A 72,089-nucleotide genomic window follows, 5' to 3' on the forward strand; every position below is an offset into this window, starting at 1 on the left:
CAAACATTTTATAACTTTCTTTCACTTATTCCAGATATGCAAATGTTCAATAGTTTCCCTCAGTTTGTTCTCCTAAACATCTCTTGAGTTCACTCCCTGAGCTTTCGATTCACTGCCACTATTGTGTTTTAAACATTTGGAATACCTTATTGAGCTTAAAGCGTTGGCCCTCCAACTTGTCTTTCTAAACACAAACGTCTCAAAATCTAACCTTAGAACATTTGGCAGAGAAATCTTTATGAAGTAAATATCTGATCACGTAAATGCTTATACCAAAAAAAGAAAATCCTATATGAAACATCTGCTACAGAATCACCTACAGTTCACGTTTCTATTCAATGTGATTTGAAAAGTTATTTTAGGTATGACACATAGAATTTTTACCTCAATAATCTAATCACACTAAATTTATGTGGTTAAGTACAAGAGGTCGGCAGTTCGAATCTGCCAAGTGCTCCTTGGAAACTCTATCGGGCAGTTCTACTCTGCCCTAGAGGGTCGCTATGAGTCGGAATCGACTAGACGGCAGTGAGTTTGGTTTTGGTTCAGACCTACCAGACTAGGTGCCAGTGCATTTTCAGTGCATATAAACTTTTTTGTAGATTAAACCTCAACATAGAGGAAAAAAAATCCTAAAACTGGACAAATAAGCAATATCATGATAAGAGGAGAAAATGTTGAAGTTGCTGATGATTTCATTTTAATTGGATTCACAACCAACACCCATGAAAACAGCAGTCAGGAAATCAAGTGATGCAAAAAGCTGCCAACCAAGAATAATATATCCTGCAAAACTCTCACTGAAATATGATGGCAGAATTAGGACATTTCCAGATAAACAGCAATGAAAGGAATATGGAAAAACCAGACCAAACTTACAAGAATTATTAAAGGGAGTCCTTCAGTTAGAAAACAAACAATATTGGACAACCACCTGAATCTAGCACTTAAGACAGCCTCCGCCAGATACCAACCAAGCAAAACAGGAATAGAGGGATATTCCTTGATGTAATAAATTGCATTCATACAAATCCAACAGCCAACATCATTCTTAACAGAGAGAGGATGAAAACATCCCCCCTCCCCCAAAAACAAGAAGACCAATCTTATTTAACATTGTGCTAGAAGTCTTAGCTAGAGCAATAAGGCAAGAAAAAGAAGTAAAGGACATCCAAGTTGGTAAGGAAGAAGTAAAATTACTATACATGAAGAACCCAACGCCTACACAAGAAAACTGCTGGACCTAACGGAAAGATTCAGCAGAGTAGCAGGATAAAAGATCCACCCACCAACCACTGCCTTCGAGTCGATAAAAGATACACATAGAAAAATCAGTCAGATTCCTATACATCATAAAGAGAAAAACAAAAAGAAAATCAGGAAAGCAACACCATTTATCATAGCAACTAAAGACAAACAAACAAACAAAACAAGATACTTAGGAATAAATCTAAACAGAGACATAAAGGGCCTATACAAAGAAAGATTCAAAACACTATGTCAAGAGACCAAATAGACAAACATAAATGGAAAACCTACCACGCTCATGGATAGGTAGACTCAACATTGTGAAAATGTTAATTCTACCCAAAGCAATCTACGAATGCAATACAATCCTGATCCAAATACCAACAGCATTCTTCAAAGAGATGGAAAAAGTAATCATTAAGTTTATGTGGAAAGGAAAGAGGCCCCAGATAAGTAAAGCACTATTGAAGTAAAAGAACAAAGTAGGAGGACTCCTACTACTTGACCTTAGAGCCTACTATACAGCTATGGTAGTCAAAAAAACTGGTACTGGTACAACGGCAGACACTTTGACCAGTGGAACAGAACTGAGAGCCCAGGCAGAAGTCCACCCACCTGGTCACTGTATCTTTGACAAAGGTCCAAAGACTGTTAAATGGGGAAAAGATAGTCTTTTTAATAAATGGTGCCTGCAAAACTGGATGTCCACCTGTAAAAAAATGAAATAAGACCCATATGTCACACCATAAACAAAAACTAATTCAAATGGATCAAAGACCTGAATATAAAACCCCAAACTATAAAGATCATAGAAGAAAAACCAGGGTCAACACTAGAGGCCCAAATACATGGCATAAATAGCATACAAACCATAACTAACAATACAAAAACAACAGAAGATAAGCTAGATAACTGGGATCTTCTAAAAATTAAACACTTATGCTCATCAAAAGACTTCACTAAAAGAGTAAAAAGACAACCTACACGCTGGGAAAAAAACTGTCTATAGCAAATCTGACAAAGGTCTAATCTCTAAAATCTATAGGAAAACCCAATACCTCTACAACAAAAAAAAATCTAATTTAAAAAAATGGGCAAAGGATATGAATAGACACTTCACTAAAGAAGACATTCAGGCAGCTAACAGACATATGAGGAAATGCTCGAGATGGCTAGCCATTAGAGAAACGCAAATCAAAACTACAATGAGATACCGTCTCACCGTGACATTACTGGCACAAATCCAAAAAACTGAAAATAACAAATGTTGGAGAGGCCGCAGAGAGACTGGATCTCTTATGCACTGCTGGTGGGAAAGTAAAACGGTGCAACCATTTTGGAAAATGATATGGCAGCTTCCTTAAAAAGCTAGAAATAGAAATACCATATGACACAGCTATCCTACTCCTAGGAATATATGCTAGAGAAATAAGAGCCATCACACGGACAGACATATGCACACCTATGTTCATTGCAGCATTATTCACAATAGCAAAAAGATGGAAAAAACTTAAGTGCCATCAACAGTTGAATGGATAAACCACTATAATACATACACACAATGGAATACTATGCAACAACAAAGAACAATGATGAATCTGTGAAACATCTCACAACATGGATGAATCTGGAGGGCATTATGCTGAGTGTAATACATTAATCACAAAAGGACAAATAGTACATGAGACCACTATTATAAAAACTCATGAAAAGGCTTACACACAACAAGAAACAATCCTAGGAAGGGGAGGGTTGGGGAAGGAAAAATGCCAACTAGACAATAGATAAGTGGTAAATTTGGTGAAGAGTAAGACAATACACAATTCTGGGGAATGCAGCACAACTTGACCAAGGCAAGGACATGGAAGCTTCATAGACAGATCCAAACTCTCTGAGGGACTGAATTACTGGGCTGTGGGCTGGCGACCACAGCCTCGGGGGACATCTATCTCAATCGACGTAACATAGTTTATAAAGAAAATGTTCTACAGCCTACTTTGGTGAGTAGCTTCTGGCATTTTAAAAGCTTGTGAGTGGCCATCTAAGATACTCCACTTGTCCCACCCCATCTGAAGCAAGGGAAAATGAAGAAAACCAAAGACACAAGGGAAAGATTAGTCCAAAGGACTAATGGACCACAACTACCACAGCCTCCACCAGACTGAGTCTAGCACAACTACGTGTTGCCTGGCTACCACCACGTACTGCTCTGACAGGGATCACAATACAGGGTCCTGGACAGAGCTGGAGAAAAATGTACAACAAAATTCTAACTCATAAAAAAAGACTAGACTTACTGTTCTGACAGAGCCTGGAGAAACACCCAGAGTATGCCCCCTGGACACACTTTAAATTCAGTACTGAAGTCATTCCTGAGGTTCACCCTTCAGCCAAAGATGAGACAGGCTCATAAAACAAAATGAGAGTAAATAGTCACACAAACCCAGGGGCAAGGATGAGATGGGAGGAGGGGACAGGAAATCTGGTAATAGAGAACCCAAGTTTGAGAAGGGAGACCGTTGATATGTTATGGGGTTGGTAACTAATGTCACAAAACGATGTGTATTAATTGTTTAATGAGCAACAAATCTGCTCTGTAAACCTTCATCTAAATGACAATACAAAAAAAGAAAAAGGTCAAATGGAAAAAGAAATCATACAACACATTGCATTGGGCAAATCTGTTGCAAAAGACCTCTTTAAAGTGTTAAAAACAAAGACCTCACTTTTAGGACTAAGGTGGACCCCACCCAAGCCATGATATTTTTAATTGCCACATATGCATGCAAAAGCAGGACAAGGAATAAAAATTACTGAAGAAAAATTTTTGCATTTGAATTATGGCATTGGCAAAGGGTATTGAAAAAAAAGTTTTTTTTTTTTTATTGACTATACTATGGACTGGAGGGTGAAAAAATCTGTCTTCAAAAAAGTACAGAATGAGTGCTCCTTAGAAATGAGGATGGCGAGACATCAAGTACTTTAGATATGTTTTTATAAGAGACAAGTACCTTGAGAGGGGTATCATGCTTGCTAAAGCAGAAGATCTGCGAAAAATAGGAGGATCCTCAACAAGATGAATTGACACAGTGCCTACCACAATGGGCTCAAACATAGCAACAATTGTGAGGGTGGCGCAGGACCCATGTTTCTGTCCTTTGTACATGGGGTCGCTATGAGTCGAACTGACTTGACGGCACTGTTTAACAACAAAAATAACAAAATTTTTATGATTTAAAGCCTTCCTCTTTTTCTTGCGTTGTTACAATCTACCCCAACTGGCACAATTTTTCCTCCCAAAGGGCAGCTAACACTTATTGAGAGCTCATTGTAGGCCACGTGCTGACCGTGAATTGTTTTATACATACTTCATTTCATTCTGAAAATAACCTTATCAAGTAAGAACAATTGTTATTTATATCTCATGAATGGAGAAACTTATCGATAGAGAGTTTGGGAAACTTAACCAGGCTGACATGTAAATCTGGAGTTACAACCTGGCTAGCTGACACAAAACAATATGCTACTCATTTTCAGGACAGTGATACTAGCTAGCAATATTTGAACTACTTCCTAGTGCCCCCAAATAGTGTGCATGCTCTTATACATGTCTATATCATTCCTTTACACTTTCTTTCATGTATATTGCAAGTGTCACAAGAATCACCTCTTTTCGAACTGCACTCCTGATTCACTAAAATAAGTAAGCATTCATTACTATGAACACATCATTGTGTATAGTGCTCTATTATAAGAGAAATTACTATCTATGATATTTGTTGGTTTCTTTGTTTCCTCCACAGTAAGCTGTTTCATCCTAATAAGGACCAAAATTTTGACTAGTGTAGAACCTAGGATAAGCGTACCTATAATAAATGGATGTTAATCAATTATACTCATCCAACCATTTGTACAGGGTATAAAACCAAAAACCGAACCCGATGCTGGCGAATTGATCTGACTCCTAGCGACCCTATAGGATAGAATAGAATTGCCCCATAGGGTTTCCACAGAGGACCTGGTGGATTCGAACTGCCAACTTTTGGTTAGCAGCCATAGCACTTAACCACTATACCACCAGGACTTCTGTACACAGTATATTAATATATAAGTATAATTGGATTTTTTTTTTTAGTTTTTTTTTTTTAAGGGAAAGAGTTCCATATCTTGGGAGGTAAAAATAATAACAATAATAAATTTGTGGTGAAATCTAAAAGGGAGAATTCTATAACACTGCAGGAAATATTAATCATAAAGAGAAGTAGGAAAGAGTGAATCACACTGAATTTGTTTAAAATGCTATAAGAAAGTTAATTAATTGAAAGAACAGATTAAGTAAACAGGAACATAGGAGCAATAATCTTTATTTAATGTTTACATCAAGATTTTAAAATTTTTTCCTCATTTTTTGAAAACAGTGAAAATCTTTTTGAATGTATCCTTGAAAACTTGTTTCACTTGCTGGTTCCTTAGACTATAAATGACGAGATTTAATAAAGGAGCAAATGAAGTATAGATGACAGCTATACCTTTGGATAAAGTCACCCTTTCTTTTGCTGATGGCTTTATGTAAATGAAGATACAGCTACCATAAGTAAGGGAAACTACAATCATGTGGGAAGAACAAGTGGAAAAAGAATTTGTTCTTTTCTGAGCAGGAAGGATTTTTAGAATGGTCTTGATTGTATATGTATAGGAAAAAAATCAGTAACAGCAATGTGACCACAAGTATTATATAGCTGATAAAAACAAATGAAATTAATTCTAGGAAGTGAGTGTCTATGCAGGACATCTGTAAGATAGAAATTTCACATGAAATGATCAATTACTTTGGAAAAACAGAATTCTAGTTTCAGCCCTATGACCAACGGTGGAAAGGTAATCAGAAAGCCAGCTGTCCATGAACTGAGTACCAGTTGGTAGCACACTTGGCTTCTCATAATGATGGGATAATGCAACTATTTGCAGATGGCTGCATAAGAGTCATAGACATGGCAGGCAGAAGGTGAAACTCTGTAACACATATTAAGAGGAAAAAGAACAATTGAGATGCACAACCATTGCAGGAAATGATTTTGTTTTTAGTAACAATGCTTGTCAGAAATCTAGGAATAGATATTGTTGTCAATAAGATTTCCAAGTGGGAGAAATTTCAGAGAAAAAAAATACATTGGCGTCTTGAGGCGAAGATCCAACAGCGTGAGGGGGATGATAGCTAAGTTCCCCATCACACCCAAAATGTAATTGAGAAAGAGAAATATAAAAATCACAATTTGCAACTCTGGGTCATCTGTCAGTCCCAAGAGAATGAACTCTATCTCCTTTGACTGGTTCTTCATTTCACTTATGAATCCTATTAAATCGACATTGGGAAAAAAACACAAAAGCAGAAATAACAGGATCTTTTTTAAAGCTAGTATCAGAAAAACTTGATAACCAGAAATGTAAACAAGTGTAAATATTTGTCACAGTTTGACAAGGCAGGTGATCCCTAAAATTATAGTACAGATCAGCCTAAACATCTTCTAATGCACTGTACCGTATACATTAAAGTTTTACATATTACAATACGAAGTTCTTTCTTCTCTTTCTCCTTTGGACTTGAAAAGTGATTTAAATATTGGCTAATCATTTCCAAATAATCTGAATTCTGCTTAAATATTCTAAATAGAGAGAGGATAAGTATTATTTGAGATGTGTTTTCTGTGTACGTTTAATAAATTATTGTAATAAGTTTTTATAAAATTTTGCCAACTTTGCCAGTGTCAATTTACTATGCATGTTCAACATCTTTTACTTTATGAAAAGACTTTTTAAATTTATCAAACATATAGAATTATTAGGAGTTATATATTTTCCGTAAGTATGATCAAAATTCTCCAGTATATGCCATTAATTTTTTAGCTTTGATGCAGTACTGCTCCATGTTCCTTTGACTTATTTTCTTCAATGATTATTTTTTCTGATTCCAAATCATCAGTCTTATAATCTGTTGCATTTCAACTCATCATTTTGAAATATCTTCAAGATACAGTTAGTAATTTCAAAAGTCTAAATAAAGTAGGGAAAGAAATGTAGCTATAGGAAAAACAAACACAATCAATTATTATCTTACTTTGTCTTGGATTCAGACAATTTATAAAGTCTTAAATATTACTTTTTTCCTGTTTGTGCAGACTACAGTAAATAATTTTGTCTTCTTAGTCTAATGATGAGGGTGATATTAATTACTAGGAATAAGGAGTTTCGTTAAATATTTTTGTTAGTCTAGGACTAGTATAGAAGTGAAAGTCAGTAGTCACTTGTGATACTAATTATATTATTTCTGACACTCAACTTCATTTTTCTTAAATACATAAGTAAAAAATTTCTCTATAGATGAATAGGCCCATTGTTTGCTACAGAGTTAATTGTATACTTTATGTTCAGTAGACTACTGTCTTGTATGTATATACATGGTGGAAAAGAGATATTTTCTCTTTATTTTAATGAAGCTGTTGAAGTGCTATCTGAACATTCATGTCTTTAATTTCAGAGTTAATATACAGGTCCCATTGGGTATTTAAATTAGGGTATCTCTAAATCAACTACCTTATTCATTTTAAAAATCATTCCACTAGGTTATTAATATATGCATCTCACTTGAATAAAAATGTTTGACCCTTGCATAGAAGGATGTGTTTTCCCTAATTTCATTTTTCTCACTCTACTTAATGTAGCAAAAATGTGTATTTTCTTATAAAATTTTTGTTTTGGGTTTTGAATGAGAGCTATTGATAATCTGAGGTGCTATAGGAAACACTGGTGGCATGCTGTTTAAGAGCTATGGCTCTTAACCAAAAAGATCAGCAGTTCGAATCCACCAGACACTCCTTGGAAACCCTATGGGGCAGCTCTGCTTCGTCCTATAGGGTCGCTGTGAGTTGGAACCAACTCAACGGCAATGGTTTTATAGCAATTTATAGCAATAATAATCTACCATGTCCCTATTTTCAAGTATTTTTCCCCAATATTTTATATTTATATTTGAGTTTCTTTTTGGCTTTGGAAAATAGGTTAGATGATAGTTAGAGAGAGAATAGATGATTAGATAGATAGATAGACAGACAGACAGTGAGACAGATAGATAGATGATAGATAGATGATAGATAATAGATGATGGATAGATAGATAGATGATTGATAGACAGACCGACCGACCGACAGACAGACAGATAGATAGATGATAGGCAGATATATAGATTCAAATTGCCCTGGTGGCACAGTGATTAAGAGCTACGGTGAATCCACAAGTCACTCCTTGGAAATCCTATAAGGCAGATCTACTATGTCCTATAGGGTTGCTATGAGTCATAATTAACTAGATGGCAAAGGATTTGGGTTCTTTTTTGGCTTTGGAAAATAGATTAGATAGATAGCTAGATGATAGATTGGGAGATGGACAGATACATTGGCAGATAGATTCGAACTAATGATTTCAGTAAATCTCAAAATCTGAAGTCAAGGATAGCAGCCATTTTTGTTTTATTCCTTGACCACTAAAAAGATCACAAACTGAGTGATCACGAGTGTTTTTTATGAAGAATGTGTTCCACTACTTTCATTTCTTCAATTCTCAGTCTTGCTCTACATTCAGTCAGAAAGAGAACAGAGTCAGTTCAACAATTTTCGCTAACATCATGTGGCTAGATGGCAAATCTACATGCTGGTTTCTTTAAGAATCTGCAAAATAGATGCTATTTTTGCTCTTCAAAATTCCTGAAGGAGTACAATTTCATGTAGTTAAAAAAATCTATCATGGGAGGCGGGGCCAAGATGGCTGACTAGGTAGAAGCTACCTTGGATCCTTCTTGCAAAAAAGACTCGGAAAAACAAAGTGTATTGATCATATACATGACAATCTACGAACCCTGACCAACAAACACAAATCTAAAGAGTTGACATGAGTGACAGAGACTCAGCCAGCACAAGCAGGCTGCACACTAATGAGCTAAGGAGAGAAGGAACAACCACGGGAAATCAGTGACAGTTTTCGGAGCCTGGAGTCAGTGTCCCAGCCAGAAAACCTTGGCCCCGGGCTTTGGACTGGGGGCAGGGGAGCGGAGCACGGTATCCTGAGACAGCAGAAACATGGAACGCAGCCCTAGCCCCAAGAAGTGACCTCAGGGGAAGCCCAACCAGTGCAGGCAGGCAGCACAGCCATGCGGCTGACAGGAGGAGAAGTCACCGGGAGGCAGCGACTGGTTTTGGAATCTGGAGTGTGGCATCCCAGCTGGGGAACCTTTGCACTGGGCTTTGGAATGGGAGCAGAGGAACTGACCACGGCTTCTGATACAGCACAAGCACAGAATGCGGGCCTGACCCTCGGGGGCAATCTCAACCCAGCCAGTGCACACAGTCGACACGCCCCTCGGGAATCTCAGATAAAACAGTCATCACCAAGCAAGATAAGTAACTTTGTCTATATTCCTGGGTGCTACTCTCTCCTATCTATCTGATCCCTCCCCTCCCCTTCCCAGGCAGCTTCATTAACATTGGAATTTCATGGGCCAGAGAGTGAAGTGCTCTGCGGTTTTTTTTGTTTTGTTTTGTTTTTTGTTTTTGTCTTTTCCTAACCCATTCTCCTCGCCTGAGAGAAGCAGCTACAAAAAAACCCAGGGACCAAAAATCCTTCCCTGACTTCCCAAAATCGGACCAAAAATAGAGAACCAGCTCCAGCCAAGCATTTGAGATCCACAGTCTTGGGCTTTCATCCCTACAGGGAACAAAGTGGCTATTATAAAGCAAAGGCAATTCTGATAGTGATCTGACTGTAAATGTTTTAGCAGATTACTGGTAAGACAAGTTTCCCAGGTCTGATATCTCTACCTACTAAACAGAGCCCTCACTGAGCTACAAGGGGGAACTGAGGGCTGAAGCTCCATGCAAACCACCTAGCCTCCTGCCATAAGGGTCTGAGGATAATGACACCTAGCAATCTGTAGAGGTACATGCATTTGGTGCCTAAGGTACAGCTGTGGAGCCCACCCACCAAAGTGCTTTAGGAATAGAGACACACCTACTTCACTGGCACTTGGGGGAAGACTGTCAGTATCCTGCCCCCCGGAGTATGACCCCCTGCTGCTACTAGAATCTGGTGCACACAACTATCACCACTACTCCTCTAAGTTAATAGGTGACAGTCTACCCCACACACTTGGTGACCCAAAATCAGATTCTACTCAAGAAGAGTGAATGGACTCTTAGGCTTATATAAATGGTAACAGCCCAAACCACCTGGTAATAGGACATAAGTGATTCAAAGGCTACAACAATCAAGACAGCACGATCTAGTAGCCCATCTACATATATTGAAAGAAAACAAAACAAGATAAGACTCAGTGAGCAAATATAAAATAAATCATTACACTGTCTTATAGATGGCTCGGAGACAGTAGTCGATATCAAACCACATAAAGAAGCAGATCATGGTTGCTTCTACAACTCCCCAAATTAAAGAATGAAAATCTTTCCCAAATGAAGATACAATCCTGGAATTGCCAGATGCAGAATATAAAAAACTAATATACAGAATGCTTCAAGACATCAGGGATGACCTCATAAATGAAATAAGGCAATCTACACAAAAGGCCAAGGAACACACTGATAAAGCAGTTGAAGAAATCAAAAAGATTATTCAAGAACATAGTGGAAAAATTAATAAGCTACAAGAATCCATAGAGAGACAGCATTCAGAAACCAAAAAGATTAACAGTAAAATTACAGAATCAGACAACTCAATAGGAAGTGAGGAGCAGAATCGAGCAATCGGAAAGCAGAGTGGGGGAGTTGGTGGATAAGGCAATTGACACCAATATAGTTGAAGAAAAATCCGAAAAAAGAATCAAAAAAAGGGAAGAAACCCTAAGAATCATGTGGGACTCTATCAGGAAGAATAACTTGGGTGTGATTGGAGTTCCAGAACAGGGAGGAATAACAGAAAATACAGAGAGAATAGTTGAAGATCTGTTGGCAGAAAACTTCCCTGACATCATGAAAGATATCATGATGACATCATGAAAGGATATCTATCCAAGATGCTCATCGAACCCCATAGAAGACTGATCCGAAAAGAAAATCACCAAGATATATTATCATCATCCTTGCCAAAACCAAACATAAAGAGAAAATTTTAAAATCAGCCAGGGATAAAAGAAAGGTCTCCTACAAAGGAGAATCAATAAGAATAAGTTCAGACTATTCAGCAGAAACGATGCAGTCAAGAAGGCAATGGGATGACATATATAGAGCACTGAAGGAGAAAAATGCCAGCCAAGGATCCAGCAAAACTCTCTCTCAAATATGAAGGTGAAATTAAAACATTTACAGAGAAACACCAGCTTAGAGAATTTGTAAAAACCAAACCAAAGCTACAAGAAATACTAAAGGAAATTGGTCAGAAAATCAATAATGTCAGATACCAGCACAACACAAGGTCATAGAACAGAACATCCTGATATCAACTCAAATAGAGAAATCACAAAAACAAATTAAGATTATTTTTAAAAAGAAAAAAGTGCTCAAAACAGAGAATCATTGAAGTCATTATGTAAAAGATCACAATACTCAAAAAGAAGGACTAAATACAGGAGGCATAGAGCTGACATGTAGAGAGGGAAACAAGGCAATATAGGAGAATACAAGTTAGGTTTTTACTTAGAAAAATAGAGGTAAATATTAAGGTAACCACAAAGAGGTCTAACAATTCCATAACTCAAAATAAAAACCAAGAAAAACATAATGACTCAGCAAACATAAATTCGACTACTATGAAAATGAGGAACACACAATTTACAAAGAAAAACGTCTCAGAACAAAAAAGTAAGTGGAAAAATGAAATTGTCAACACACACAAAAAGGCATCAAAATGACAGCACTAAACACGTACTTATCTATAATTACGCTGAATGTAAATGGACTAAATGCACCAATAAAGAGACAGAGAGTTTCAGACTGGATAAAGGAACAAGATCCGTCTATATGCTGCCTACAAGAGACACAACTTAGACTTAGAGAAACAAACAAACTAAACTCAAAGGATGGAAAAAATATATATCAAGAAAACAATAAGCAAAAAAGAGCAGGAGTAGCAATATTAATTTCTGACAAAATAGACTTTAAAGTTAAATCCACCACAAAGGATAAAGAAGGACACTACATAATGATTAAAGGGACAATTGACCAGGAAGATATAACCATATTAAATATTTATGCACCCAAAGACAGGGCTGCAAAATACATAAAACAAACGTTAACAGAACTGAAAAGTGAGATAGACACCTCCACAATTAGAGTAGGAGACTTCAACACACCACTCAATAGAGACACAGAACACCTAATTGCTACAATCAACCAACTTTACCGCATAGACTTATGCAGAACACTCCACCCAACAGCTGCTAAGTATACTTTCTTTCTAGTGCCCATGGAACATTCTCTAGAATAGATCACATATTAGGTCATAAAACAAACCTTTGCAGAATCCAAAACATCGAAAGGTTACAAAGCACCTTCTCAGACCACAAGGCCATAAAGGTGGAAATCAATAACAGAAAAATAAGGGGAAAGAGATGAAATACTTGGAAACTGAACAATACCCTGCTCAAAAACCACTGGGTTATAGAATACATTCAGGAGGGAATAAAGAAATTCATAGAAAGCAACGAGAATGAAAACACTTCCTATCAAAACCTCTGGGACACAGCAAAAGCAGTGCTCAGAGGTCAATTTATATCGATAAATGCACACACACATAAAGAAGAAAGAGCCAAAAGCAGAGAACTGTCCCTATAACTTGAACAAATAGAAAGCCCACAACACAAGCATCCATCAGGCACCAGAAGAAAACAAATAATAAAAATTAGAGCTGAACTAAATGAATTAGAGAACAGAAAAACAATTGAAAGAATTAACAAAGCCAAAAGATGGTTCTTTGAAAAAATTAACAAAATTGATAAACCATTGGCTAGACTGACCAAAGAAATACAGGAAAGGAAACAAATAACCTGAATAAGAAACGAGAAGGGCCACATCACAACAGACCCAACTGAAATTAAAAGAATCATATCAGATTATTACGAAAAATTGTACTCTAACAAATTTGCAAACCTAGAAGAAATGGATGAATTCCTAGAAAAACATTACCTACCTAAACTAACACAATCAGAAGTAGAACAACTAAATAGACCCATAACGAAAAAAGAGATTGAAACGGTAATCAAAAAACTCCCAACAAAAAAAAGCCCTTGCCCGGAAGGCTTCACTGCAGAGTTCTACCAAACTTTCAGAAAAGAGTTAACACCACTACTACTAAAGGTATTTCAAAGCACAGAAAATATTGGAATACTACTTAACTCATTCTATGAAGCCACCATATCCCTGATACCAAAACCAAGTAAAGACATCACAAAAAAAGAAAATTACAGACCTATATCCCTCATGAACATAGATGCAAAAATCCTCAACAAAATTCTAGCCAATAGAGTTCAACAACATATCAAAAAAAAAAAAAAATACACCACGACCGAGTGGGATTTATACCAGGTATGCAAGGCTGGTTTAATATTAGAAAAACCATTAATGTAATCCACCATATAAATAAAACAAAAGACAAAAACCACAGGATCTTATCAATTGACGCAGAAAAGGCTTTTGACAAAGTCCAACACCCATTCATCATAAAAACTCTCAGCAAAATAGGAATTGAAGGAAAATTCCTCAACATAATAAAGGGCATCTATACAAAGCCAACAGCCAACATCATTCTAAATGGAGAGAGTCTGAAGGCATTTCCCTTGAGAACGGGAACCAGACAAGGATGCCCTTTATCACCGCTCTTATTCAACATTGTGCTAGAGGTTCTAGCCAGAGCAATTAGGCTAGACAAAGAAATAAAGGGCATCCGGATTGGCAAGGAAGAAGTAAAATTATCTCTATTTGTAGATGACATGATCTTCTACACAGAAAACCCTAAGGAATCCTCCAGAAAACTACTGAAACTAATAGAAGAGTTCAGCAGAGTATCGGGATACCAGATAAACATACAAAAATCAGTTGGATTTCTCTACACCAACAAAAAGTACATCAAAGAGGAAATCACCAAATCAATGCCATTTACAGTAGCACCCAAGAAGATAAAATACTTAGGAATAAATCTTATCAAAGATGTAAAAGACCTATACAAAGAAAACTACAAGGTACTACTGCAAGAAACTAAAAGGGACCTACATAAGTGGAAAAACATACCTTGCTCAGGGATAGGAAGACTTAACAGAGTAAAAATGTCTATTCTACCAAAAGCCATCTATACATACAATGCACTTCCGATCCAAATTCCAATGACATTTTTTAATGTGATGGAGAAACAAATCATCGACTTCATACGGAAGAGAAAGAAGCCCCAGATAAATAAAGCATTACTGAAAAAGAAGAAGAAAGTGGGAGGCCTCAGTCTACCTGATTTTAGAACATATTATACAGCCACAGTAGTCAAAACAGCCTGGTACTGGTACAACAACAGGCACATAGACCAACGGAACAAAATTGAGAACCCAGATATAAATCCATCCACATACGAGCAGCTGATATTTGACAAAGGCCCAGTGTCAGTTAATTGGAGAAAAGATAGTCTTTTTACAAACGGTGCTGGCATAACTGGATATCCATTTGCAAAAAAATGAAACAGGACCCATACCTCACACCATGCACGAAAACTAACTCCAAATAGATCAAAGAACTAAACATGAATTCAAAAACGATAAAGATCATGGAACAAAAAATAGAGACAACGTTAGAAGCCCTGATACAAGGCATAAACAGAATACAAAACATTACCAAAAATGACGAAGAGAAACCAGATAACTGGGAGCTCCTAAAAATCAAACACCTATGCTCATCTAAAGACTTCACCAAAAGAGGAAAAACACCACCTACAGATTGGGAAAAAATTTTCAGCTATGACTTCTCCGACCAGCGCCTGATCTCTAAAATCTATATGATTCTGTTAAATCTCAACCACAAAAAGACAAATAACCCAATCAAAAAGTGGGCAAAGGATATGAACACGCACTTCACTAAGGAAGATATTCAGGCAGCTAAGAGATACACGAGAAAATGCTCTCGATCATTAGCCATTAGAGAAATGCAAATTAAAACTACGATGAGATTCCATCTCACTCCAACAAGGCTGTCATTAATCCAAAAAACACAAAATAATAAATGTTGGAGAGGCTGCGGAGAAATTGGAACTCTTATACACTGCTGGTGGGAATGTAAAATGGTACAACCACTTTGGAAATCTATCTGGCATTTTCTTAAAAAATTAGAAATAGAACTACCATACAACCCAGAAATCCCACTCCTCGGAATATACCCTAGAGAAATAAGAGCCTTTACGTGAACAGATATATGCACACCCATGTTTATTGCAGCACTGTTTACGATAGCAAAACCTGGAAACAACCAAGGTGTCCATCAATAGATGAATGGTTAAATAAATTATGGTATATTCACACAATAGAATGCTATGCATTGATAAAGAACGGTGACGAATCTGTGAAACATTTCATAACATGGAGGAACCTGGAAGGCATTACGCTGAGTGAACTTAGATGCAAAAGGACAAATATTGTATAAGACCGATATTATAATATCTTGAGAAATAGTATAAACTGAGAAGAACACATACTTTTGTGGTTACGAGAGGGGGAGGGAGGGGGGTGGGAAATGGTTATTTACTGATTACCTAGTAGATAAGAACTACTTTAGGTGAAGGGAAGGACAACACTCAATACAGGGAAGTTCATCTCAACTGGACTGGACCAAAACCAAAGAAGTTTCTGGGATAAACTGAATGCTTTGAAGGTCAGCAGAGCAAGGGCGGGGATTTGGGGACTATGGCTTAAAGGGACTTCTAAATCAATTGGCAAAATAAATTCTATTATGAAAACATTCTGCATCCCACTTTGAAGTGTGGCATCTGGGGTCTTAAAAGCTAACAAGTGGCCATCTAAGATGCATCAGTTGGTCTCAACCCACTTGGATCAAAGGAGAATGAAGAACACCAAGGTCACACGATAACTATGAGCCCAAGAGACAGAAAGGGCCACATGAACTACAGACTTACATCATCCTGAGACCAGAAGAACTAGATGGTGCCCGGCCACAACCGATGACTGCCCTGACAGGGAGCACAACAGAGAACCCCTGAGGAAGCAGGAGATCAGTGGGATGCAGACCCCAAATTCTCATAAAAAGACCAGACTTAATGGTCTGACTGAGACTAGAAGAATCCCGGCGGTCATGGTCCCCAGAACTTCTCTTGGCCCAGGTCAGGAACCATTCCCGAAGACAACTCATCAGACATGGAAGGGATTGGACAATGGGTTGGAGAGAGATGCTGATGAAGAGTGAGCTACTTGTATCAGGTGGACACTTGAGACTGTGTTGGCATCCCCTGTCTGGAGGGGAGATGGGAGGGTAGAGAGGGTTAGAAACTGGCAAAACGGTCACGAAAGGAGAGACTGGCAGGAGGGAGCGGGCTGGCTCATTGGGGGAGAGTAAATGGGAGTATGTAGTAAGGTGTATATAAGCTTATATGTGACTGACTGACTTGATTTGTAAACTTTCACTTAAAGCACAATAAAAATTATTTTTAAAAAATCTATCATGCTACAGTTTATATGTATCCCTGTATATTCTGACAGCTTTGAGTACTGCATCTACATATAGAAAATATGTGACGCCTGAGATGTCAATGGTAATTACCATTGTATGTGTAGAGTTGTCTAATTTTATTATCTAGACATTTATTCCAAATTACAAGTGATTTGCCGTATGCAGGGAGTGTTGATACTCTTTTTCCCCTAAGGGCATATGGTATAAACAAAAGTCAAACAATAAATGATGAATATTATTGCTTTTGTAATATTAGAAAACATTCAGTTATTTGAATAAGAACTTTAATTCCAGTGTTTTTCTTGAGAAGGCTTTAAATCAGAGGGGCAATTGGGAAAGTATACCCATCTGTTAATATTTCCCAATTTCACATACTCTACAAAAGTCACAGGACCAGGATACTATCGATAACTCAATTAGAATATGCTTTCTAATTGCCAGATAGAATTTTTCTCTACTTTTTTCCCTTAATTACTTAAACTTAAATGAAAATATGTTTTTCTAAGAGAAGAATATTTTAGGAACGCTCTCAGATTAAAGGAACCCACTTTTCATAACAAAGAATGACTATGTTTGCAATTGTGCACAAAATTGCACACTTGTTACAGTTTTATCAGGTTGTTCATAAGAGACTCAAAGGAGTTAATTAAAATAAAAGGAAGGAAGGAAAAGTAATCTCTTATGGAGACTGGTGTTGAGGATCTACCAATTACATATAATAATAATAAGCTAAAAATTGTAAATTGCTTTAAATACAAATCTGAGGGGACATTATTCCAACAGATAACTAGAAATGATTTAAACACTATATGACACGTCAACAAGATTCTGATTCTTCACTACCCTCAATCTTTATGAGTAATTCTTCTGATCAGAGGTTTTATCTCAAACAGGAAACATTTTCTGGACTCCATTATGCAATATATTAAAATTCGGTTAGCTAGATTGTTGCCCAACCAAGTACTTGAGAACAAATATTTGTGTTGTTGTTAGTTACCATCAGTTGGTTGTGACTCAGCGACATCACGTACAACAGAAAGAAACACAGGCTGTATTTCCCCATTCACAAAATCACCGCTATGTTTGAGCCCATTTTTGCAGCTGCTGTGTCAATCCATCTAATTGAGAATCTTCTTTTTCTCTGACCCTCTACTTTTCCAAGCATGATGTCCTTCTCAAGGTACTGGTCCCACCTGATAACATGTCCAAAGCATGTGAGATAATGTGTCACCATGTTTGCTTCTAAGGGGCATTCTGGCTGAACTTCTTCCAAGTAGGATTTGTTCATTCTTCTGTCAGTCCGTGGTATTCTTTGCCAACACCATAATTCAAAGTCATCAGTTCTTCTTTGATCTTCCTTATTCATCGTCCTTCTTTCGCCTGCATATGAAAAAATGAGGTGAGTTAAAATACTATGGCTTGGGTCAGACACATCTTGGTCCTTAAAGTAACATCTTTGCTTTTGAGCACTTTAAAGAGGTCTTTTGCAGCAGTTTTCCTAGTACAATGCATCCTTTGATTTCTTGACTGCTGCTTCTGTGGGCGTTGATTGTGAATCCAAGTAAAATGAAATCCTTGACAACTTCAATCTTTTCTCCATTTATCGTGATACTGCTAATTGGTCCAGTTGTGAAGAGTTTTGGATTTGGGTTTTTTTGTTGTTGTTTTTTATTTTGAGGTGTAATCCATACTGAAGGCTCTAGTCTTTGATATTCATCAGTAAGTGCTTGAAGTCCTCTTGGTTTTCAGCAAGTAAGGTCATGTCCTCTGCATATCACAGGTTGTTAATGATTCTTCCTCCAATCCAGATGTCACATTCTTCTTAATATACTCCATCTTCTTGGATTATTTGCTCAGCATACAGATTCAATGAATATGGTGAAAGGATATGACCCTGATATACACCTTTTCTGATTTTAAACCTTGCTGAACCCCCTTGTTCTGTTTGAACAACTGCCTCTTGGTCCATGTACAGTTTCCTTATAAGCACAATTAAGTTCTGGAATTCCCATTCTTTGTAGTGTTATCCATAATTTGTTATGATCTACACAGCAACGATAACCCTTGTTTTATGTCCTCTTCTTAATCCAGTTTGAATTTCTGGCAGTTCCCATAATGTACTGTCGCCACTGCTTTTGAATGATCTTCAGCAAAATTTTACTTGTGTGTGATATTAATGATATTGTTTGATAATTTCCACTTTCTGTGGGATCACCGTTCATTGGAATGGGCACTTTTGTCTGGCCAGGTAGCTGTCTTCCAAATTTCTTGGCATAGACAGGTGAACACCTCTAGTACTGCATCCATTTGTTGAAACAACTCAATTGGTAGCTCTTAATTCCTGGACCCTTTTTTTCTTAATGCCTTCAGTGCAGCTTGGACTTCTTCCTTCACTACCATTGGTTCTTGGCCATATCCTGCCTCCTAAAATGGTTGATCATTGACCAATTCTTTTTGATACAGTGGCTCTGTGTATTCCTTCCATCTTCTTTTGATGCTTCCTCCATTGTTCAGTATTTTCCCAGCAGAATCCTTCAATATTGCAACTCAAGGCTTGAATTTATTCTTCAGTTCTTTCAGCTTGAGAAATGCTGAGTGTGTTCTTTCCATTTGGTTTCTAATACCATGTCTTTGTACATTTCCCTATAATACTTTACTATGTCTTCTCAAGCCACCCTTTGAAATCTTCTGTTCAACTATTTTACTTCATCATTCCTTCCATTCGCTTTAGCTACTCAAAATTCAAGAGCAAGTTTCAGAGTCTCTTCTGACATCCATTTTGGTCTTTCCTTTTTAATGACCTTTTGCATTCTTCGTGTCTGATGTCCTTAATGTCGTTCCACAACTTGTCTGGTCTTCAGTCATTAGTGTTCAGTGCATCAAATCTATTCTTGGAATAGTGTCTAAATTCAGGTGGGATACTCAAGGTGGTATTTTGGCTCTTGTGGATTTGATCTAATTTTCTTCAGCTTCAACGTGAACTTACATATGAGCAGTTGATGATCTGTTCTGAAGTCGGCCCCGGCCTTGTTCTGACTGATGATATTGAGCTTTTCCATTGCCTCTTTCTACAGATGGAGTCAATTTGATTCCTGTGCAATCTGTCTGGTGAGATCCAAGTGTATCGTTGCAATTTATGTTATTGAAAAAAAGATAATTGCTGTGAAGAAGTTGTTGGTCTTGCAAAACTCTATCACAGGATCTCTGGTGTCATTTCTATCACCAAAGCCACATATTCCAACTATTGATCAATCCTTCTTCTTTGTTTCCAACTTTCGCATTTCAATCACCAGTAATTACCAGTATGTTTGATCAATTTTAGATTTGGAAATTGGTAAAAATCTTCAATTTCCTCCTCTTTGGCCTTAGTGGTTGATTCTTAAATTCGAATAATTGTCGTATTAGCTGGTCTTCCTTGTAGGCACGTCGATATTTTTCTATTACTGACAGCATTGTACTTCAGGATAGATCTTGAAATGTTCTTTTTGACGATGAATGTGATGCTGTTCCTCTTCAATTTGTCATTCTTGGCATAGTAGACCATACGATTGCCTTAACCCAAACGGCAACTACTAGTCCTTTTCAGCTATCTAATGCCTAGGATATTGATCTTTATACGTTTCATACAATTTTTGTTGACTTTCAATTTCCCTAGATTCATACTTCATAAATTCCATGCTGATTATTAGTGGATGCTTGCAGCTGGTTCTTCTAATTCTGAGTCATGCCATACCAGCAAATGAAGGTCCTAAAAGCTTGACTCCATCTACGTCATTAAGGTCGGGTGTACCTTGAGGAGGCAGCTTTTCCCCAGTCATAATCTGAGTGCCTTCCAACCTGAGGGGCTTCCAACCTTCCAGCATTATATTAGACAATGTTCAGCTGCTATTCATAAGTTTTTCACTGTCTAATTTTTTATTTCACAAGTAGTTATTTAGGATGACACAAGCCTAGTAGAAGGAGAAGCCTAGTGGTATGATTATCAATATGATAGCAATTTTTACAACTTACCAAAACATCTTTTCTCTTGATAAATTACGAGCATTTTGTGAGCAAAGAGAACATTTTGCTCAGAATTGCCTGCCAAATGGCTTGATGTAGATCACTCAGTCAGTAAAATGTTTGTTAAATGAATCAACAAATAGATGGAAGAATTTTGAACTGAGATGACACTGTCTCTGTGAATGTCAATGACTCTGCGTACCTGAATCTAAAAGTTCCACCCAACCTCCTTTGCCAACAGAAGCATCCCTCTTCCTCTACCTCATGAGATTGGTCATGCATTATTTAGAACTCACTGATTACCTCACCTGAAGTAGTTGCCTTTAAAATTCTTCTTATGAGTGTATTTACCACTCCTAGACTGTCTTTTAGTGTATAACATGTATCAGATCTGCCATTATCCATGGGATGAAAAATTCTTACTTAGAAGGAGAGCATAGATATTAAAAGTTTTACAATATTTTGCTCATTAATTTGATCATAAATATGAAAAATTATTTTCAAATGGATTCTCATAACAAAAGTCAGGGAAGGAAACACATGATTTTACACTGAGCTCATTGTATTAAAATGAGTGCATTTATCAGAAACCCTGGATTCACTAGGCCACCTTAAGTAGGTAGGAAGGATTCTAGTGGATTTATCAGGTGGTTAATAATCTGATGACTCAAGGGTAACCTACAACAAAAGAAGTAAAATGTCATAAACACCTCAATATACAGATTAAATTGATGAGATATATTTGTTAGAATGCATTCATCACGTTCAAGCTATTCATTAACCTCAAAATTATGTTCCCTAAACCAGGTGGCTATTATAATGCAAAGGCAAATCTGTTAGAGGTCTGACTGTAATTGTTTCAGCTGTGTGATGGTGAGGCAGGTTTTGGAGGTCTGATACTGCTCTACTTATTAAACAGAGCCTTCACCTACCCACAGTACAGACCGGAGGGCTGAGGCTTAATCCATGCCACCTAGCACCACGCGAAAGCGATCTGAGGATAATGGTGCCTACCAGTCTTTACGGATATAAGCATTGGGTGCCTAAGGCACAGCTGCAGAGTCCACCCAACAGAGCACTCTAGGGAACAGAGACGCTACATCCTCACTGACAGTTGGGGGAAAGCTGTCAGCACCCTACTCTCCTCAGGGTGCGACCCCCTGCCGCTACCAGAAACCAGTGTATACAACCATCACCACTACTCCTCTAAGATAGTAGGTGAGAGCTTAAACCACACAGTAGGTGGCTGACTGTCAGGACACCTGAGCTGATTCTATTAAAGAATAGTGAATGGACTCATAGGCTTATTTACTTGGTAACAGTTCTAACCATCTGGTAACAGGACATTAGTGCTTCAAGGGCTCCAGTGACCAAGTTAGCATACTCTAGTAGCCTATCTGAGTATATCGAAACAAAGCAAAACAAAAAGGACACTGTCAGCAAACATAAAATAAATTATTACAATAACTTATAGATGGCTCAGAGACAGCAGTCAATATCAAATCACATAAAGAAGCAGACCATGATTGCTTCTACAAACTCCCAAAATAGAGAATCAAGGTCTCTCCTAGAGGAAAATGTATCCTGGAATTGGCAGATGTAGAATACAGAGGATTAGCATACCGAACACTTCAAGACTTCAGGGACAACATCAGGAATGAAATCAGGCAATGTACAAAAAAAGCCAAGGAACACACAGATAAAGCAGTTGAAGAAATTAAAAAGATTATTCAAGAACGTAATGAAAAATTTAATAGGCTGCAAGAATCCATAGAGAGACAGCATTCAGAAACCCAAAAGATTAACAATAAAATGACAGAATTAGACAAATCAATAGGAAGTCAGAGAAGCAGAATTGAGGAATTGAAATGCAGAATTGTGGAGATGGCAGATAAGGCACTTGGCACCAATGTAGTTGAAGAAAAATCAGATAAAAGAATTTAGAAAAATGAAGAAACACTAAGAATCAAGTAGGACTCTATCAAGAACAACTTGTGTGTGATTAGAATTCCAGAAGAGGAAGGGAGAACAGAAAATACAGAGAGAATTATTGAAGATTTGTTGGCAGAAAACTTCCCTGACATGGCGGAAAATGAAAGGTTATCTATCCAAGATGCTCATTGAACCACATAAAAGGCAGATCCCAAAAGAAAATCACCAAAACATATTATCATCAAAATTGCAAAACCAAAGATAAGAGAAAATTTTAAGAGCAGCCAGGGATAAATGAAAAGTTACCTACGAAGTAGAATGAATACGAATAAGTTCCAACTACTCGGCAGAAAACATGCAGGCAAGAAGGCAATGGGATGACATACACACAGCACTGAAGGAGAAAAATTGCTAGCCAAGAATCATATATCCAACAAACCTCTCTCTCAAATATGAAGGGGAAATTAAGTCATTTAGAAATAAACACAAGCTTAGAGGATTTGCAAAAAACAAACCAAAACTACAAGAAGTACTTAAGGGAATTCTCTGGATAGGAAGCCAATAATATCAGATATCAACACAACACAAGGACACAGAACAGAGCATCCTGATATCAACTAAGATAGGGAAATCACAAAAATTAAATAAGATTTTAAAAAATGCTCAAAACATGGAATCACTGACATCATTATGTAAAAGATGACAATAATCAATAAAGAGGGATGAAATACAGCAGGCATAAACCTTCCATATGGAGAGGAAATCAAAGCAATGTAGGGAGGTACAAAGTAGGTTCATACTTAGAAAAACAGGGGTAGATATTAAGGTAACCACAAATAAGACTAACAATCCCAAACTTCAAAATAAAAACCAAGGTAAACATAAAGACTCAGCAAAAACAAATTCATCTACAACGAAAAAGACGAACACACAATTTACAAAGAAAAAGTTCTCAGAACAAAAAAATAAGTGGAAAATGAAACTGTAAACAATACAGAAAAATGCATCAAAATGACAGCACTAAATTCATACCTATCTATAATTACCCTGAATGTAAATGGACTAAATGCACCAATAAAGAGACAGAGAGTCATAGATTGGATAAAAAAACATAATTCAGCTATATGCTGTCTACAAGAGACACACCTTAGACTTAGAGACACAAACTAAAACTCAAAGGATGGAAAAAATACATCAAGCAAACAACAATCAAAAACAAGCAGGAGTGGCAATATTAATTTCTGACTAAATAGACTTTAAAGTTAAATCCACCACAAAGGATAAGGAAAGACACTATCTAATGATTAAAGGGACAATTTACTAGGAAGATATAACCATATTAAATATATATGCACGCAATGACAGGGCTGCAAGTTACATAAAACAAACTCTAACAGCATTGAAAAGTGAGATAGACAGCTCTGGAATTATAGTAGGAGACTTCAACACACCACATTTGGTGAAGGATAGGACATCCAGTAAGAAGCTCAGTAAAGACACAGAAGATCTAAATGCCACAATCAACGAGCTTGACCTCACAGACATACAGAAAACTCCACCCAACAGCTGCAAAGTATACTTTCTTTTCTAGTGCACATGAAATATTCTCTAGAATAGACCACATACTAGGTCATAAAGCAAGCCTTAGCAGAATCCAAAACATCGAAATATTACAAAGCATCTTCTCAGACCATAAGGCCATAAAAGTAGAAGACAAAAACAGAAAAACCAGGGAAAAGAAATCAAATACTTGGAAATGGAACAATACCCTGCTCCAAAAAGACTGGATTATAGAAGACATTAAGGAGGGAATAAACAAACTCATAGAATCCAATGAGAATGAAAACACTTCCTATCAGAACCTTTGGGATACAGCAAAAGCAGTGCTCAGAGGTCAACTGATGTCAATAAATGAACACATACAAAAAGAAGAAAGGGCCAAAATCAAAGAACTGTCCCTACAACTTGGACACAAATAAAGAGAGTAAAAAAAGAAACCCTCAGGAACCAGAAGAAAATAAATAATAAAAATTAGTGCAGCATTAAATGAATTAGAGAACAGAAAACAATTAAAAGAGTTAACAAACAAAAAGCTGGCTATTTGAAAAAAATAACAAAGTTTGTAAACCATTGGCTAGGCTGACAAAAGAAAAACAGGAAACAAATAACCCAAATGAGAAATGAGATGGGTGATATTACAACAGACCCAGATGAAATTAAAAGAATCGTATCAGATTACTATGAAAAATTGTACTCTAACAAATTGGAAAACCTGGAAGAAATGGGTGAACTCCTAGAAACACACTATCTACCTAAACTAACACAAACACAGGTAGAACAGCTAAGTTGACAGATAACAAAAGAAGAGATTGAAAAGATAATCAAAAAACTCCCAACAAAAAAAGTCCTGGCTCTGACAGCTTCACTGCACGGTTCTACCAGACTTTCAGAGAAGAGGTTACTCCACTACTACTAAAGGTATTTCAGACCATAGAAGAGGACGAAATACTCCCAAACTTATTCTATGAAGCCAGCATATCCCTGATACCAAAATGAGCTGAAGACACCACAAAAAAGAAAATTACAGACCTATGTCCCTCATGAACTGATACGCAACAATCCTCAACAAAATTCTGGCCAATAGAATTCAACAACATGTCAAAAAAATAATTCACCATGACCAAGTGGGATTCATACCAGGTATGCAGGGATGGTTCAACATCAGAAAAACAATTAATGTAATCCACGACATAAACAAATAAAAGACAAGAATCACATGATTTTATCAATTGATGCATAAAAGGCATTTGACAAAGTTCAACACCGATTCAGGATAAAAACTCTCAGCAAAATAGGAATAGAAGGAAAATTCCTCAACACAATAAAGGGCATTTATATAAAGCCAACAGCCACCATCATCCTAAATGGAGTGAGTTTGAGAGTAATCCCCTAGAGAACAGAAACCAGACAAGGATGAGACTTACCACCAGTCTTATTCAACATTGAGCTGGAAGTCCTAGCCAGAGCAATTAGGCTACAAAAAGAAAATAAAGGGCATCCAGATTGGAAAGGAAGAAGTAAAAGTAACTCTATTTGCAGATGACATGATCTTATACACAGAAAAACCTAAAAAATCCTCAAGAAAACTACTGAAACTAATAGAAGGGTTCAGCAGAGTATTGGGATACAAGATAAACATACAAAAATCAATTGAATTCCGTCACACACACCACACACCAACAAAAAGAACATCAGAGAAGAAATCACGAAATCAAAACCATTTACAGTAGCCCCCGACAAGATAAAATACCTAGGAATAAATCCAACCAGAGACGTAAAAGACCTATACAAAGAAAACTACAAGACACTACTGCAAGAAACCAAAAAGACTTTCATAAGTGGAAAAACATACCTTGCTCATGGATAGGAAGACTTAACATTGTAAAAATGTCTGTTCTCCCAAAAGCTATCCATAGATACAATGCAATTCTGACCCAAATTCCAACAACATTTTTTAATAAGATGGAGAAAGAAATCACAAACTTCATATGGAAGAGAAGAAGGCCCTGGATAAGTAAAGCATTGCTGAAAAAGAACAAAGTGGGAGGCCTCACTCTACCTAATGACAGTCAAAACAGCCTGGTACTTGTACAAAAACAGATACATAGACCAATGGAACAGAATGGAGAATCCCAACATAAATACATCCACATGTGAGCAGCTGATATTTAACAAAGACCCAAACTCAGTTAAATGGAGAAAAGACACTCCGTTTAGCCAATGGTGCTGGCATAACTGGATATCCATCTGCAAAAAAAAAAAAAAAGAAAGAAGACCCGTATCTCACACCATCCACAGAGAAAAAAAATTAACTCAAAATACCTCAAAGTCCTAAATATCAAGTCAAAAATGATAAAGACCATGGGAGAAAAAATAGGGACAATGCTACGAGCCCTAATGCATGGTATAAACTGTAAACCAAACATTACTAACAATATAGAAGAGAAACTAGATAACTGCGAGCTCCCCAAAGTCAAACACCTATGCTCATCCAAAGACTTCACCAAAAGAGTAAAAAGATTACCTACAGACTGGGAAAAAGTTTTTAGCTATGACGTATCTATCTGATCTCTAAAATCTACGTGGTACTGCAAAACTCAACTACAAAAAGCCAAATAACCCGATTAAAATGGACAAAAGATATCAGCAGGTACTTCACTAAAGGAGACATTCAGATAGCTAACAGACACATGAGGAAATGCTCGTAATCATTAGCCATTAGAGAAATGCAAATCCAAACTACACTGGTATTCCATTTCACTCCAACAAGGTGGGCATTAATCCAAAAAACACAAAACAATAAATGTTGGAGAGGTTGTGCAGAGACTGGAACACTTCTACATTGCTGGTGAGAATGTAAAACGGTACAACCACTTTGGAAGTCGATTTGGCACTTATTTAAAAAACTAGAAATAGAAATACCATACCATCCAGCAATCCCACTCCTTGGACTATATCCTACAGAAATAGCAAAAAGATGGAAGCGACCAAGGTGTCCATCAACAGATGGGGGATCATGACCACTGGGGTCCTTCCAGTCTCAGTCAGACCATTAAGTCTGGTCTTATGAGAATTTGGGGTCTGCATCCCACTGCTCTCCTGCTCCCTCAGGGGTTCTCTGTTGTGTTCCCTGTCAGGGCAGTCATTGGTTGTAGCCGGGCACCATCTAGTTCTTCTGGTCTCAGGCTGATGTAGTCTCTGGTTCATGTGGCCCTTTCTGTCTCTTGGGCTCATAATCACCTTGTGTCCTTGGTGTTCTTCATTCTCCTTTGATGAAGGTGGGCTGAGACCAATTGATGCATCTTAGATGGCTGCTTGCTAGTGTTTAAGACCCCAGACACCACTCTTCAAAGTGGGATGCAGAATGTTTTCTTAATAGATTTTATTATGCCAATTGGCTTAGATGTCCCCTGAAACCATGGTCCCCAAACCACTGCCCCTGCTACGCTGACCTTCGAAACATTCAGTTTATTCAGGAAACTTCTTTGCTTTTGGTTTAGTCCAATTGTGCTGACCTCCTCTCTATTCTGTGCTGTCTTTCCCTTCACCTAAAGTAGTTCTTATATACTATCTAATTAGTGAATGCCCCTCTCTCCCCCTCCCCGCTCCCCCTCTCATAACCACAAAAGAGTGTTTTCTTCTCAGTTTAAACTATTTCTCAAGTTCTTATAATAGTGGTCTTATACAATATTTGTCCTTTTGCAACTGGCTATTTTCACTCGGCATAATGCCTTCCAGTTTCTTCCATGTTATGAAATGTTTCACAGATTCCTCACTGTTCTTTATCGATGCGTACTGTTCCATTGTGTGACTATACCATAATTTATTTATCCATTCATCTGTTGATAGGCACCTTGGTTGCTTCCATCTTTTTGCTATTGTAAACAGTGCTGCAATAAACATGGGAGTGCATATATCTGTTCATGTAAAGGCTCTTATTTCTCTTGGATATATTCCAAGGAGTGGGATTGCTGAATCGTATGGTAGCTCTATTTCTAGCTTTTTAAGGAAGCGCCAAATGGATTTCCAAAGTGGTTGTACCATTTTACGTTCCCACCTGCAGCGTATAAGTGTTCCAATCTCTCCACAGCCTCTCCAACATTTATTGTTTTGTGTTTTTTGGATTGATGCCAGCCTTGCTGGAGTGAGATGGAATCTCGTTGTAGTTTTGGTTTGCATTTCTCTAATGGCTAATGATCGTGAGAATTTCCTCATGTTGTTAGCTACCTGAATGTCTTCTTTAGTGAAGCGTCTTTTGCCCATTTTTTTAATTGGGTTGTTTGTGTTTTTCAGTTGAGTTTTTACACTGTCATGTAGATTTTAGAGAACAGGTGTTGATCAGAAATGTCATAGCTAAAAACGTTTTCTCAATCTGTAGGTAATCTTTTTACTTTTTTGAAGTCTTTGGATGAGTGTAGGTGTTTGATTTTTAGGAGCTCCCAGTTATCTACTTTGTCTTCTGCATTTTTAGTAATGTTTTGTGTACTGTTTCTCTTAACGTTGTCCCTATTTTTTCTTTCATGATCTCTGTCGTTTTAGATTTTATACATAGGTCTTTGATCTGTTTTGAGCTTGTTCTTGTACATGGAGTGAGGTATGGGTTTTGGTTCATTTTTTTGCAGATGGATATCCAGTTATGCTGGCACCATTTTTAAAAAGACTGTCTTGTTCCCATTTAACTGTTTTCAGGCCTTTGTCAAATATCAACTGCTCATGTATGGATGGATTTATGTCTGGATTCTCAATTCGGTTCCGTTGGTCTAAGTATCTGCTTTTGTACAAGTACCAGGCTGTTTTGACTACTGTGGCAGTATAATAGGTCCTAAAATCAGGTAGAGTAAGGCCTCCCACTTTGTTCTTCTTTTTCATTAATGCTTTACTTATCCGGGGCCTCTTTCCTTTCCTTTCCTTATGAAGTTGGGGATTTGTTTTTCCATTTTATTAAAGAATGTCATGGAATTTGGATTGGAATTGCATTAAATACATAGATCATTTTGGGCAACATGGACATTTTTATAATTTTAAGGCTTCCTGTCCATGAGCAAGGTAGGTTTTTCCACTTAAGTAGGTCTCTTTTGGTTTCTTGCAGAAGTGTTTTGCAGTTTTCTTTGTAAAGGTCTTTTACATCTCTGGTAAGATTTATTCCTAAGTATTTTATCTTCTTGGGGGCTGCTGTAAATGGTATTGATTTGGTGATTTCCTCTTTGAAGTTCTTTTTGTGGGTGTAGAGGAATCCAACTGATTTTTGTATGTCTATTTGTATCCCGATACTCTGCTGAACTCTTCTATTAGTTTCAGTAGTTTTCTGGAGGATTCCTTAGGGTTTTCTGTGTATAAGATCATGTCGTCTGAAAATAGATATAATTTTTCTTCTTCCTTGCCAATCCGGATGCCCTTTGTTTCTTTGTCTAGCCTAAGTGCTCTGGCTAGAACCTCTAGCACAATGTTGAATAACAGCAGTGATAAAGGGCATCCTTGTCTGGTTCCCGATCTCAATGGGAATGTTTTCAGGCTCTCTCCATTTAGGATGATGTTGGCTGTTGGCTTTGTATACATGCCCTTTGTTATGTTGAGGAATTTTCCTTCAATTCCTATTTTGCTGAGAGTTTTTATGCTGAATGGGTGTTGAATTTGTCAAATGCCTTTTCTGCATCAGTTGATAAAATCATGTGATTCTTGTCTTTTATTTATTTATGTCGTGGATTACATTAACTGTTTTTCTAATGTTAAACCCGCATACCTGGTATGAATCCCACTTGGTCATGGTGAATTATTTTTTTGACATGTTGTTGAATTCTCTTGGCTAGAATTTTGTTGAGGATTGTTGCGTATCAGTTCATGTGGGATATAGGTCTGTAATTTTCTTTTTTAGGTGTCTTCAGCTCATTTTGGTATCAGGGATATGCTGGCTTCATAGAATGAGTTTGGGAGTATTTCTTCCTCTTCTATGGTCTGAAATACCTTTAGTAGTAGTGGAGTAACCTCTTCTCTGAAAGTCTGGTAGAACCGTGCAGTGAAGCTGTCAGAGCCAGGACTTTTTTTGTTGGGAGTTTTTTGATTATCTTTTCAATCTCTTCTTTTGTTATCTGTCAACTTAGCTGTTCTACCTGTGTTTGTGTTAGTTTAGGTAGATAGGGTGTTTCTAGGAATTCATCCATTTCTTCTAGGTTTTCCAATTTGTTAGAGTACAATTTTTCATGGTAATCTGATACGATTCTTTTAATTTCAGTTGGGTCTGTTGTAATATCACCCATCTCAATTCTTATTCAGGTTATTTGTTTCCTCTCCTGTTTTACTTTGGTGAGTTTGGCCTATGGTTTATCAATTTTTTTAAATTTTTTCAAAGAACCACCTTTTGGTCTTGTTAATTCTTTCAATTGTTTTTCTGTTTTCTATTTCATTTAGTTCAGCTCTAATTTTTATTAAATGTTTTCTTCTGGTGCTTGAGGGTTTCTTTTGTTGTTTTCTTTATATTTATTCAAGTTGTAGGGATAATTCTTAGATTTTGGCCCATTCTTCTTTTTTGTATGTGTGCATTTATTGATATAAATTGACCTCTGAGCACTGTTTTCACTGTGTCCAAAAGGTTCTGATAGGAAGTGTTTTCATTCTCATTGAATTCTATGCAATCCTTTATTTCATCCTTAATGTCTTCTATAATCCAATCTTTTCTGAGCGGGGTATTGTTCAGTTTCCAAGTGTTTGATTTCTTTTCCCTGTTTGTTCTGTTATTGATTTCCACTTTTATAACGTTATGGTCAGAGAAGATGCTTTATAATATTTACACGTTTTGGATTCTTCTAAGGCTTGCTTTATGACCTAATATGTGGTCTATGCTAGAGAATGTTCCATGTGCACTAGAAAAGAAAGTATACTTGTTTGCTGTAGGTCTATGAGGTCATGTTGGTTGATTGTGTCATTTAGATCGTCTGCGTCTTTATTGATCTTCGTTCTGGATGTCCTGTCCTTTCCTGAAAGTGATGTGTTGAAGTCTCCTACTATTATTGTGGAGCTGTCTATCTCACTTTTCAATGCTGATAGAGTTTGTTTTATGTATCTTTTAGCCCTATCATTGGGTGCATAAACATTAAATATGGTTATATCTTCTTTTTATAAAAAAATAATTTTAATGATTATATAGTGTCGTTTGTTACCCTTTATGATGGACTTCACTTTAAAGCCTGTTTGTCAGAAATTAATATTGCCACTCCTGCTCTTTTTTGATTGTTGTTTGCTTGATGTATTTTTTCCATTCTTTGAGTTTTAGTTTGTTTGTGTCTCGAAGTTTAAGGTGTCTCTTGTAGGCAGCATACAGACAGACCGTGTTTTTTAATCCATTCTGCCACTCTCTGTCTCTTTATTGGTACATTTAGTCCGTTTATATTCAGCGTGATTATGGATGTGTATGAATTTAATGTTATCATTTTGATGTCTCTCTGTGTGTGTTATTAACAGTTTCTTTTTCCCACTTAATTTTATGTGCTGAGTAAATTATATATAGTCCCTTCCTCATACTCTTTGTTGTTGATTTTGTTTCTGCTCTGTATTTTTTCTTGTATTTTATTTTGATGAGTAGAATACTTTGTCTCCTTTTGGTTACCTTATTATTTACCCCTGTTGTTGTTAGGTGCTGTCGAGTTGGTTCCGACTCACAGTGACCCTATGCACAACAGAACAAAACACAGCCTGGTCCCGCGCCATCCTCACAATAGTTGTTATGCTTGAGCTCATTGTTGCAGCCACTGTGTCAATCCACCTTTTTGAGGGTCTTCCTCTTTTCCACTGACCCTGTACTCTGCCAAGCATGACGTCCTTCTCCAGGGACTCATCCGTCCTGACAACATGTCCAAAATATGTAAGACGCAGTCTCGCCATCCTTGCCTCTAAGGAGCATTCTGGCCGCACTTCTTCCAAGACAGATGTGTTCGTTCTTTTGGCAGTCCATGGTATATTCAATATTCTTTGCCAACACCACAATTCAAAAGTGTCAACTCTTCTTCGGTCTTCCTTATTCATTGTCCACCTTTCACATGCATATGATGCGAATGAAAATACCATGGCTTGGGTCAGGTGCACCTTAGTGTTCAGGGTGACATCTTTGCTCTTCAACACTTTGAAGAGGTCCTTTGCAGCAGATTTGCCCAATGCAATGCGTGTTTTGATTTCTTGACTGCTGCTTCCGTGGTTGTTGATTGTGGATCCAAGTAAAATGAAATCCTTGACAACTTCAACCTTTTCTCCGTTTATCATAATGTTGCTCATTGGTCCAGTTGTGAGGATTTTTGTTTTCTTTATGTTGAGGTGTAATCCATACTGAAGGCTGTGGTCTTTGATCTTCATTAGTAAGTGCTTCAAGTCCTCTTCACTTTCAGCAAGCAAGGTTGTATCATCTGCCTAATGCAGATTGTTAATGAGTCTTCCTCAAATCCTGATGCCCCGTTCTTCTTCATATAGTCCAGCTTCTCGGATTATTTGTTCAGCATACAGATTAAGTTTTCCCCTAGTTTTCTAAATTTAAACCTTACTTTCACTTCTTTGTATGGCCGTATCGTCCTGTCCGTGTGGAAGATCTATGATTACATTTCTTAGTCCCTCTTACTTTTTTAATGTTGAGGGTTTTTTTATCTTGCTTTTTTTTTTTTCTCTGTCTGGGTTGACTTCTGATTGCTCTGTCCAGTGTTCTAGTCTTGGGTTGATGCCTGATATTATTGATTTTCTAACAAAAGAGCTCCCTTTAGTATTTCTCATAGTTTTGGTTTTTTTTTTTTTTTTTTTACAAATTCCCTAAACTTCTATTTATCTAGATATGTCCTACTTTCCCCTTTGTATTTAAGGGACAGTTTTGCTGGATATATGATTCTTGGTTGGCAATTTTTTTCCTTCAATTTTTTTAAATAAGTCATCCCATTGCCTTCTTGCCTGCATGGTTTCTGCATAGTAGTCTGAGCTTATTCTTATTGACTCTCCTTTGTAGGTGACTTTTTGTCTATTAAAATACTCTCTCTATCTGTGGTTTTGGCAAGTTGGATTATAATATCTCTTGGCGACTATCTTTTAACATCTACCTTATGTGGAATTCGATAAGCATCTTAGATAGATATCTTCTCATCTTTCACAATATCAGGGAAGTTTTCTGCCAAAAAATCAACAATTCTCTCCACATATTTTCTGTTATCCCTCCCTGTTCTCATTCTCCAGTCCCTCGCAGGTTGTTTCTCTTGATAGAGTCCCACATGATTCTTAAAGTTTCTTCATTTTTTAAAATTCTTTTATTCGATTTTTCCTCAAATATGTTACTGCCAAGTGATTTATCTTCAAGTTGAGAAATTATGGCTTCTACTTGCTCAATTCTGCTCCTCCGATTTTCTGTTGAGTTGTGTAATTCTGTAATTTTTTTGTTAATCTTCTGAATTTCTGATTGCTGTCTGTCTATGGATTTTTCCAGCTTATTAAATTTTTCATTATGTTTCTGAATGATCTTTTTAATTTCTTCAATTATTTTATCTGTGTGTTTCTTGGCTTGTTCTGCGTATTGTCTCATTTCCTTCCTGATGTCTTGAAGAGTTCTGTATATTAATCTTTTGTATTCTGCCTCTGGTAATTCCAGGATTGCACTTTTATCTAGAAGATCCCTGGATTCTTTGGTTTGAGAGCTTATTGAGGTGATCATGGTCTGTTTCTTTATGTGACTTGATATTGACTGTTGTCTCTGAGCCATCTATGAGTTATTATATTAGTTTATTCCTGCTTACTGTATCGTAGCCTCTTGCTTTGTTTTGTTTGGTTTTGATATGCCCAAATGGGTTGGCTGAGTGAGCTAGCTTGATTATTTTCACCTTTGGAACTCTGACGTCCTGTCCTCAGATGGAAAGAGCTGTTATCAGTTATATCATTCTAGGAGTCCATTCACTTTTCTTGTATGAATTCAGCTCAGGTGTCCAGGTAGCTGATCATGAAGTGTGTGGTACAGGCTCTGTCCTACAGTCTTAGAGGGGCAGTGGTAATTGGTGTATATACCAATATCTGATTGCAGCAAGGGGTCACACTCTGAAAAAGGCGTGGGGCTGAGAGCTGACTCCCAAGTGTCTCTGAGGAAAGCGCGTCCCTGTTCCCTAGAGTGTGCAAGGTGGGTTCTTCAGACAGACCATGGGCTCCTAATATTTTTGGTTGTAAAGACTGGGAGGTACTAGTTATCCTTGGACCCATGTAGTGGGTGGCTCGGTGACCTGAGTGGAGCTATCAGTCCTTAGGCCCATCATGTGGGTAGGTGAGGACCCTGTTTAATGGGCAAAGCAATGCCAAACATCACCCACCTTTCCGCCGCACAGCTGAAATGGTTAGAGTCTGCCAACAAGGGCCTAGTCTCCTGAAATAGGCCCACACAGGTCCATGCAGAGGGGAAAGGTGCTTAAAGTCCATGGACTGTTTATGCCTGGACAGGAGCCACTTCTGTGCTGAGCTCCCCTGGTTAGTAAATTAGTGGAGCTGGCAAATTATCTTTTCCCCCAATTGCAAATTTTTTCCTTCTCCATGGCTGGGAGGATGCCTCTAGGCACTCAACAGTGCCTATCTCAGGCCCAGAGAATTCAGCCCGTGAAGCTGGCTTGTGAGTGTGGGGCGCGGTGAAACATACGGAAGTACTTAGCTTTTGCTGAGAGCGCCATTCTTCTCTGGTTCTGAAGGTATGAGTAGGCTGTGTGGCTGGCTGCTTCTCCCTAAGGAAACTGTGGCAAAATGCTAGTACCAACCCACTGCCGCCACTCTGGAATGATGCCTGAGGGCATTCCGAGATTCAGGCCCAGTAACTCCTCTCTGCTTCTGTACTGTCTCTTCTTCCCCCTTCCCCTCTGTTCTATTTCTAAACTTGCCTTTGAAGCTCAGGGCTTCTAGCTTGTCATAAATATACTCGTTTCACTTTTTTTTTTTTTTTTTTGAGTCTTTATTGTATAGAGGGTTCGCCGGAAGCATCTGTCTATTCCACCTTCTTAGCTCAGCCAGCGTAAACAAAATCTTTTCGATGCTCTAAAACTAAGAGAAATAGATCACAAATACTAAACATGCAGTGGTAAAATTATAGGTATATGGTTTCACAGTTCTGAAATTGTATATATTTACTAGGTTTAGACAAATAAAGAACTGAATTTTAATAATGGGATTCCCTGGTTGGTGCAAATGGTTAACATTCTCAGCTGCTAACCGAAAGGCATATGTTCAAAACTTTCACATTTCTAATGAAGACAATTCTTTACAAATTCGATCAAAATTTCACCTTTTATAAGAAAGTGGGTTTCTTATTTTATTACTCATATAATATGAAGTAAGGATGAATATTAAGCAATTTATTAATGGATATAAATATTACATAGAAGTCACCATCTTAGGTCCTCTGTGGGATGCAAGGATGAACATAACTCTTCTCAAGAGAGATCTGCTAGGGAGAGGAGTGAGCAGGTTACTGAGAAATGCAAGGGCCCCTTCCAGATTTCCCTTATGGTCTATAATATAGCAGAGATGTGGCCTGACTTTGTCTGGTTTCCAGGAGATCAGTACACAGTCTTTGCTGAGGTTAAAAATATTTCCACATCTTTTGAAGGTTTCTGACGTTCTACTTTTCATGTCTTGAAAACTGCCTTTAAGCCGTTATAAAATAAAGCATGATTAGTGTGAATGTTGCTAGTTGTTGGAAGGTATAAAACGATTTTACATTTTATTCTTCTAAACAGAAATTTTACTCTCTAAAATCAAAAGGAGATAGCTGTCAAGATTTTAATAGAATTGATAAACTATTACTACATTCAAAATAGCATTTGAATACATGGGAACAAGCTAAGTAGGTTAGGAAAATGAAAGAAGTTTTTTCTTAACTTTTCTGGATATCCATTTGGATAAGTGGACTTATGGAGAAGATAACTGTGAGATAGAATTACAAGGGAATGAAACATTTTTTCCAAAAACCTTAATAACTCAGTGTCATGGGTTGAATTGTGTACCCTAATAATACATGTCAAATTGATTAGACCATGATTCCCAGTACTGTGTGGTTGTCCTTCATCTGGTGATTGTAATTTTATGTTAAAAACTATTAGGGTAGGATTATAACACCCTTACCCAGGTCACATCCCTGATCCAATGTAAAGGGAGTTTCCCTGGGGTATGGCCTACACCACCTTTTATCTTACAGGAGATGAAAGGAAGGGAAACAAGCAGAAAATGTGGGACCTCATACCACCAAGATAACAGTACCAGGAGCAGAGCGAGTCCTTTGGATCTGGGGTCCATCCATGGAGAAGCTCCTGTCTGGGGAAAGATTGATGCCCTGAATTTGGACTTTTACCCTACTTCACTGTGAAGACATAAATTTCTCTTTGTTAAAGCCCATCCACTTGTGTTATTTCTGTTACAGCAACATTATACTAAGAAACTCAGGAAGATAATTTCATGGAAAATGCAATGAGCCGTAAGCCAGCGACAGAGTTGATAAGATAAAAGGCTAGCAGTCACTTTTCAATTTGTGCTTCAGTCAAAATGAAAAATAAATACATTATGCCTCTTTCAGTTCAAAAATAAAAATGTTTTTATTTAAATACATACATGTACATTTTTAGGAAGCCATACAGAAGTGGAACATTAAAGATCGTGATGGAATAAGAAGACAAACCAGTGAGTAATTGAAATTTTTCTATTTTTTAAATAATTGGGTTACTTATTCTGTCTTGTAGCAATTGTATTTAGTGTACTCATATGGTCTTGGCAATTAGACCCATAAATCTTAGGGTTAAAAATTTAAATATATTACTTGTAATAAGGCAACTGATTTCTTATATCCTAAAAAAAATAATGAGTTGTTACTTCAGGCTTCTAAGTTTGACTTTTACTTTTTGGTAAGTTAAAGTAACCCATTTCTGTTTCTAGGAGATAGATTGTTTAATAGATAGATTGTCTAATTCTGAGTGAAAAGAAAGGGCTATGTAATTCTTATGACTGTTTCAACACAATTGTAATCAGATTTGCGTAAATAGGACATAAAATGACAATTATTTTATTCATTGTCTCCCAAAGATGTGCTTTGTTGTGTAAAGATTTCCTATCTACTACTGTATTTTTAATATAAAATAACTAATAAATGTGTATTAAAAGAATGCCAACAAGATCTTAAAAATAAGAAAAAATTTGCATGGATTATACAGGATATTTTAGAATATTGGAGATGATGATGCTGATCATGATGAATTATATCTTTCATCTCTTCCCCTTAATACTTTTTTTGTCTAAATGGGATTAAAAGAAGAAAAATTGAAGAGAGAGAGAGAGAAATGAACAACTACACAGTGGTCACAGTGCTTGAAATCTCCTTTACAACTGTATGCATTCCCAGATTTCTGGGTGCAATTATCACCAGGGATAAGACCATGTCCTATAACAACTGTGCAGCTCAAGTCTTCTTTATTTTCATGAGGGTGACAGAATTTTACCTTCTGACAGCCATGTCCTATGACTTGTATGTGGCCCTCTGCAAGCCCCTGCATTACACGAGCACCATGAACAGGAAACTCTGCTCCTTGCTTGTGTCATGTGTGTGGCTGAGAGGGTTTCTGACCATATTCCCACCCCTTATGCTTCTTCCCCCCCAGATTACTGTGCTTCCAAAGTCATTGATCACTTTGCATGCGACTATTTTCCCCTCTTACAACTATCTTGCTCAAATACATGGCTCCTAGAAGTAATTGGTTTTTACTTGACTTTGGTTTCTTTGTTATTCACTTTGGCATTAATGATTTTGTCCTACATGTGTGTCATCAGGACTATTCTGAGAATCCCATCTTCCAGTCAGAGAAAAAAAAACTTTCTCCACTTGTTCCTCCCACATGACTGTCATTTCCATCTCTTATGGAAGCTGCATCTTCATGTATGCCAATCCCTCTGCAAAAGAAAGGCATCATTGACCAAAGGAGTTTCTATTCTCACCACCTCTGTTGTCCCCGTGCAGAACCCCTGCATTTATTCCCTGAGGAACCAGGAAGTAAAACAAGTCTTTGAAAACTTCCTCCAGAACGTAGTGTTTTCTACAAATTTGGAGCTTTTTTTTTTTTTTTTTTTTTTTTTTAGCAAAAATACAGATACATGTGGTTGACATGAGTTGGAATCGACTCCACACCAACAGTTTTTTTGGGGGGAGGGCGTATAAAGAACAATGAAATGTAAACCTGAAATTCATAGATGTTTGTACAGGTACGCTTGTTCTTTTAGAGTCTCTTTACCTGTCACATCATTTGATCTGATATTTTGCAAATCCTTCACTTTAACTGCTGTGCCTGAGTTTGTCCAATGCAGTGCCTATTAACATATTTGAAAATATGGTAAAGTTTATTTCTCCTACTGAATTTTCTGAAAACCTTACATTTTCCTTGAAGGCACACTGTAATTAAGGTGGAGTAAAGTTGTTTTAATTCTGTTTATTTTCTCAGCTCTTAAAAGACACAGTTATTATTGCTTCGTACTTCAAATGTAGTGTTTCAAATGTATGTAATTTCTTGTGTATTTTCAAGGTGAATATTGATAGTGTTTTCAGTAGTGTTTATAGAATTTCCACGCTCTGTGTCATTGTTCATTAAATTCAGTTCAATACATACTATTGTGTTGCACTTTGAATACAGAGCTTTACACTTTGTGAAATTTAATGTATATTTTCTGCATAAATATTGATCATGAGATTAAGTAATTTTTATAAAATTTTCATGTTTTTAAAACTTCTTAGGAGATATTCATAGTTTTTCTAAAACATGCAAAGTAAATGCACTAAAACTAAAACAGATTTCACTTCTTTTTTCTGTAAATTATAAAAGTTCCGCATTGCGAACTACAAAAATAAATTTAGGCTACACTATGATTATTTTGGAAAGCCTGGTGGCATACTCGTTAAGTGCTAAGGCTGCTAACCAAGAAGTCAGCAATTCGAATCTGCCAGGCACTCCTTGGAAACTTTATGGGACGGTTCTACTCTGTCCTATAGGGTCGCTATGAGTCGGAATCGACTTGATGGCAGCGGGTTTTGATTTTATGATTCTTTTAATTATATGAGCCGCACAAGTTATATGAACAGTGTTGTGATAATGATTCATCTGGCTTAAAATATAAAACATTAATTAATGACTATATTTTAGAAGAATTACAATTTCAAATTTTCTTTTCTTGTTCTCCCAAATTATGTTGACTAGAAAATTTTGTTTAACAGACTTCGTTGTTAAATTGTAGACTACTTACAAAGTGAGGCATTTGAAAAAAAAAACTTGAAGTACTTGTCAAATCATGAAAAGTGTTGTTATGCAGATTTTTAGTATAATTCAAATATATTTTGGTCTTTATATGTATCTATATTCTTTTAAGATCTGGAACACAATGCGTTCCAATATGAGAAATGAACATGGTGACTTCTCTCTGAGGAATTTAAAACCTGTAAGTCTTGGTGGTACCTTACATTTGTCTGTGATTTAAACGGTCTCAGAGATCTTTTACATATCCCTTTTATTCATGTATTTATTCATCTCTTTATTCCCAAATTTCAGTATCTACATAGGAAATGATTCAGTGATGGAAAAGAATGGCTTTTGTGCTTGTTCATATCCAGTGTAAGGAAAAAAAGGAAGTAAATTGATTATAATCCAATTGTATATAAATTCTATAATATCTCTATGAAGAATACACTGTACAGGCACATGAAAATATTAAGGTTATAAATGTAATAGGCTTGCCCACATCATTCAGAATTTGGAAAAAACATTACAGCAATAAGGAAGGCACAATCATTGTTATTTGTATGTATTATATTAGGATTACGGTCATGATAGAGACAGCAGATAAAGAGAAAAATTTGCTACATTGCAAAGCCTTGTGTAACTAGACATTCCATTAATAACTAACATTTAGTTAATACTTAAAAATATTATACAATGACCAAGTTTAAAAGCTTAATTATTTTTGCAGACTCCTATGACATAGTGGGTTCCTTGGGTGGTACAAACTGTAAATGCTGCACTCAACTGCTAAACAAAAGGCTGGAGATTCGAGTCCACCCAAAGCTGCTTCAGGAGAAAGGCTTGGAAATCTACTTCCAAAATATGATCCATATTGAAAACCCTATGAAGCACATTTCGATTTTTAGGCACACGGGGTTGCCATTGACTGCACAGCAAGTTCTTTTTATTTTTTTTTAACGACATATGTAGTAATCATTCTACGTGACTACACCTTATGTTTTTAAACTTGATTTGCATCTGGCATGGCGGAACAATAGCTGTCATTCTGAGCAAACTAAGTAAACGACAGTCTTTGCAACTATAGACAAAAATAAAAATACTTATCCATGTATGTAGATTTGGGGTTCCATCTGAAATTGAGTTAAATTTGGTGTATTCATAATTATAATTATTTAATACATTGTAAGCAATAAGGTACTTTTTTCTGGTTAAATAAATAATGACTGTTATTGAAGTACTGAGTTATGATACCTAACTTTCAACTTACCATCAATAAGAACTTAAGAAAATTAGGCATGTTAGCTTTTCCAACTTCAGTGTCCTCATTTTTTTAAAATAAAGTTGAAAATACTTCAGTTTTTACGCCATACGCTTACTGCGGAAACACTGGTGGCGTAGTGGTTAAGTGCTACACCTGTGAACCAAAGAGTTGGCAGTTCGAATCTGCCAGGTGCTCCTTGGAAACTCTAGGGGGCAGTTCTACTCTGTCCTACAGGGTCCCTATGAGTCAGGATTGACTCGACGGCTCGGCTCTAGGTTTGTTTTTTTTACGTTTACCGTGAGATAAAATTATAAAAGATATTCATAGATTATTTTTTAAAGTAAGAAACGTTATTCAAATGTAACACTAGTGTTTAAGAATCCAACAGTATGAAGGGCTTAGGTTTTGCTCCAAATCTATGACTTTGTCTGTTTATATGTGAAATAATATATATATATATGTATATTTTTTTAGGCACTCCAATCTATTGTGCACAGGTGAAATTTCTTTCCCAGTTCTTAATTTCATATCATGTAAAGCCATTACTTGCTAGTCACATTGAGTTTAGTCTGGTCAATGGAAAAATATCAGCTTCATATTCAACTAGCTTCAGCCAGGCATTGAAATTTGGGTGGTGTCTTGGGCTCCTTTCATTGCCTCTTCTCTACTCAGAGATAGTTCGTGATTGGGACAAAGGCAGAAGACAGATGGAAAAGGACACCTTTTATTTATCTGGTGCTCCTTTAAATCTCTTTTGATTAACATTGGATCTTTGTGGGAGGGTGTCTAAATGCAGATACTCCTATATGGTGCATATGAGTAAATTCAATGGACTTCACACAAATTGCAGTGCTACAACAAATCCCTCACCAGTATATAACTCTGAGGTACATAACATAGAAAATTGCATTAGTGTTCCTTAATCTGGAAGCAGCTAAACTTGAAAGGGTTCTTGCAAAATGCCTAAAGTGTGATTACCTTTTCTAATGTTTAATTGATCTGAGGGAAACCTGCACATTCTTGGTTTAACAAGTCATAATTGTAATGACTACTTCACTTCTGCTCACTCTCTGTGCCCAAATGTCTCTCTGAAATTCTCTTTCTCTTCTACTCAAATTGAGAGGGCAGAGCAGCAAATACAGTGTGATATACCAAATCACTGTAAACAGAAGACTGTCATTCTAAGAAGCACTGCGTATTCATGTATCTGGTTCTCTAAGACCTTTTAAACTTGACCTTGAAAGTCATTGTCAGGTTGCAACATTCACAGAAAATGGAGGGAAAATCGTTTCTAAGCTGATGATGACATGGTTCCATTAATCTTTCTCTTTTAGCAACTCCACTGTATATGGAATAATGAGAGATTCTAGATAAAGGTTTCTGATAGCAGAATCTGTCCAGCTGCCAGTTATTTAGCTCTGTAATGGTTGCTTGACCCCCAAATTATCTTGACTGTAGGGCGTTATAAATTGAATTGTGTCTGCCCCAAAATATCTGTTGCAAGTCCTAACTCCTCCACCCGTGGTTATAATTCCATACGGGAATGTGTTTTTTCGTTGTGTTAATAATGTAATAAAAACAAACAAACAAACATTACCATTGAGTCTATTCTGACTCACAGCAACCCGATATGAAAAAGTAGAACTGCTTCACGTGGTTTCCAAGGAATGGCTGGTGGATTCAAACTGCCAACTTTTTGGTTAGCAACAGAACTCTTAACCACTGCACCACCAGGTTTTCCAATAATGTAGGATGTGTCTTAAATCAATCTTTTTTGAGATATAAAAGAGCAGATTAAGCCAGGGATAGCAAGCACAATTGGGAGAAGGTAGATACCATGCCACTTGAAGATCACCAAGGAACCAAGGAACAGAAGCTGAAAAGAGACAAGGACCTACCCCTCGAAGAGACACAGATAGAACGCCTTCCTCCAGAGCTGGTGCCCTGAATTCAAACTTCTGTCTAGCCTCCTAAAATGTGAGAAAATAAATGTGTTTGTTAATGTCACCCACTTATTGTATTTCTGTTATAGCAGGACAAGATAATTAAGACACGAGGGTTAAGTATTTGATTTTTGTAGCTTTGGAAAGTCAACCACAATGCCAACCCAGAAGAAAATTTTCTTAGCATCCTCTTACAAAGACATGAAAACAGCTTGGCACTATTTCCATTTTGCATATCTTTGTAAATTAGTACAGTAGAGGAACCAGCATCCAAGTTCAGATGAATGAGGAAATACACTTAAGTGAATTTTCTCATGAGAATTATGCTGTATGACAGTACACTAGGCAAAGGAATGGTATATCATCCCGTTGATTAATTAAAAAGACATCTAGAACTGTTTGTTAAACTCGCTCAGCCTCAGATGCATTGGCTCAGTTGTTTATCCTCAGGGTAGATCTGAAAATATAGATAACAAGTGTATTCACTCTCAGTTAGTTCAGGACAATCCTTGCACAGAAACAATAGGAAAGCAAAAATAATAATAAATTTTATTGAAGATATTGGAAAGTAAAAAAAAAAAAGCAACGTATTTTAGGATTAAAATACAATATATTAAAGAATTCAGAATGATAATCCCAGCAAAGGAGGTCACTTTTCCCTGCCCATAATGGAAGAGGTAGCTGAACAGATAAATCAGGAAATCATTCCTAGCAGGTTAAAAAGAAGAACAAAAACTGGAGTGTAGGACTTGCCAAGTTTGTGAAGCTAGAAAACTTTTATACTTTCAAAGTTTATTTAAAAGGTTAAGTCATAGAAATAAGAGTGGGGACAAGATAGCCTTTACCCTAAAGAAAAGCTTCAAATTACATCAATTCATGGATTTAGATTAATATGCCTTTGAATATTAGTGTCCCTAATCATCTGCTAGAAAAAAGCATAAAATCTCTGTAGGAAAATATCATTGCCCTAAACACTACTATATTTCTATAACTTTGTCACACAACTCCTATCTATCAGAAACAATACCCTGGCACATGAGCAGATAAAGCAATATAAATAAAATCAAACAAAGCTAACAATAAAAACAGGAAGAGTGGCGATAGAAAATAGACTCAAAAGGCACAAATGTTAAATTAGCTATGCTTAATATATTCAAAAGATCACAGTAAGAATTGTAATTTTGATTCAAGTTCTTAGAATTACTGAGGAAAAAAATCTGATATTTAAAGCTCTCCTTAATAACTCAGTGGAGGAGTTTAAGAGCAGATTAACATAGCCAAAGAAAGAGCTAGTGTACTGGAACAGAACTCAGAAGAGTGAATATTTGAGAAATACTAAGGAAAACTAGAGAAGAGGGTAAGAGACAAAGAGAATAAGGTGAGAACTTCTACCAGATGGATTAATGGGGTTCCAGAAAGAGAAAGGGGGAAAAAAAAAGGAGAGGCAATTTTTGAAGTGATAAACCAAAAAGAAAAAAAAAAATCTGTTACCTTTGAGTCGATTCTGACTCATAGCGACCCTAGACAGAGTAGAACTGCCCCATAGGGTTTCCAAGGAGCTGCTTTGGATTTGAACTGCCATCTTTTTCGTTAGCAGCCCAGCTCTTTTTTTTTTTCCTTCTTTTTAGTTTTAATTATTTTCTTGTTATCATTGGGAATGTACATAGCAAAAATATACACCAATTCAGCAGTTCCTACATGTACAATTCAGTGACATTGATTACATTCTTCAAGTTGTGCAACCATTCTCACCCTCATTTTCTGGGTTCTTTCTCCCCCATCAACATAAACTCACTGTTCCCTAAGATTCCTATCAAATCTTTTGAGTTGCTGTTGTCATTATAGATACAGTTCTTTTTTTTTTTAATTTTTATACGTTCACAGAGCAAATTAGCTTCTCATTAAACAATTAATACACATATTGTTTTGTGACATTGATTGCCAACCCCACGACATGTCAACACTGTCCACTTCCCAATCTTGAGTTGTCTATTTCCATTCCTCTCTGTCAGACCAGTAAGTCTGCTCTTTTTTAGTGAGTTAGAATTTTGTTCTACTGTTTTCTCCAGCTCTGTCCAGGACCCTCTATTGTGATCCCTATCAGAGAAGTTCGTCGAGGTAGCTGAGCACCATCTAGTTGTGTTGGACTCAGTCTGGTGGAGGTCGTGGTACTTGTGGTCCATTAGTCCTTTGGACTAATCTTTCCCTTGTGTCTTTCGTTCTCTTCATTCTCTCTTGCTCCAGATGGCGTGGGACCAGGGAAGTATCTTAGATAGCCGCTCACAAGTTTCTAAGACCCAAGAGGTTGTTCTCCAAAGTAGAATGTAGAACATTTTCTTTATAAATCATGTTATGCCAATTGAGCTAGATGTCCCCTGAGACTATGGTCCCCAGCCCTTAGCCCAGTAATTCCGTTCCTCTGGGAGTTTGAATGTGTCTATGAAGCTTCCATGACCTTGCCTTGGTCATGTTGTGCTGACTTTCCCAGCATTGTGTACTATCTGACCCTTCACCAAATTTACCACTTACCTATTGTTTAGTGATTTTCCCTCCCCAGCCTTCTCCTCCCTCGTAACCATCATAGATTGTTTCTTTCTGTGTGTAAACCTTTCCATGAGTTTTTCTAACAGTGATCTCATACAGAATTTGTTCTTTCATGATTGAATATCACTCAGCATAATGTCCTCCAGATTCATCCATGTTGTAAGATGTTTCACAGATTCATCATTGTTCTTTATTATTGCATAGTATTTCATGTTGTGTATGTACCATAGTTTGTTCATCCATTCTTCTGTTGATGGGCACTTAGGTTGTGTCCATCTTTTTCCTATTGTTAATAATGTCGCAATGAACATGGGTGCACATATGTCTATTTGTATGACGGCTCTTATTTCTCTAGGATGTATTCCTAGAAGTGGGATAGCTGAATCATATAGTATTTCTATTTCTAGCTTTTTAAGGAAGCCACCATATCTTTTTCCTAAATGGTTGTACCATTTTGCATTCCCACCAGCAGTGCATAAGAGTTCCAATCTCCCTGCAACCTCTCCAATATTTGTTAATTTCTGTTTTTTTTGATTCGTGCCAGTGACATTGGGGTGAGATGGTGTCTCATTGTAGTTTTCGTTTATGTTTCTCTAATGGCTAGCGATCGGAAATATTTTCTCATGTGTCTATTAGCCATGTGAATGTCTTCTTTAGAGAAGTATCTGTTCATATACTTTGTCCATATTTTAATTAGTTTATTTGTCTTTTTGTAGTAGAGGTGCTGGATTTTCCTACAGATTTTAGAGATTGCAACTTTGTTGGACTTGTTATAGCCAAAATTTTTTTCCCAATCTGTAGGTTCTCATTTTGCTGGGTTGGTGAAATCTTTTGATGAGCATAAGTATTTAATTTTTAGAAGATTCCAGTTACTAGCTTATCTTCTGGTGTTTTTGTATTGTTGGTTATGGTTTGTATGCCATTTATGCCATGTATTAGGGACTCTTGCATTGACCTTGTTTTTTCTTCTCTGATCTTTATAGTTTTTGATTTCTTATTTAGGTCTTTGACTTATTTTGAATTAGTTTTTGTGTACGGTGTGAAGTATGGGTCCTGTTTCATTTTTTCCAGATGGACATCTAGTTTTGCCAGCACCAGTTGTTAGAAAGACTGTCTTTTCCCCATTTAGTGGACTTTGGGCCTTTGTTGAAGATCAGTTGACCATAGGTGGGTGGATTCACATCTGCATACGTGATTCAGTTCCATTGATTACTGTGTCTGTCATTGTACCAATACCAGGCTGTTTTGACTATTGTAGCTGTAGAGCAGTTTCTGAGGTCAAATAGTATGAGGCCTCCTGCTTTATTCTCCTTCTTCAATAGTGATTTACTTATCTGTGGCCTCTTACCTTTCCATATAAATTTAATGATTAGTTTTTCCATCTTGTTATATAATGCTGTTGGACCGGCTTGCATTGTACTTGCAGATTGCTTTGGGTAGCACTGACATTTTCACAATGTTGAGTCTACCTATCCATGTGCCTGGTATGTTTTTCCATTTATGTAGGTCTCTTTTGATTTCTTGCAGTAGGATTTTGTAGTTTTTTTTTTTTTTGTATATGTCCTTTACATCCTGGTTAGATTTATGCCTAAGTATTTTATTTTTTTAGGACTTAAATTGTATTGCTTTACTCGTTTCCTTTTCCATGTTCTTTTTATTGGTGTATAGGAATCCAACAGTTTTTTCTATGTTTATCTTGTATCCCGCTCTACTGCAGAATCTTTCTATTAGTTCCAGTAGTTTTCTTGTGTATCTTTGAGGAGGTTTATGTACAGTATAACATAATCCTCAAATAGGGATAGTTTTACTTCTTCCTTGCCTATTTGAATGTCCTTTATTTCTTTTTCTTATGGCTGTAGGTAGGTCTTCTAGCACAATGTTTAATAGCAGTAGTGATAAAGGGCATCCTTGTTTTGTTCCTGTTCTCAGGGGGAATGTTTTCAGCCACTGTCTGTGGAGAATGATGATGGCTGTTGGTTTTGTTTAGATGCCCTTTATTATGTCGAGAAATTTCCTTTTTATACCTATTTTATTGAGAGTTTTTATCAGGTATGGGTGTTATACTTTATCAAATGACTTTTCTGAGTCTATTGAGATGATCATGTGATTCTTTTGTTTTATTTATGTGGTGGATGACATTGACTGTTTCTCCAATGTTGAATCATTGTTGCATACCTGGTATGAATTCCACTTGGTCATGGTTTTTTTTTTTTTTTTTTTTGATATGATGCTGAATTCTATTGGCTAGAATTTTGTGGAGAGTTTTTGCATCTATATTCATGAGAGATATCGGTCTGTAATTTTCCTTTTTTTGTGGTGTCTTTGCCTGATTTTGGTATCAGGGTTATGCTGTCTTCATAGAATCAGTTAGGAAGTATCCCTTCCTTTTGTATGTTCTGAAATAGTTTTAGTAGTACTACTGTGAATTCTTCTTTGAATGTTTGGTAGAATTCTCCAGTGAAGCCATCTGAGCCAAGGCTGTTTTTTATTGGAAGTTTTTTTTATTACCTTTTCAATCTCTTCTCATTATGGGTCTGTCCAGATTTTAGACCTCAGTTTATGTTAGTTTAGGAAGATAGTGTGTTTCTAGAAATTTGTCCATTTCCTCTAGGTTTTCAAATTTGTTGGAGTGTAGATTTCATAGTACTCTGTTATGAACCTTTTTATTTCAGTTAAGTCTGTTGTAATGTCCCCCGTTTTATTTCTTATTTGGGTTATTTTTGTCTTCACCTGTTTTTCTTTTGTCAATTTGACCAATGGTTTGTTGATTTTGTTGATCCTTTGATAGAACCAACTTTTGGTTTTGTTGCTCCTTTCTATTTTCTATTTCACTCACTTATTTCTGATTTTTATGATTTCCTTTCTTTTCATGGCTCTGGACTTCTTCTGCTCTTCTCTTTCCGTCTGTCCAAGTTGTATAGCTAGTGTTTTGATTTTGTCCCTTTCTTCATTTTTGATGTGTGCATCTATCACTACTGGCCTCTGAGCACTGCCTTTGCTGTGTACAAAGAATGAACAGGGTCAAGATACACTGAACATTGTTGTAATTAAGACATTATTCATCTGAATTAGTGGGTTTTACATTAAGATGCTAATTGTAATCCACAAGAAATCATTAAGAAAATTATTTGAAATGTATGCTGTAAAAGATACAATAAATAAATTTAAAGGTACACTAGGACATACCAATTTAACACAAAAGAAGCCAGCAATCCAGGAATAGACTAGTAAAAAAAGACATAAGCATATTAAAAAAAAAGGAAGACATAAGTCCTACTTTATCAGTAATTAAATTTAAACAATGAAACAACCCAATTGAAAGGCAGAGATTGGAAACATAGTCTAAAAAAAGAACTTAACCCAAATATATGTCTGTCTATTATAGGCACTCTTTAGATTAAAAGACACAAATAGATTGAAAATAGGATTTAAAAGATAGGCCAGGTATTCCGGATTGAAAGTGTCTCCGAAATATATATGTTGAAGTGCTAAAAATTGTACCTGGAAGTTGTGACCTTGTTTGGGAAAATAGCGCTATTCTTGGAAGATAAAAGAAAAACCTTCGCCATCCTGTTGATTATAACTCATAGTGACCATATAGGACAGAGTAGAACCACCCCATAGGGTTTCCAAAGAGCAGCTGATGATATTGTCACTTAAGCCATACCAGAGTAGGATAAGTCCTATTCCATTCTGAGTGGTATCTTAAAAGGAGATAACAGACAGGGAGATGGAAAGAAACACACAGAGTAAGACAGATGCCAGGTGATAATGGAGGCAGACACATTTATAAGCATCCATAAGCATGCCAAGAATTGCAAAGGGCTACAAGAAGCTACAAGGCGCCCTGACAGTGCAGTAGCTAATAGCTCAGCTCCTAACCGAAATGTCAGCAGTTGGAATCCACCAGCCGCTCTTTGAAAACCCCATGAGAAAGTTCCACTCTATCCCATAGGGTTGCTGTGAGTTGGAATTGACTCAACGGCAACAGTTTTTTTTTTTTTTTTTTTTGACTGCAAGAAGCTGAGACAGGAAGGACCTTTCTGTAGAACAAACAGAGAGAGAGCTCATAGACCCATTAATGAATCTGGGCCTCTAGTCTTCAGAACTGAGACAATAAATTCTGTTCTTCAAAGCCATTTACTTTGTAGTATTTTGTTATGGCAGCACTAGGAATCTAACATACCACGCGAGCAGTAGCCAAAAAAAAAAGAGCTGGGTTGCCTATGATAACATTTGATGTATTAGACTTTAAGACAAAAAAGTTACAGGATACAAATAATATTTTATAATTATAAAGTGTCAATCTATTGGGCAGAACAAACAATTATAAACATATATTCACCTCACATTCCACAATAATAGAGACTTCAATAACTCATTTTCAATAATGGACATAAAACTGGGCAGTATACATGGGACATTCTCCAGAGTGACCATATACCAGACTATAAAACAAACCTAAATAAATACAAAATAATTGAAATAATACAAAATATGTTCTTTGACCAAAATACAACTAAATTAGAAATCAACAGTAGAAGAAAATATAAGAAAATCACAAATATATGTAAATTAAACAGTACACTCCTAAATAACAAATAAGCCAAAGAATAAATCACAAGGAGAGTTTAAAAATAATATTTTTAGATTAAAAGAAGTGAAAAACAGCATGCTAAAACATATGGATTGCAGCTTTAGAATCGTTTATACAGAAATTAATAGCTCCAAGTGCCTATGTTAAAAAGGAAGACAGGTCTCAAATCAATAAACAAATGTTTTGCCTTTGGAAACAAGAAAAAGAAGAGTAAAATGGCACAAAACAAACAAAAGAGAGTACGTATTATATGATTTTATTCATATGAAATTCTACTAAATGAAAACTAGTTGTAGATTCATTGTTGCCTGTATATAGATGTAGGTGTTAATATTGATGTAGATATATATATATTTGACTTAATAACTATATATATATATATATTTTTGTGAAACCAAAACGTTCACTAATGAGAGGACAGTGTGAGTTTCAAATCTTTAATTAAAATGTATTTATTGAGTATAAATTATATCACCTTTACCAGGCACTAGAGATATAAATATAAAACAACCAAGGCCTGTTCCTTCCAGGTTAAGTAGTAATTTAATAGAAACAGGTTATGTACAAATAATTTCAGTAGAGTAAGCTAAGAGGACAAAGTTTTGGGAGAGCAAAGAGAAGATAGCACCTAATCTTGGCTTTACACAAAGGGAAGATTTCAAGGATTTTATTAAATTTAGACCAAACCTTAAAGAAAAGTATGGGTGTATATGGGTGTGTATTTGTGTGTATGTGTGCACGTCTGAAAATGCCTAGTGTTTACAGGAATAAATGAAAGATTTGATGATGTTAGCGCAAATGTTGCACAGGGCCTCGGTTCTGGGTTGCATAGGTTTGGTTTAAGAACAACAAAAAGGAGAAGTAACTGATCTAGCAGCACTTGTCCAAAATAATTTTCTACAATAATGGAAATGTTCTATAATCTGTGCTGCCTGATACATTAGCCACTAGACACATGTGGCTACTGATCATTTTAGATACGGCTAGTGTGACTAAGGAACTGAACTGCTATTTTATTTCATTCATATTTAAATTTAAATAACCGCAAAAGTAACTTATTCCTGAGCAAGGCTGATACTTGGTTATTAGTTCAAATTCAAATAATATTACTGCTTTAAAGATGAAACACAGGACATTCTGGAAACATGTAAGAGTTTGAGAGAATCAGAGAAGACTTCTCCAAGAGAGTACAATTAAAGTACAAATGAATTGAGGTACCAGAGAAACCACCTCTAGCAGACAGAAGAACACATGTGAATGTCCTGAAGGAGAAGAGAAAGTGTCAGATTGTTAAAGAAACAAACAACAAATAACGAGTATCTCAAAATGACAAAAGTGAGGGACATGCTTATGGATAGGTAGACTCAACATTGTGAAAATATCAATTCTACCCAAAGCAATCCACAAATACAAAGCAATTCTTATCCAAATACCAACAGCATTCTTTAAAGAGATGGAAAAACTAATTATTAACTTTATACGGAAATGAAAGAGGCCCCACATAAGTAAAGTACTATTGAAGAAGAAGAATTCACTAGGAAGACTCACACTACCTGGCCTCAGAATCTACTGTACGGCTACGGTAGTCAAAACAGCCTGGTACTGGTACAATGACAGCTACATTGACCGGTGGAACAGAATTGAGAACCCAGGTGTAAATCCATCCACCTACAATCACCTGATCTTGGAAAAGGGCCCAAAGTCCATCAAATGTGGAAAAGACAGTCTTTTTAACAAATTCTGCTGGCAAAACTGGATGTCCCTCTGCAAAAAAATGAAACAGGGCCCATACCTCACACCATACACAAAAACTAATTAAAAATGGATCAAACACCTAAATATAAAATCAAAAACCATAAAGGTCATAGGAGAAAAAATAGGATCAATGCTAGAGGCCCTAATACATGTCATTAACAGGATACAAACCATAACTAACAAGACACAAACTCTAGAATATAAGTTAGATTACTGGAATCTTCTAAAAATTAAACACTCATGCTCATCAAAAGACTTCACCAAAAGAGTAAAAAAAGAACTTAGACTTGGAAAAATCTCTGGCTATGACAAAGTCAACAGAAGTCTAATCTCTAAAATCTCCAGGAAAATCCAATACCTCTACAACAAAAAGACAAATAATCCAATTAAAAAATGGGCAAAGGAAATTAACAGACACTTCACCAAAGAAGGCGCTCAAGTGACTAACAGACACTTGAGGAAATGACCGTGATCACCAGCCAATATAAAAAAGTATTTTTTTTTATACTGGAGAATTGGAAATTGATACTACAATGAGATACCATCTCACCCCAATATTACTGGCATAATTAAAAAAAATAATAACACATGTTGAAGAATTTGTGGGGAGACTGGAACTCTTATGCACTACTGGTGGGAATGCAAAATGGTACGACCATTTTGGAAAACGTTATGGCACTTCTTTAGAAAGCTAGAAAGAGAATACCATAAGATTCAGCAATCCCACTCCTAGCAATATATCTTGGAGAAATAAGAGCTGTCACATGAATAGACAAATGCATACCCATGTTCATTGCAGCATTTTTCACAATAGCAAAAAGTTTGCTCATAAAAGACTCAAGGGGATTAAATGAAATAAAAGGAAAAAAGAAAAAGAAATCTCCTGTGGAGACTGGTGTTCCTGTCTACCAATTATGTACAAAAAAAAAAAAAAAAGAGAGAGAGAATTGTCAATTCCTTTAAGTACAAAACTGAGGGGACTTTCTCCCAAAAGATAACCAGAAATGATTTAAACTCTGTATAAGATGTCAACAGTATTCTGCTATTCCACTCCTATGGGGTCATAAATTGTTTAGAAATTTATCTATGTCTATATCTGAATTGTAATAAGAGAATTGTCCTTCACAGTTGCTCAGTAACTGGCTGCTCATCACTCGGACCCTATGTTAAATACATTTTGACATGGTGATATTTAAGTTACTTGGTGGTATGCAATCTACTCTCAACTCCCATGGGGCTGTTGAGTAATTTTACTGGTCAGATGTTTAACTCGAAAATCCCAATACTTGAGAAAAAAATATGTTGTTGTTAGTTGCCATCGTAAATATGAGTCAGAATTGTCTCAATGGCAATGGTTTTTGTTTTTTTTTTTAATAGTGACACCATGTACAAGAGGGCGAGAAGCTGCCCGGTCCTGTGCCATCCTCACAATCATTGCCATGTTTGAGCTCATTGTTGTAGTCACTGTGTCAATCCATGTCTTTGAGGGTCTTCCTCTTTTTCACTGACCCTTTACTTTATCAAGCATAATGTCCTTCACCAGGGACTGATCCCTCCTGATAACATATCCAAAGCACGTGAAAGAAAGTCTTGGCACCCTTGCTTCAAAAAAGTATTCTGGCTGTACTTCTTCCAAGATAGATTTGTTCATTCTTCTGGCAGTCACTGGCATATTCAATATTCTTCACCAACAACTAATTCATTGTCCAGCTTTCACATTCATATGAGGTCATCGAAAATACCATAGCTTCGGTCAGGCACACCTTGGTCTTCAAAGTGACATCTTTGCTTCTTAACACTTTAAGGAGGTCTTTTGTAACAGATTTGCCCAGAGCAATACTGTTAAACATATAATATGAGATATTTCATTCTGAGATCATATTGTTTAGAAATTTATCTGTGTCTATATTTGAATCCTAATAAGTGAATTGTTCTTCACAGTTGCTCAGTAACTGGCTGCTCAACACTCGGACTCTATGTTAACTCAATTTTGAGATGGTGATATTTAAGTTACACGGTGGTGTGCGATTTACTTCCAAATATATCTAAGTGTGGGGATGAGAATAGAAATTTTAGGAAAAGCTTTTCTATTTCCCTTCCACAGACATCTATGGTTAAAGGAAGTCATGGTCCTCATTTATCTTCGATGTAGCTTTTTCTTACTGGGTTTTTTAAGAAAATAATTTTCCTGGTCCCAGCTTGATATCTCTGCACGTGCAATAACTAACCACTGTGCATGGGACTTAATTTGGCTTCCTTTCCCCATTGTATGAGTCCTAGTCAAGTCCAATACCTATATCAACACCTTTTTCATGTCTGTTACCTGTATTGATCTTTTTCAGGACTCATTCACAATATCTTTCTAGATAGTGCAGATGCCTCTTACTTTTCCAGTAGCTCAATCATTCATCTTACACCATATATATATACATATAAAACCAAATCAAACCAGTTGCCCCGAGTCAATTCCAACTCATAGTGACCCTATAGAACAGAGTTGAATTGCCCCATAGGTTTTCTAAGGCTCTAAATCTTTATGGAAGCAGACTGCCACACCTTTCTCCTGTGGAATAGGCTGGTGAGTTCAAATTGCTTACCTTTTGATTAGCATCAGAGCACTTAACCACTGTGCCACCAGAGCTCATATATAGGTGTATATATATATAAACCCACCAGAGCTTATACACACACACACGTACCCACACAAATATACAAAAATACAAGTATATTTTTAATTTCTTTCAGCAATTTGAGGCTTTTTGTGCCAGAGATACATTTTTCAATATACCTGCTGTCTCAGCTAGCTAGTGCTGCTATAACAGAAGTACCACAAGTGGATGGATGGCTTTAACATAGAGATATTTTTTCTCTCACAGCATAGCAGGCTAGAAGTCCGAATTCAGGGTGCTAGCTCCAGGAGAAGGCCTTCTCCCTCTGTTGGCTCTGGGGGAAAGTCCTTGTCATCAATATTCCCCAGTCAAGAGATCCTAAGCACAGGGACCCCCAATCGAAAGGATACTCTATTCTCCCGGCTCTTGTTTCTTGGTGGTATGATGTCCCCCTGTCTCTCTGCTTGCTTCTTGCTTTTATATCTCAAAAGAGATTGACTTAAAATACAACCCAGTCTTGTAGATTGAGTCCTTCCTCATTAACATAACTGCCACTAATCCTACCTCACTAACATCATGGAGGTAGGGTTTACAGTGTGTAGGAAAATCACATCACTTGACAAAATGGTGGACCATCATACAATACTGGGAATCATGGTCTAGCCAAGTTGACACACATTTTTGGTGGACACAATTCAACCCATAACATCTGCCGTATTTTAAGATGTGAAAGACCCTTCTCCTTCCTTAAGTTTTTAAGTCTGGATATTTTATTAAAAATATTATTAACTAGATGGTGCCCGGCCACAACCGATGACTGCCCTGACAGAGAGCACAACAGAGAACCCCTGAGGGAGCAAGAGAACAGTGGGATGCAGACCCCAAATTCTCATAAAAAGACCAGGCTTAATGGTCTGACTGAGGCTAGAAGAATCCTGGCAGTCTGGTCCCCAAACCTTCTGTTGGCCCAGGACAGGAACCAACTCCTCAGACATGGATTGGACTGGACAATGGGTTGGAGAGAGATGCTGATGAGGAGTGAGCTACTTGTATCAGGTGGACACTTGAGACTGTGTTGGCATCTCCTGTCTAGAGGGGAGATGGGAAGGTAGAGAGGGTTAGACACTGGCAAAATGGTCATGAAAGGAGAGACTGGCAGGAGGAAGTGGGCTGGTTCATTAGCGGTAGAGTAAATGGGAGTATGTAGTAAGGTGTATACAAGTTTATATGTGAGAGACTGATTTGATTTGTAAACTTTCACTTAAAGCACGATAAAAATTATTAAAAATATATATTATTGATACCGTAAACAACAGGGTTAAACGGTTCCCCTTCCTCCCATCACACCTGAGCCACATCACACTCTTTTGATAAGAAATTCTGTGTAGCAGCTCAAGGCCATCTTACTGCTTCTCTGCTCAAGTTTGCTTCGCTACCCACCAACCTTCCCCTCACTCCATTTGGACATGAGCAATAAGCCACAAAGCTGTCCTTAGATAAATTTCATGTTTCATACCCCCCTAAAAACCACATGCCCCCAGCCACCATATTGCACCCCCTACTGCACCCCTGTATGTGTTCATTTCCTGAAATTGTCTGCCAGTTCTTAGAAACTTCATGAATTATGCATAAGTTCCCTATCACAAGCCCTGCAACTGCACTAGAATCCCCAACCTCAGGGAGCTTGATTTGAGACTTAATCTCTGAGCTCCTTGCTTGACCGGCTTGCAATAAAGTCTGTTTTCTCTTTTTCAAAGGCCTGGTGTCTCTCAATTGACTCAAGGGGTCACGCCGGGCAGGACCCACCGTCATCGGGTTACAATACTGTAATGATGCATAGATTACCACATCTTTTATTGGTCAGTTAATTCATTTTCTGTGTCTGTTATAACAAATTGCTACAAACTGATTGACTTAAAACAACAGAAATTTATTCTTCCACAGCTCAGGAGGCCAGAAATCCAAAGTCAGAGCCAAAATACCTGAGCCTTAATCAAGCTGTCACGGCAGAACCACACCACACACTCTTCAGAGGCTCCAGGGGAGAATCTGTTCATTGCCTCTTCCAGCTTCTGGTGGCTGTCTCTATTCCATGGCTGTGGCTGCATCATCCGATCTCTGCCTCTGTGGTCACATTGTCATCTCCGCTTGTGTTGTGAAATCTCTCTCTGCTTCTCCCCCATTCTCCCTATATTCTTCTATATTTTATGTCCTTCTATATTCTATATCCTTCTGTATTCTTCTATATTCTATATCCTATATTTCGTATTCTTCTATATTCTATCTTTTATCTTCTATATTTTGTACTCTATATTCTCTATTCCATATTCTACATACTACATTCTATTTTCTATGTTCTTCTGTATTCTATATTCTTCTATATTCTACATTCTATGTTTAATATTCTATGTTCTATATTCTATATATTATATTTCCTATCTTTTATATTCTATAAAAAAAATATTCCATATTAAATATTCTACTTTCAATATTTTTCTATATTCTATATTCATCATTATTCTATACTGTATATTTCATATTCTACATTCTGTATTCTTCTGTATTCTATAATCAATATTCTTTAGTCTTTATTATATATTTTATATTCTACATTATATATTCTATATTCTTCTATTTTCTATATTCTATAGTCTTCTATATTCTGTAATCTGTTTTCTATATTCTACCTTCTATTTTATATGCTATAGTGTATATTCTACATTCTATATTTTATATTCTTCTATATGCTATAATCTATATTTGAAGATCGAAGACCACAGCCTTCAGTATGGACTGCATGTCAACATAGAGAAAACAAAAATCCTCACAACTGGACTAATGAGCAACATCATGATAAACGGAGAAAAGATTGAAGTTGTCAAGGATTTCATTTTACTTGGATCCACAATCAACAGCCATGGAAGCAGCAGTCAAGAAATTAAAAGATGCATTGCACTGGGCAAATCTGCTGCAAAGGACCTCTTCAAAGTGTTGAAGAGCAAAGATGTCACCCTGAAGACTAAGGTGTGCCTGACCCAAGCCATGGTATTTTCAATCACATCATATGCATGTGAAACCTGGACAATGAATACGGAAGACCGAAGAAGAGTTGACACCTTTGAATTGTGGTGTTGGCGAAGAATATTGAATATACCATGGACTGCCAAAAGAACGAACACATCTGTCTTGGAAGAAGTGCGGCCAGAATGCTCCTTAGAGGCAAGGATGGCGAGACTGCGTCTTACATACTTTGGGCATGTTGTCAGGAGGGATGAGTCCCTGGAGAAGGACGTCATGCTTGGCAGAGTACAGGGTCAGCGGAAAAGAGGAAGACCCTCAGCGAGGTGGATTGACACAGTGGCTGCAACAATGTGCTCAAGCACAACACCGGTTATAAGGATGGCACCGGGCCGGGCTGTGTTTTGTTCTGTTGTGCATAAGGTCTCTATGAGTCGGAAGCGACTTGACAGCACCTAACAGCAATACTCTATATTATTTTTATTCTGTATTATTCTATATTTATCTATATTGTATATTCTAAATTGTATTTTCTATATTCTATATTTCATATTCTTCTATGTTCTATATTCTACACTCTATTCTTCTGTATTGTATTTTCTTCTATATTCTATGTTCTATATTCTGTATTTTATCCTCTATATTCTGTACTCTATATTCTACATTCTACACTCTATATTCTTCTATATTCTATATTCTTCTGTATTCTATATTCTTGTATATTTTATATCCTATATTCCTTATTCTTCAATATTCTATGTTCTATATTCTGTGTTCTATCTTCTATATTCTACATTCTAAATTCTATATTCTGTACTCTATATTCTATGTTTGATATTCTATGTCCTGTGTTCTATGTTCAATCTTCTATCTTCTATCATCTGCTTTCTTCTATCTACTATCTTCAATCTATCTTCTATTGTCAATTTTCTTCTGTATTGTATATTCTATGCTCTATATTATATTTTCTTCTATTTTCTATATTCTTTTGTGTCCTATATTCTATTATCTTCTATATTCTTCTGTATTCCATATTCTACATTCTATATTCTACTTTCCATATTCTATACTCTTCTATATTCTTCTACATTCTATACTCTATATCCTATAATCTTCTATATTTTTCTATATTTTATAATCTACATTCTATTTTCTATATTCAGTATTCTATCTTCTATGTTCTATATTCTGTATTCTTCTACATGCTGTATTCTATATTACATGCTGTAATCTATATTCTACAGTCTATATTTTTCTACATTCTATATTCTATAATCTATATTCTTCAATATTCCATATTCTATGTTCTGTATTCTGTGTTTTATATTGTATCTTCTACATTCTACAGTATATATTCCATATTCTTCTATATTCTATAATCTATATATTTCTACGTTCTGTTTTCTATATTCTTCTACATTGTATGTTTTATGTCTTATATTCTTCTACATCGTATATTTTATGTCTTATACTCTATATTCAGCAATATTCTATTTTCTATATTCTTTTATAAACTATATTCTTCTATATTCTATATTCAACATTCTATATTCTACTATATTCTATATACTTCTGTATTCTACTTTCTATATTCTATAATCTATATTCTTCTGTATTCTATGTTCTATAATCTATATTCTACATTCTGTATTCTATATTCTGTAATCTATATACTTTTACATTCTATATTCTCTCTTCTATGTTCTGTATTGTATTATCTATATTCTACATTCTATGTTCTTTATTCTATATTCTTCTGTATTGTATATTTTATGTCTTATAGTCTATATTCCATTTTCCTCAATATCCTCTATTCTATATTCTTCTATATTCTATGTTCTATATTCTACATTCTCTTCTCTATATTCTATACTCTTCTATATTCTATAATCTATATTCTTCTATATTCTACAGTCTACATTATGTATTCTAAATATTTCTATATTCTTTAACTTCTCTCTTTTATATTCTATATTCTACATTCTATATTCTATTTTCTTGTATGTTCTGTATTGTATATCCTATGTTCTCCACTCTACATTCTATATTCTAAATTTTCCTATAGTCCATATTTTTCTATATTCTATATTCTACATTCTATATTCTATAATTTATATTCTCTATCCTATGTTCCATATTCTATATTCTGCATTCTAAATTCTATATTCAATATTCTTCTATATTCTATAATCTATATTCTTCTACACTCTATATTCTGTTTTGTATATTCTATATTCTTTTATATTGTACATTTTATATATCATAGTCTACATTCCATATTCATCAATATTCTATATTCTTCTATATTCTATATTCCATATTTTCTATCCTATATTCTTCTATATTCTGTCCTGTATATTCTATATTCTTCTATATTACATATTCATCAATATTCTATATTCTTCTATATTCTACATTCTATATTCTTCTTATTCTGTATTCTTCTATATATTATATTCCACATTCTATATCTTCTATATTCTATAATCTATATACTTCTACATTCTATATTCTATAATCTTCTATATTGTATATTTTATATCTTATATTCTATATTTTCCATTTTTGTCAATATCCTGTATTCTGTATTCTATATCCTTCTATAGTCTATCTTCTATGTTCTATATTCTTTATTTTATGTGCTATATTCTGTTCTCTATATTCCATATTCTTCTATATTCTATAATCTATATTCTACGTTCTATACTCTATTTCATATTCTGTATTCTATATTCTACTGTCTACATTCTGTATTCTAAATACTTCTATATTCCATATTCTTCTCTATATTCTGTATATTCTACGTTCTATATTGTATATGGCTCTATATTCTACATTCTATAATTTAAAATTTTCTTTATTCTATATTGTGTATTCTATATTCTTTGTTCTATATTCTACACTGTAAACTCTATATTCTATATTCTACATTCCTCAATAATCTATAATCGATATTGTATATCCTATATCCTTTATTCTATATTGTATATACCATAATTGTCAATATTCTTTATTCTTCTGTATTCTATCTTCTATATTCTCTAGTCTAGATTCTATATTCTTCTATATTCTATACTCTATATTCCAAATCCTATATTCTATATTCAATATTCTTCAATATTCCTTATTCTATATTTTATCTTCTATATTTTGTCTTTTATAGTCTATATTCTCTACTCTATATTCTACATTCTATATTCTATGTTCTTCTATATGCTATATTCTATATTTTGTACTCTATATTCTATGTCCTATATTCTGTATTCTATAGTCTTCCAAATGCTGTATGCTTCTATGTTCTATGTTCTGTATTCCATATTCCATATTCTGTATTCTACATTCTACGTTCTATATTCAATATTCTTCTTTTTTCTATATTTTTCCATATTCTATATTCTACGTTTCACATTCTACATTCTATATTCTTCTATTTCTATATTGTATATACTAAATTTTATATTCTATACTCTGTATTCTACATTCTACGTTCAACATGATATATTCTTTAGTCTATATTCTTCTCTATTCTTAATTCTTCTATATTCTACATTCTATATTCAATATTCTATGTTTGCTGTTCTATACTCTATATTCTTCTGTATACCATACTCTTTTCTATTCTATATTCTGCATTCTTCTATATTCTATATTCTACATTTACTTTCTATATTCTGTAATCTATATTCTGCTACATTCTCTATTCTATGTACTGTATTCTATATTCTACATTCTGCATTCTATATTCTATTTTCTATAATCTATATACTTGTACATCCTGTATTCTATATTCTTCTATATTGTATATTTTATTTCTTATATTCTTTTTGCCATATCCATCAATATTCTATAGTCTTCTAAATACTATGTTCTTCTATGTTCCGTATTCTATACTCCATATTCTATTTTCTACATTCTATATTTTATATTCTATAATCTACATTCTATATTTATCTATATTCTATAATCTTTATACTTCTATATTCTATATTTTGTATTCTATATTCTTCTATATTGTACATTTTATGTCTTATATTCTATATTCATCAATATTCTATATTCTGTACTCTTCTGTATTCTATCTTCTATTCTCTTTATTCTATATGCTGTACTCTATATTCCATATTTTACAAACTATACTGTTCTATTTTATATATTCTATATTCCGTATTCTATATTCAATATTGTGCATTCTCTATTCTATACACTTCCATTTTTTATATTTTATATTCTACCACATTGTATACACTATATTCCACACTCTACATGCCATATTCTATATTCCTCTATATGCTATAATCTATATTCTTCTATATTCTACATTCTATATTCTTCATTTCACATTCTGTAGTCTTCTATATTCGATATTCTACATTCTAAATACTATAGTCTATGTTCTACATTCTAAATTCTATATTCTTCAATATTCTACATTCTTCTTCTATATTCTATATTCTGCCTTATTCTATATCGTATATCCTATATTATTCTATATTCCATATTCTTGTATAATCTATATCCTCCTATATTCTATACTCTTCTATATCTATATCCTATATTCTTCTATATTCTATATACCTCTATATTCTTTATTCTATATCCCACATTCCATATTCTATATTCAATATTCTATGTTGTATGTTCTATATTCTTCCATGTATTATATTCTTCTATATCTATATTCCATATTCTTTATTCCATATTCTTCTGTATTCTATATTCTTCTATATTCTATACTCTACATTCTACATTCTTTATTCTGTATTCTTCTATATACTAAAATCTATATTCCATATTCTATAGTCTACATTTTATATTCTATATTCTATGTTATATATTCTATATTCTTCTATTTTCTATATTCTGTATTTCACTTTCTACATTCTATATTCTTCTGTATGCTATAATCTATATTCTTCTATAGTCTATATTTTATGTTCTGTGTTCTCCTTTGTTCTATATTATTCTATATACTGTATTCTTTATTCATATTCTGCATTCTATATTTTACATTCTTCTATATTCTATGTTCTACACTCTATATTCTATATTATTATATATTCTTCTATATTCTGTATCCTACATTCTATATTCCATATTCTTCAATATTCTATATTCTTCTATATTCTATCTTCTATATTCTGAACTCTATATTCTTTGATATTCTACATTCTAAATTCTGTATTTAATATTCTTCTATATTCTATATTAAATATTCTGTGCTGTATAGTCTATATTCTTCTATATTCTATATTTGATATTCTTCGTGCTGCGTTCTATGTTCAATCTTCTATCTCCTATCATCTTCTGTCTTCTATCTACTATCTTCTATTGTCTTCTATATTCTTCTATATTTGATATTATATTTTCTTCTATTTTCTATATTCTTTTGTGTCCTGTATTCTATTGTCTTCTATATTCTCCTCTATTCTATGTTCTTCTATATTCCATATTCTGCTATATTCTCTGTACTTCTATATTCTGTATTCTATATTCCACATTCTACATCTATTTTGTATAGCCTATAATCTATTTTCTTCTATACTCTATTCTATATTCTTCTGTATTTTTTATTCGTCTATATTCTACATTCTAAACTTTATAATCAATATTCTGTTTTATGTCCTGTGTTCTATATTCTTTTATATACTATATTCTTGTATATTCTGTATTCCATAAACTGTATTCCATATTCTTCTATATTCTATATTCTATATTCCTTATTCTACATTCTACGTTGTATACTCTATATTCTTCTATATTCTATAACCTATATACTTCTACAGTCTGTATTCTGTATTTTATTTTTTATTCTTCTAAATTGTATATTTTATATCTTAAATTCTATATTTGTCAATATTCCATATTCTTCTATATACTATATTGTATATTCCATATTCTATAGTCTACCACATTTAATATTCTATATTCTCTTTTCTATTATCTGTATTCCTCTATATTCTATGCTCTATATTTTACATTCTTCTGTATTCTATTATAATCTATATACTTTTAAATTCTGTGTTCTATAATGTATATTTTATATTCTACATTCTATATTCTTTATTCTTTATATTCCTCTATATTGTATATTTTATGACTTATATTCTGTTTTCTATATTCCATTTTCGTGAATATCCTATATTCTATCTTCTAACTTCTATGTTCTGTATTCTATATTGTGTGTTCTGTGCTCTATATTCAATGCTCTTTTATATTCTATAATCTATATTCTACAGCCTTATTATATATTCTAAATTCTTCTGTATTCTTTATTCTTCTCTATTCTGTATTCTATGTTCTGTGTTCCACATTCTACATTCTAGTCTATGTTCTTCTATATTGCATATTCTACTTTTTGTATTTTATATTCTTTATTCTATATTCTACATTGTAAACTCTATATTCTGTGTTCTATAATCTATATTCTTTTATATTCTATAATCTACCTTGTATATTCTTCAATAATCTTATAATCTATATTCTTCTATATCATATATTCTATATACCATATTCTTCTACATTCTATCTTCTACATTCTGCAGTCTGTATTCCATATTCCTCTATATGCTATATTCCACGTTCTATATTCTATATTTTATATGCTATATTCTTCTACATTCTGTATTGTATATTCTTCTGTATTCTAAATTCTTCTATAATATATCTTCCATATTCTTTTATATTCTATAATTTTCTATACTGTATATTCCTGTATATTCAGTATTCTATATTATTCTACATTCTATACACATCTACATTCTATACTCTATATTCCATATTCTATATAATTCTATATTCTTCTATATTCAATACCTATATTCTTTTATATTCTATGTTCTTCTGTATAATATATTCTTCTGTATTCTATATTCTACATTCTGTATTCTTCTATATGCTATATTTTTCTATAATCTGTGTTCTATATTTTGTATTCTTCCATATTCTATAATCTAATATTTCTCTAATTTGTATATTGTACATTCTACATTCTAATTTCTTCTGTATCTTCTTCTATATTTTGTATTCTATATTCCACATTCTGCTTTGTAAATTCTATATTTTATACTCTTCTATATTCTATATTCTATGTTCTATATTCAACTATATGCTATATTCTATATTCTAGTTTCTAGATTCTTGATCCTACATTCTATATTCTTCTGTTTTCTGGGTTCTATATTCCACAGTCTACATTCTTCTACATTCTGTACACTATAATCTTGTATAATGTATATTCTACATTCCATATTCTTCTATATTTTATATTCTATATTCTTCTATTTTCTCTATTCTATATTTTGTATTCTTCTATATTCTATATTTTTCTATATTCTATACACTATATTCTTCTGTATTCTATATTTCTCTATATTCTATATCCTTCTATATTCTAGATTTCATTTTCTACATTATTCTATATTCTATTTTCTTTTATATTCTGTATTCTGTCTTCTGTGTTCTGTTCTATATTCTATATTCTTCAATATTCTATATCCCATATTCTGTATTCTATATTCTTCTATAGTTTACATTCTATATTTTTGATATTATTTAATCTATATTGTTGTATATTCTATATGCTACAGTGTATATTCTATATTCTTTGATATTCTATATTCTTATATTCTACATTCTATATTCTCTTTTCTACACTATATTATTCTATATTGTATATTCCACATTATGCATTCTATATTCTGTATTCTATACTCTATATTGTACACTCAACATTATATATTCAAAATTTTTCTATATTCTATATTCTTCTATAGGCTATATTCTGTGTTCTGTGTTCTACATTCTATACTCTATATTCTGTATTCTCTTATATTCTATAATGTATATTCTTCTGCATTCTCTATTCTACTTTCCATATTCTAAATTCTTCTATATTCTATAATCTATGTACTTCTGCATTCTGTATTCTGTGTTCTGTATTCTATATTGTACATTTTATATATGTTATTCTGTATTCCATATATGTCATAATTCCGTATTCTATATTCTTCTGTATACTATATTCTTCTACATTCTATAGTTCATATTCCATAAACTGTATTCTATATTCTATACTCTACATTCTATATACTTCTATATTCTGTAATCTATATTCTTCTCTATTCTATATTCTACATTCCTCAATCTATATTCTTCTATATTCTATACTCTACATTCTATATTTTATAATCTACTTCTACATTGTATATTTTATATTCTTCTATACTGATTATTTTATATCTTATATTGTATTTCCATTTTCATGAATATCCTATATTCTATGTTCTTCTATATTCTATCTTTTATCTTTTGTGTTCTAGATTCTATAATCTGTATTCTATGTTCTGTTCTCTATATTCCATGATTCTATATTGTATAATCTGTATGATTCTGTATTCTATATACTTTTTTTACTATATTTTATATTCAACAGTCTACATTCTATATTCTTCTATTTTCTTTATTTTTCTCTATTCTTCTATATTATTGTCTATATTCTTCTGTAATTTATAATCTATACTCTTCTACATTCTATATCCTATATTCTATGTTCTATATTCCACATTCTATATTCTGTTCTTCTATATTCTATCTTCTATGTTCTAATTGTATATTCTATATTCTTCTATATACTATATTCTTCTATGTTCTATATTCTTCTATATTCTGTATTCTATATTGTATAATCTACATTCTATATTCTAGAAGCTATATTCTTCTACATTCTATATTCTGTATTCTTCTATTTTCAATATTTTATATCTTATATTCCATATTCTTCTATAGTCTATATTGTATGTTCCATACTCTGTATTCTATATCCTATATTCTACATTCTGTATTCTATATTCTTCTATATTGTATATTCTACATTCTATATCCTTCTGTATTCTATAATCTATATTTTTCTATATTCTTCATTGTGCATTCAATATTCTATATTCCTTGATACTCTATAATCTATATACTTCTAAACTCTATGTTCTATATTCTTGTATATTGTATATTCTATTTTCATCAATGTTCTATATTCTATATTTTTTGTTTTCTTTCTTCTGTGATCTGTATTCTATGTTCTGTACTCTATATTCTATAATCCACATTCTGTTCTGTATTCTTTATTCTATATTGTATATACTATATACTGCATTTTACATTCTAAATTTTTCTGTTTTCTATATTCTACATTCTATTAGATTCTTCTATATTCTCCACTCTACATTCTATATTCTAAATTTTTCTATATTCTGTATTCTTCTATAATCTATATTCTGTATCCTATATTTTACATTCTTTATTCTTCTATATTCTAAAATCTATATTCTTCTCTATTCTCTATTCTAAATTCTATTTTCTATATACTTCTATATGCTATAATCTATGTACTTCTACAGTCTATGTTCTGTGTTGTATATGCTATATAGTATATACAACATTCTACATTCTTCTATGTTGTACATTTTACATATTATATTCTATATTCCATTTTTATTGATATTCTATATTTTTGTATATAACACATTCTTCTGCAATCTGTATTCCATAGTCTATATTCCATTTTTGTCAATATTCTATATTCTTCTATACTCCATCTTCTGTGTTCTAAATTCTACATTCTATATTCGGTTCTCTATACTGTAGATTCTTCTGTGTTCTAAAATCTATATTCTTCTATATTCAATATTCGTCAATATTCTGTATTCCATATTCTTCTATGTACTTAGTTCAATATTCTATATTCCTTAGTCCATATTCTGTATTCTATATTCTTCTATATACCATATTCTATATTCTTCTATATTCTACTTTCTATATTCTTCTGTGTTCTATAATCTATATCCTTCTATATTCAATATTCTATATTCTAAATACCTTATTCTATTTTCTATGTTGTACATATTATATTCTGTATTCTTCTATATTGTATATTCATATTCTAATTCTATATTCTAAATTTTTCTGTATTCTATATTCCTGTATATTCTGTATTCTGAATTCTATATTCTTTATTTTATATTCTACATTCTAAACTCTATATCCTATTTTCTTCTATATTCTACATTCTCCATACTACATTCTATGTTCTATATTCTTCTGTATTCTATAATCTGTATTCTACATTCTATATTCTTTATTCTGTATAGTGTATTCCATATCCTATATTATATATACCATATTCATCACTGTTCTGTATTCTTCTATAATCTATCTTCCATGTTCTGTCATCTTTATTCTATATTCTGCGTTCTATTATCTTCTATATTCTGTATTCTTCTGTATTGTATATTCTTTTATAATGTACATTCTCTATTCTATATTGTTCTATATTTTATATTCGTCCATATTCTATATCCTTCTCTATACTATATTCTTCTATAATCTATATCTTATCTTCCAAATTCTATATTCTACATTCTGTATTCTGTATTGCATATTCCATATTTTATATTCTACGTTCTTCTATATTCTGTATTCTACATTCTGCATTCTTGTATATTTTATATTCTTCTATATTCTATATTCTTTGTTCTACATTCTAAATTCTATATTCGTCTATGTTCTATATTCGTCTATATTCTATATTCTACATTCTATTTTCTATATTCTGTACTCTATATTCTGCTTTGTCATTCTATATTTTATATTCTATAATCTTTATTCTTCTATATGCTATATTCTACATTCTAATGTTTTCTATATTCTATATTCTCACTCTACATTCTATATTCTAAATTTTGTATATTCTATATACTTCTATATTCTATAATCTATATTCTTCGGAATTCTATATTCTCTCTTCTATGTTCTGTATCTATACTCTATATGCTTCTTTATTGTATAATCTATATACCTCTACATTCCATATTCTGTATTCTATATTCTTCTGTTTCACATTTTATATATTATATTCTATATTTCATATTTGTCAATAGTCTATATTTTCTATATACTATATTCTTCTTTATTTTATATTCTTTATTCCATATACTACATTCTGTATTCTGTATTGTATAGTCTATAGTCTGCATTCTATATTCTGAATTCTTCTATATTCTTTATTCTTCTCTTGTTTATATTCTGTGTTCTGTATTCTATATTCTACATTCTATATTCTGTATTATTCTATATTCTACTTTCTATATTCTAAATTTTTCTATACTCTATTTTTCTCTATTCTCTATTCTGAATTGTATATTCTATATTCTGTACTATACATTCTAAACTCTATATTCTGTATTCTTGTATATTCTATATTCCATATTCTATGCTCTACACTCTACATTCTACATTCTTTAATCTATATTCTACCTTCTACATCCTGTATTCTTCTATACTGTATGTCCTATATCCTGTTTTTTTTATATCCTGTATTCTATAGTCAATATACTGTATTCATCAATATTCTATATTCTTCTATGTTCTATCTTCTGTCTTGTGTATTCTATATTCTGGCATATATTCTATGTTCTACGTTCTATATTCTTTGATATTCTATATTCTTCTGTATTCTGTGTTCTACCTTCTCCTGTAATCTATATTCTTTTATATTCTGTATTCTATCTTCTATATTCTTCTATATATCATATTCTTCCATATTCTATATTATTTATTCCATATTCCATATTTTACATGCAACACTATTCTAAATTCTTCTATATTCTACATTCTAAATTCTATGTTCGTCTATATTCTATACTCTTCTATATTCTATATTCCATACTCTGTATTTGATATTCTATGTTCTATATTTTATATTCTATATTTTTTTTATATTCTACTATATATTATATTCTTCTATATTCTGTATTTCATATTCTATAGTCTACATTCTATATTCTTCTATATTCTATATGCCATATTCTATAATCTATATTCTATTTTCTATCTTCTATATAAAATTTTTTATATTCTTCTATATTCTGTGTTCTATATTCTTCAATATTCTGTATTCCATAATGTATATTCTATATTCTCCTATACTCTATATTCTTCTTTACTCTGTATTCTATCTTCTTTTTTCTTTTATATTCTGTATTGTATTGTATATTCTATGCTCTTCTATATACTATATGCCTTTATATTTTATATGCCTTATTCCATATTCTACATTCTGAATTCTTCTGTATTCTATATTCTACATTCTTAGTTCTATATTCTTCTATATTCCATATTCCTTTATATCCTATTTCTATATTTTTCCATATTCAAAGTTCTGTATTTCATTCTCTGTATTCTATATTGTGTATTCAAAGTTCTATGTTCTATATTCTATATTTTTCTGTATGGCATATTCTATGTTCCATACTCCATATTCTATATGCTATATTCTACATTCTCTATTCTATATTTTACATTCTACAATCTATGTTCCATGATCTTCTATATTCTATAATCTGTATTCTGCTATAGTCTGTAGTCTTTATTCTATATTTTATATTCTATATTCTGTATTCTACATTCTATATAACAAATTCTATATTCTATGTTCTTCTATATGCTATATTCTTCTATATTCTGTATTGTATAGTTTCCTATTGTCTATATTCTTCTATAATGTATATTCTACATTCTTCTGTGTACTGTATTGATATTCTTATATATTCTCTATTTTTCCATATTCTGTATTCTATATTCTTCTATATTCTATATTTATATTCTTTATTCTTCTACATTCTGTGTTCTATATTATTCTATATTCTTCTGTAATGTATATTCTATAATCTATATTCTTCCATACTCTATATATTCTTGTATATTCTATGTTCTTTTATATTTAGTATTCCATCTTCTGTTTTATGTGTTCTATGTTCTATATTCTTCTGTATTCTGTATTCCACATTCTAAATTCTATGGTCTTCTATATTTTTGATTTTCCTATATCCTATGTTCCATATTCTCCATTCTATATTCGATGTTCTATGTTCTTTATTCTACATTTTTCTCTATACTATATTCGTCTGTATTCTATACTCCATATTGTATATTGTAATTCTATATTCTAAAATCTTCTATATTCTACATTCTGTATTCTTCTAGATTCTAGATTTTTCTATATTCTATGTTCTATATTCAATCTTCTATTTTCCATATTTTTACCATGCTATTAAAAAAGTTTTTTTTATATATTTGTGTATTCTGTATTCCATATGCTTTATACTGTATTCAACATTCTATATTCTACTATATTCCATATTCTATACTCTCCTATATTCTATATTTTACATTCTACATTCTATATTCCATAATATTTTATATTGTATAATTTATAATCTTCTATATTCTACAATCTATATTCTCCTAAATTCTTCGTTCTATATTTTGCATTCTCTATTGTGTATTCTACATTCTACATTTTATATTCTCCTGTATTCTATATTCTAAATTTATATTCTATTTTCTTCTGTATTCTGTATTCTTTATGCTATAATCTTCTATAATGTATATTCTATATTCTTCCTTATTCCAAATCCTCTATACGCTATATTCTTCTGTTTTCAAAGTTCTTTTATATTCTGTATTCTATCTTCTATCTTCAGTGTTCTATGTTCCATATTCTATATTCTTTATTTTAAATTCTCTATATTCTATAATCTATGTTCTATGTTTTTCTATAGTCTATATTTTTGTATATTCTATATTTCATACTCTGTATTCTATATTAAAAAAAGATGTTCTATATTGTATATTTTTCTACATACAATATTCTTCTATATTCTATATTGCGTATTTCGTATTCCATATTCTATATTCTACATTCTGCATTCTATATTTTAAATTCTTCCATATTCTATGTTCTGTATTCTATATTCTAAATTCCATGTTCTTCCATATTCTTCTATATTCTATATTTTTCTGTATTCTATATTCCATATTTTACATTCTTCCTTCTATATTCTATATTCTTCTATCTTGTATTCTATATTCTTCTATACTGTATATTCTGTATTTTACATTCTATATTCCATTTTCTTCTATATTCTATATTCTGTATTCTTTATACTTTATTTTATATTCTATATTTTGTATTCTACATTCTATATTCTATGTTCTATATTCTTCTGTACTCTATATATTCTATATTTTATATTCCATACTCTGTGTTCTATATTCAATGTTCTTTTTCTATATAATTTTCTGTAGTCTACATTCTACATTTTATGCTCTTTATTATTATTTTTTATTCTTCAACAGTCTGTCTGATATATTCTTCTATATTGTATATTCTGTATATTACATTCTACATTCTATATTCCATAATCTTCTTTATTCTATAATGTATATTCTCTATATTATGTATCTTTGATTCTATATTCTACATTCTATATTCCAAATTCTATATTTTACAATATTCCATTGTCTGTATTCTATATTCAATGTTGTTTTCTATATTCTATATTTTTATAATTTTCTGTATTCTATATTCCATATTCTGTATACTATATTCTACATTCTCTTATATTCCATCTTGTTTATTCTATATTTACTTCTACATTTTATATTCCAGAATCTTCTCTATTCTATAATAGTCTATATTCTATGGTCTTTATTCTATATTTTATATTCTGTATTCTACTTTGTACATACTCTATTCTATAATTTTCTATGTTCTGTGTTCCATACTCTGTATTCCATATTAAATATTTGATGTTCTATA

The sequence above is a fragment of the Loxodonta africana genome, unplaced genomic scaffold (genome assembly GCF_030014295.1).
Source record: "Loxodonta africana isolate mLoxAfr1 unplaced genomic scaffold, mLoxAfr1.hap2 scaffold_120, whole genome shotgun sequence".
Classification (NCBI taxonomy): domain Eukaryota; kingdom Metazoa; phylum Chordata; class Mammalia; order Proboscidea; family Elephantidae; genus Loxodonta; species Loxodonta africana.